At 32.0% G+C, this 72,089-nt stretch overlaps 3 protein-coding genes across 3 annotated transcripts; all 3 read left to right on the top strand.

Annotated features, from left to right (window-relative positions):
- Positions 1 to 13,089: 13,089 nt before the first annotated feature.
- LOC105771036 (cytosolic sulfotransferase 15-like) lies at positions 13,090 to 14,155 on the top strand. The gene has a single exon (XM_052630764.1). It carries the CDS (start codon positions 13,115 to 13,117, stop codon positions 14,048 to 14,050), a length of 936 nt encoding a protein of 311 aa, XP_052486724.1. The 5' UTR covers positions 13,090 to 13,114; the 3' UTR covers positions 14,051 to 14,155.
- Positions 14,156 to 17,601: 3,446 nt separating this feature from the next.
- On the top strand, positions 17,602 to 20,205 carry LOC105766920 (cytosolic sulfotransferase 15-like). The gene is made up of 2 exons (XM_012586463.2): positions 17,602 to 17,942; positions 20,130 to 20,205. Exons 1-2 carry the CDS (start codon positions 17,602 to 17,604, stop codon positions 20,203 to 20,205), a joined length of 417 nt encoding a protein of 138 aa, XP_012441917.2.
- A 26,457-nt stretch (positions 20,206 to 46,662) lies between these two features.
- Positions 46,663 to 47,117, top strand: LOC105766919 (cytosolic sulfotransferase 6-like). The gene is made up of 2 exons (XM_012586462.1): positions 46,663 to 46,726; positions 46,813 to 47,117. Exons 1-2 carry the CDS (start codon positions 46,663 to 46,665, stop codon positions 47,115 to 47,117), a joined length of 369 nt encoding a protein of 122 aa, XP_012441916.1.
- Positions 47,118 to 72,089: the final 24,972 nt, after the last annotated feature.

Genomic DNA, 72,089 nt, shown 5'->3' with positions numbered 1-72,089 from the left:
GAATATATAATTATATTTCTGAGTATATTGTATTTGTAATTATCCAAAATTTAGAAAAATCAACTTCATATTTATGTCACGAGGTTAGATTTTTTATCTCGTAATTCGTGTGGTCTTAAATAATTTCTTCGCTTTAAATGCGCTTAAATCAGCCTAACTCTTGCAAAGTAAGAATTCTCATAGAACTTCTCCAAGGCATCGAATTATAAAATAAAAAAAACTCAAAGACAAAAAAAAAAAGCTCGAAAGAACATAATAGTTACAGAAAAGCAAAGCATGTTGTTTGAATAAATGCTCTCAATATATTTTTAACTCAAAGAATAGGATACAATAGGTTATTACAAATGAGGAGGAGACCCTCTATTTATAGTTGAACTCCCCTAAATCCAACGGTACAACTATCTTTATATCAATGAACAAGATTGAAGCATATCTACAATTAAGGGATTTACATAATTCCCAAGATTACAAAATCAAATCTTATTAGATTACAAATATTTTAAGATGACTTTTCCTATTTACCATCACTACACCAAAACAGGCTTTTAGCGGTATTTTTAGCGGCGTTTTGACAAAAAACGCAGCTAAAAATCGATCATTAGCGGCGCATTATGTAAAACACCGCTAAAGATCGATCATTTGCGGCGCTTTCAGGAAAGCGCCACTAAAAATGAGCATTAGAAAAACGCCGCAAAAAATCCTAAGCCCAATAGCATCGTTTTCTACCTTTCGGGGCTTTAGCGGCGTTCTTTAAAAAAGCGCCGCTAATGCTCAGATCTTTAGCAGCGTTTTTGAAAAAGCGTCGCGAATGCCCAGATCTTTAGCGGCGTTTTTGAAAAAGCGCCGTGAATGCTCATATCTTAGCGGCGTTTTTGAAAAAGCGCCGCGAATGCTCAGATCTTTAGCGGCGTTTTTGAAAAAGCGCCGCTAATGCTCAGATCTTTAGCGGCGTTTTTGGAAAAGTGCCGCTATTGCTCGGGGCTTTAGCGGCGTTTTTTAAAAAGCGCCGCAAAAACATTTTAGCTGTCAATTTACTATTTAATTTGTTTATTTATATTAATTAAAATTCATTTTATTTTTAATTGAATATTTGTTAAAATGGATAAATTTGAAATAATGACACGTAGAAATAATTTGAAATAAAAAATATAGAAAAATATTTGTTAAAATGGAGAAATTAAAATACTATTATTTAAAATAATTTTAAAATTTTTGGGTACATAATTGATTGATTTTTAATTTATATATTAAATAATTTCAAATATAATTGTAAAAGATACGATAGTATTAATTTTAAAATATTTAATTTAATTATCATTATAGTTTAGGGTTTAATATATATGGTTTAGAGTATATATGGTTAATTTAGGATTTAAGGCGGTTTAAGAGTTACAATTTTAAGGTTTATAGATTATGGAATTAGGGATTATAGATTAGGGATTCTTATTTAAGGGTTGTGATTTAAGGTTTATGGGTTAGGGGTTAATGGTTAAGAGTTAGGGATTTAGGGTTTATAGATTCAGTGTTAGGTTAGGATTTAGGGTTTAAATTAATTAGTGTGTTTTAATTTATATATTAAATAAAGTTTAGGGGTTAGGGGTTAGGGAATTGGGGTCGGGTTAGGGTTTAGGATTTAAATTAATTAGTGTTTTTTAATTTATATATTCGATAAGGTTTAGGGGTTAGTGTTTAGGGGTTTGGGGTTTGGGGTTAAGAGTTAGTGATTTAGGGTTTAGAGATTTAGGGTCGGGTTAGGGTTTAAGGTTTAGATTAATTAGTATTTTTTAATTTATATATTAAATAAGTTATTATATAATTGTAAAAGAGATAATAATAAATTGTAAAGATTATTAATCTAAACCATTTGATATATTTAAATATTAGATTTAAAAAATTAGTAAAAAATGTAACAAATTGATACGGATAGGTAACTATCTATTTTGGATATATAAGACCAAATTGTAACAAATAAAATAAAATACAAAAACTAAAATCATTCCACATCGAACATCTAGCAAAATAATTATCTTTTAGTTAAAGAAATATCTCTAATAAAATGGAGATTAGATCGGAAATGAATAATATAAAATCATGATTAACGTCTCAATCTTTAATAGAAATTTGATATGTGAGAGGTTAATTGCTTACATTGGATAATTCTAACTTAATAATTAATTACAGCCATTTAATGATTTTTTCTTATTAAAATATACGATATTTATTTTGAGAGTACTTATTTTTTATAAAATTCAATTTATAAAAATAATAATAAATGTTTTATAAAATCACTTAACTAATAATTTTAACAACAAAATAAAAGATTTTTAGCATAGCAAAACAGTGTCATTTTATTCCAAATGAAATAATTTTTTGCGGCATTTTTATAAAAAACGCCACAAAAAATAATTTTACTTTAAAAAAATAACACCCTTTTAGCATAGCAAAACAGTGTCGTTTTATTCCAAATGAAATAATTTTTTGCGAAGCAATAGCAGCGTTTTTATAAAAAAACGCCACAAAAATAATTTTACTTTAAAAAAATAGCGCCCTTTTAGCATAGCAAAACAGTGTCCTTTTATTCCAAATGAAATAATTTTTGCGGCGTTTTTATAAAAAAACGCCGCAATAGATAAGAAATAGCGGCGTTTTTATAAAAAACGCCACAAAAAATTTACTTTTAAAAAACTAGCGCCATTTTGTAAAATTCCCTCCCCCCGAAATCCCCAACTTTCCCCCCTAAAATCCCTAATTTCCCACATCCAAGAAAGAAACCCAAAAGCTTATTCAACTCTGTGTTTCTTCCCAACTGAAGCCAAGCCAGTTCTTGTTTGTTCTTTGTCTTAAAACTCTCAAATGGATACTAGAATCAATTCTCTCGAATTTCAGATATTTTTTTACTTTGTCGTTTTTGAAGGGCATTTTCTACCCTATTTAGTAGGTTGGGCGGCTAATCGAGGGGCACCACTTGGAGGTAAGGGACCGGCTTTTTGGGATGATGAGCCAGAGCAAGTTGTTCAACCCCGGAGTGAGGGGAGGGAAGGTGTTCGTATTGCCTAACTATAACCAGCCCATGGAGCAGCAAAGAGAGATAATGTTGAAGCGCATCGACTACTTGTTCGACATAGGGGAGTTCAAAGGATGGTTAACGGAGCAAGGTGAAGAGATTGAGTTGAAGAAGTTCGCTAGCTTTGAGGTTTTTGGTACCTTCGATCATTCCATGGGAACTATGCTCGCAGTTCACTTCTTCTTGTGGTATGCTATCCCTTTCCTGTTTATTTCAAAGCTTGTTCTACTTTTTTATTAGCTTTCGAAATGTATAATTTGATGTTTCCAGGGGCGGTGCCGTCCAAGTTTTCGGTACCAAACACCATCATGACAAGTGGCTGAGGGACACGGAAACTCACGTCGTCAAGGGTTGCTTTGCCATGTCTGAGTTGGGGCATGGAAGTAATGTATGTCTGAGTCGAGCTTTAATCTGAATTCTTTATAGAACCTTCTACTCTTTCATTTCCCTAATTTATTCCGGTATATTGCTTTTAGGTTCGCGGAGTTGAAATAGTAACAACATATGATTCAAATACACAGGAGTTTGTGATTAATACTCCATGTGAATCAGCTCAAAAGTTTTGGATTGGTGAGGCAGCCAATGTATGCTTCTCTTAGAACCAAATACCATTTCTTTCTGTTCTGTCCTTTTAGCTTCTGTTGCACATATGAAATTTTTATTCAATTGTTTTTATTGTCATTTCCCTGGTTTTGCCTATATGCTGACATCGTATGCTTCTACCGTTGCTTTGCTCTATAGCATGCAACACATGCAATCGTGTTTTCACCGCTAAATATCAACGGAAGCAATCAAGGAGTCCATGCATTTATAGCCCAAATCAGGGATGCTGATGGTTATCTATGTCAAAACGTTTGGATTGCTGACTGTGGTCGTAAAATTGGTCTAAACGGTGTTGATAATGGTCGAATCTGGTAATTCTAAACCTACACTTCTTTTTCTGTGGTATGAACTCTAATATTTTTGTTTCCTTGGAAAATTCTAATTTAAAGGTTTACATTTGCAATTTCAGGTTTGGAAATGTGTATTCCAGGGGCTTTGGGATGTAGAAAGCAACAATGATGGCCAACAAGAAGGGTGTATTTTGCGGGTTATATTATAGTTTTAGTCATTCTATCTAAAATGTTCTTTGCAGGTAAGTCTTTTTGGTGTTCTTAATAGATTTTTAGTAGTTAACTGTTGAGTAACTTTGGTGCTCTGTTGATGTACCATGATTCAGGATAATCAATTAGTTTCTTTTTGGATTGGGCAGGTTGGTTATGTGACAACCATATGCTTCACATGTTTCCTACTCAGATGCATCATGGTAGACCCCTCATTTCTTTTCTGGCTTTACTAACCCTTTGTATTTATCTTGAGAAAGTTATAAGCTTGTTTTATTTGATCTTTGTGAAACTTTAGATGCATATAATGTTTATAGCCTTTTTGTTAAAAAATGGAAGTACTCAACTTGAACCCTTTAGCTGCTAGTTGGTTTAGATCATTTATCTAATTGATCAATCATTGATCATTTGTCCAAACTTATCTAATTTGAGCTCTATTGTTATTTTTTTGTGTAGATGTGCTTTAATGCATTTGACAAAGGTGCTGACCTTGATGTTTTAAACCATCCAATTCTAAACTTAATATATTACCTGCTAAGTTTGATGAATGGTTGTGTTATGTTGCTTATTTCTATTAAGTTAGATACTCATGTTCAAATACAGTGTGGAAGTTTCTTAACTGATCTTATTGCCATATAAAAATTAAATGATTGTTGCATGCTTCTTTTACTTAACTAGAAACTCATATTTCAAGAAACTGCAAGTTTGACAAGCAATTTATAAGTCTTTGCCATCAGATTTTTACATCAAAGAAGCTTTCATGTGCAGTGATGACTATTTTTGCTGTCAAGTATAAAACGGGGTTGTTTTAACATCATATATTGTTATGACCAGATGCTGTATACTAGGTCAAATAGACCACTATCACCCAACTTTTATCCTCATTGCAACCTAGTCCTTGAACTTAAGGTTTAAATAATAGTTTCACTGATAATTGTTAGTTACATCTGCAGCCATGTGTTAAGTTTTTTAATTTTTACTAATTAAATTAAAGAACATATACTTCTTTGCCTATTATCATAGAAAATAGATTTATCATGGTGGATTCTAAATATAATTCTTGTTTTATTTTTGAATTGTATGCTTTTTTTTCCGAATATAATCTTTAGTTTAATACATATGGCCTTTATCAGCATGTTTCTGTTCTGCTTTTTGCAAATTAATACTATTGTTCCTTGTTAAAAAATTGAATAGTTTAGACAATCATTAGAAAGAATGCCTATTTGGGACAAATGGAAGGGATATGATTGAGATTGTTTGTTAGTATGGTTCAACCTGCTACTAAAGCTGCACATAATTGTTTGTTATATTTATTTTTTGAGCCTTAACGGCTATATATATTTTTTATTTTTAACATCTCTGTTGTTTACCAAGTTTGTTGGTTTATCTGATCATTTGGTTTTGCATCCTTTAGATATTGAAGGTGTAGTGGAGGATTCAATCTCTTCAAGCTGGAAAAGCCAAGGCTAAGCACTTCTTTAAGTGGAGTGTTGTTTAATGTTGCATTCCATGGTCGTTTATCTTAGTCGGAATTTCAATTAGGTATCATAGAAGCAGGGTTTTGTAGCTACCTTGTGTACTAGCTTCTTTAATCATGATTGTTAATTATTACATGTTTTGTAGCTTTTTTTATATTTGGCCGAGTTAATATAGATTAGATGAGTTGTGAGGTAGATTGCTCATTTATTTAAACATAATACTTTAATTCTAAATTTAAATTCATTAAATTTTATATTTACCTTTAAAGTTAAAATTTTAATGGAAAATTTAATTTAATTATTTTTTTATCCTTAAAATTATATAGTTTAAAGTTTAAATTTCAAAAATAAAACATAATATAATATTTATTATAGAAATAAATATTATTTAATTAATTTTTTTTAAAGTTATGTTTTTAGCGGCGTTTGTGGTAAAAGGCGCCGCTAAAGGTCTTGGTCTTTAGTGGCGTTTGTGAGAAAAGCGCCGCTAAAGGTCTTGGTCTTTAGCGGCATTTGTGGGAAAAGCGCCGCTAAAGGTCTTGGTCTTTAGCGGCGTTGTGGAATAAGCGCCGCTAAAGGTCTTGGTCTTTAACGACGTTTGTGGAAAAAGCGCCGCTAAATGTCTTGGTCTTTAGCGGCGTTTTTTTTATAAACGCCGCTAAAGTTAGCGACGCCATCTTTAGCGGCATTTTTTCCGGCACTAAAAGCCTGTTTTGGTGTAGTTCATGGTAGTTCTAATTTTCCATAAGTGCTTGCTGGGCCACTAAGGCTTCAAGTAAATTGACTTCGTCACTTATTTTTCGAATAGGACCAATTCAAGTGGGTCAAAGAAACCCATTTAATATGAAGATCTCCATATGACACTATTTATACAATAGTCAACCGACCCATGACACTTACACATATATATGGCAAACAAGATTTAAGTGATTTTTTTCTCATTCTAGTTTTATTTATATTCATTTAACTTGCTTTGCTCTGAACTGTATTTAATATTTTCGTTCTTGAACCTTAAAATGAATTCCTCCATACCCTCTTATCCCACTTCAAAAATTTAAATAATGTTTCATAGTATATTAATTTTACATATACGCGACACTTGTGAATAATCCAAACCCACTTTCCTAGCTCCCATTTTGTGAGCGTCCCGGTCCCTAAACCCCAAAGCTAGGGATAGAAAGGAGTTAGGAGACCCCAAAGAAAAACTAAAGGAGAAAAGAAAATAAGATAACAAGGGATTTTATGGTTTCCTCAAAACCAAGCTTCATTCGAGAATTAGAATCGGTTAGGAGGAAGACTACCACAAGGAGACGCTATAGTCTAATCCCTCCATGGGTGGTTAAAGGCGGTGAGAACCAATGGCATAGGCAGTGACGATCTTTTGGAGCGAGTTCAAAAGAAATGGTTGCCTTCCCAATTAGCGATAGCATTGATGCTGGTGCTCGAGCATTAAGCAGCAGCAACGCTAAAAAGAGAAGTGTACAGAGTTCTAAGGTTTTTTTTAAAAAAAAAATTAAGGGGTTGAAAATTTATTTGTAAAATGTATAAAAAATTAGATTAATAAAATACAATGTATTTTTTATATATTTTTAAATTTATTATTTTTATAAAAATATTTATGTATTATATATTTTTAGAATTAGAACCGAGATAATATGTAATGGTGAGGGTTAAATTTTTTTAAAAATTATGACTAAATTGACACAATACATAAAAGTTGAGATAAATTTGTTATTATACCATTTTCTGAAGCCACCTCACCTTTTGGTTTAGTATCTAATGACACATGGAACGATATGATTGGAAGGGCACTAAAAGGGCATATATAAGGGGCAAATAATCTTTTTTTTTTGGTGAAAAGTAAAAAAAAAAAAATTACATCATATCAAATACTCAATCACTCCATGGACTTTATCTAGTTGAAGATCCTCTAAAACCTCATTAGGAGGCATATCAAATATTTGTAAACTCGACTTCCATGCAAGACAAACCTTTGCTAAACAGTCTGCAATCATATTTGTTTCTCTAGAGACCACTCTAATCCTCCACAGTCCTTCAGAACACATGATCCTTTGAACCTGTTGAAGAATTGCAATACTTGCATCTTCCATCTCTTTATTTGACAAGGCCATGGTCACATCGGCATTATTTGTTTAAATTGTGGCATGTCTGTATCCTTTATTTAACAAAATGAGGAGTTCGTCAAGAATATCTCACAGTTCTGCTTCAAAAGAAGAACACTGAGGCAAATGATTTTTATTTATAGTAAAAAAAATGGTAGAATAATTAATTTGAACAATTGGAAGTGATTAAAATGAAAAAAATTAAGCGACAAAAATAGGGCAAATCACATTTACTATTCAAGTAACCACCTTAAATTTATGTGACAAAAAAATTAGAATTCTTTGTATTGGAAAGAAATTATAATTAATTATAATTAAAATTTTCATTATTTTAATAATTACATTTTGTTATAATTACTTTGAAGTAGACCTGTTCACGAATCAGGTTACCCGCCCAGGTCAAAGGCCTACCCGAATTTTGGAAGGGTTTAGGCAAAAATATTAGGCTCGAAAAATGGGTTTGGGCAAAAAATTAGACCTGGTTAAAATATGGGTAGGACCTAAAATGAGTTTAGGTTAATCTTTTGCAAATATGAACGAGGTTTGGGCTGGACTACAAACTCCCAACCCAATTCAGGCTGAACCAAAATTGGAGCTTGTGTCAGGACGAATTTGAGCTTCCAACTGCTACTCATCAGACCATACAAGCAGGGTGTTCTTACGTAGTAGCTTCGTCAGAGGTAATGCAATCAGGGAAAATCCCTCGACAAACTTTCAGTAGTAACTCGCCAAACCTAGGAAACTCTGAAGTTCAGTCACATTTTTCAGTTGTTTCCACTCAACTACAACCTCAATTTTCTTGGGATCGACTCAGATCCCCCCAGTAGTCACCACATGCCCTAGAAAGGAGACTTCTTGCAACCAAAATTCACATTTGCTAAACTTAGCATATAGTTGTTTTTCTCGGAGTATCTGAAGACCGTACAAAAGTGTTCATCATGCTCAGATTCAGTCTTGGAATAAATCAATATGTCGTCGATAAGGACTAAAACAAACTGATCCAAATACGGTTGGAACACTCGATTCATTAAATCCATGAATGAAGCCGGAGCACTTGTCAACCCGAAAGGCATAACCAGGAACTCATAATGTCCATAACAGGTCCTGAAAGCAACTTTGTACACATCAGTCTTTTTAACCTTGGGCTAATGATAGCCAGAACGAAGATCAATCTTGGAGAAAATAGACGCCCCGCGGAATTGATCGAATAAACTGTGGCCGTGTGGGCCCAAAAATTTGAAATATTCCCTAGGGCTTTATAAGTCGTTCGGGTCGACTTATAAATAGGAGAACAATACGCTTCAACGCATTCGAACCTATGTTCTTCTACATTAGCAACAATGTTCATACCAATCGAGTTAAGATTTAATCAATAATTATTACTTAATAATTAAAAAATATTTTAATTGAATTTAAATCAAAAGCATAATATATAAAAATAAATTATATTTATATTTATCATTTATGAACAAAATATATAAATTATAGAGATTCAAACTCAAGCAAAGATTGGAAATTCCATCAATGACAGAGTTATGGACAATTCTATATGTATGCGATGAATTTGGCATTACAACTCCAGTTAACAAGAATATTCTTGCTTTGCTTAGATGACGTCTTAAGTTATATCGAAATTAGATTGAGCTTGAAATAAATTATTTTACAATTTAGATCTATTCTATTTGAGTCCGAATGATTAAACAAGTATTTCTTTTTTGAGCCCGCGGATGTTATATTGTGTGAATTAAAGTAATGTTGTATCCATCTACCTTACAGATTACACATATGACAATAATTAAGTAAAAATTGGGAAAATATATTATGGAGGACCTACGTTAAGAGTTGGATTGCATTTTGCTCACTCTATTAAAAAAATAACAAATTAATTTATGTACATTAGATCAAACAATAAACTGATCTTTTCGTTAAAAATTCATTCTACCGTTAACTGATGGCGTGACTAACAAAACAAGTAGATAGTGACACGTAATGTGTTATGTCAACAAACATTTTTAAAACATCTTAAAAGTAAATAGTTTTTTAATTATTATTTGAATAAACACGTCCGGGATGAATCTAGACAAAAATAACTAGTTCATTTAAAAGTGGACAACTCTTTATCTAGATTCATCTCAAACATGTTTTTCCAAATAATTATAAAATTATTTGAAAATTATTAAGAATTATGACATATAACCAAAATTAAAATAGCACTCGTCAAACCACAAATCCGAAATAATAGAATCTATAACTTTTTGTTTTCAATAAGAAATATTTATATTTCACGCCATTTACTTTGATTGTATTCCTTAAATGCTCTTTTTTTTTCTAAATTTGTAACATATTTTCACAGTTTTTCACATTATTTTTGTAGTTTTCTTTTCATTTCAAAAATAATTATTAGATATTTAAATAAATTTTAACATGGTGATGATAATTAATTTGAAATTTGAATATTTATTTTAATTTTAAAATTTTTAATAATTTTTAAAAAATTTCTATAATTTTTAATAATTATTTGAAAAATCCAAGTTGATCATATACATGGTGTTTAAAACGTTTTACTAAAAAAAATTTATTTTTACAATTTCTATCTTTTAAATAATTATTGATGTGATAAAATGTCAAGTCAGCATGAGGTATATATGTCACACCATGTGTCGTTGCTTACTTGCTCTGTCAACTACATTATCGCTTAACGGTAAAAATGGATAGAATTGTAAAAGGAAAGACCAATTTCCTCTTTAATCTAACATATAAGAACATAATTACTCTCTTTATTTTGTTGACACTATTTTTTTTGATAAAACGGGGTCGACTTAGATTTTAAAAATAAAAATAAAAATGGGAGTCGCCACCAATCCTTTTTGATGAGGTGTGATCGGATCACCTTGAAAAGTAGTTGTTTTTAATAAACGATTTGATTTTATCAAAACAACGATTTTGGTCTACGAAATTTAGAAAACGGGTTCGGGAGTCAGTTACACACGAGGAATGGTTAGCACCCTCGATACGCCCAAAATTGGTACCTTAGTTGATTATTTAATGTCTTCATGTCGAAAGCTGAAAGTTTGAAAAGATTTAAAATACGATCCTCTTTTATTAATGTTGATTTTAAAATGCTTTAATTAAATAAAAAATGGAAAATGCCTCCTTATCTCGAAGTAACAAGACATCACACCCAGTAAGTTAGGACCCAACATCTCATATTTTGAGAGTAAATTTGCATTTCACTTTTTATTTAAACCTCATTTATTTTAATTTTAAAAGGATATTCGGTTACTTAGAATCAACGAAAAAATCGAAGCCCAGTAAGTTAGGTTACGATTTCTCGAATTTTCTAAATATAGAATATTACCTTTATTTTTGAAATTTTATGTGTTTGGAAATTTAAAAGGATATTTTGCTAGTTAGTTTTAACGAGAAAATCGAAACCCAGTAAGTTAGGGTACAATTTCTCGAAATTCCAAAATGTAAAATATTGCCTTATTTAGCAAAATTCCATTCCGAATAATAGCGGGTAATCTATTTGAAGATAAGCATTTATTTTGTTTGGAATAAAATAAAGTAACCTAAGTTGGATGACTATGTCGGAGTTTAATCTACAATATGATGACGTGAAATAACAATATAATAATAAACATGGAATAATGATACATGGATAATTACACAAATGTATGACAATAATATGAAAATACGAGTAAACTAATTATGGTACACAGAATGACAATACAGACTCAAACATTATTTGAATACTAGGATTAATAATCAAAGATGAATAAATTAAATAACATATATAACAGTTTCAAAAATGAGTGGTATAGAGCAAATTAAAATAAATAAAATGTAGAGCAAATTTAAAATAATAATAAATGAGTCTTGAATAAATAATATAAAAAGTAAAAAAAACAACTATATGCGAAACAATTTAAAATATTATATATGAGAAATTTTAAAATAAATAATAACATGTATGTACATATGAAAGCATAAAATAAGGAATATATAAAAATCTTGAAATGGATAATAAATAAGTTAAAATAAATAGTAAAGTAAAAAAATACAAAACAGTTTTAAAGTAATTAACATATACAAAACATTTTAACATAAGATAATATATATATATAGCACCTAAGATAAATAGCTAAGAAACCTTTTTACAATATCCTATAAAAGTTTAAAATAAATAAGTAAAGGAATTTGAAAATACTAATAAAACCAGAAATGAGAAGAGATAATATATGTATATATTTTTAAATGTATAAAATAAAACAGTTTCGGAAATAAATAATATAGGGAAGTTCAAAAATAAATAGCCTAGGAACAGTGGGCGTGATTGAAATCAGAATGAAATTAAAGGGGATAATCAAAAATTGAAAGATGGAGCAAGGGACTGATTCGTCACATGCTGAAAGTATCAAGGGGCGAAAGAATAAATGCCCGAAGTCCTTTATGCTGTGCGTTTTGACATGGGTCTGAACGAAATAAGAAACAAATTATGCGGATAAATTAAAAAGGAAAGAAAGTTAAAAATGGACTGGATTAAAAGCACGAAAAATGCAGAGAGACTATCCGCAAAATAACCCCAAAGAACCAAACATGCAGATTCCCCCCCCCCAAAACGACGTTGTTTTCCTTCAACACGTGAAATTGAGACAAAAAGAAAAAGACAAAAACACGTGAAATTAAAGCAGGCTTTTTTTATTCACCATCTTTCGTAACTTTCACAAATCCTTTTTCACGTGAAATTGAAAAGACAAAAAAAAGCTTTCATTATTTGAGACCATCAACATGTGAGATGTTGGGTTTTTTAGATTATTTTTTAAAATTTTGTCGAGAGGTAAAATAAGATTATAGAGTGATATTATTAAGAATTTGAGTACTTAAACAATGAAGCATTTGACTGAGATAATTTTTTTGTTGAGCAAAAATATTTTATTAAAGATAAACTTAAATTAAAAAGAAAACTAAAGCCTCAATCATTTGAGACATAGTCATTAATTGATTATGATAGAATAAAATAGAAGTATTTGTATTGATGCAAAGTCAATGAATTAGTAACTACGATAATTAGATGAGATGATAATAGTCTTTCATACATTAACCATTGATTAAGAGTTCGATTCTTGTCAAACATCTTTAAAACCCGTGACTCCGCAACAACCCAAATACTAATAAACTAATCTTCAGAAATGTTGTTGTTTTCAGTTATTTAACCATTAGAAGACGTAATTAGACTAATAAATAGATATAAAAAAAAAACCATTATTACCGCACCTGTGATTTTTGAGCAAGAATAGTATATATATTATACTGATTGTTCTAAATCATTGCAATTACAATATTATGGAGAGCAAGGAAAGTAGCCTGGGAACACCTTCTGCTGCAGCATCTAATGCAGATGATCTAGGTTTAACCCAATTCCAAGGCTTTTGGATCCCTTCTCGGAGTGTTCCCACTTCATCCATAATCGCATTTCAGAAAAATTTCCAGGCTCTTGATGATGATATCATTGTTGTATCTAAGCCCAAATCTGGCACCACTTGGCTGAAAGCTTTGGTGTTTTCCATCGTCAACCGCCATCATTATACGTTCTCAAACACCCCCTTGAACTCTACAAATCCTCATCTACTGGTTCCTTATTTGGATATCCATCTTTACAAAAAAAATCCTAATCCTGATCTCTCTACAATATCCTCTCCAAGGTTGTTTTCTACTCATCTCCCGTATCCAATGTTAGCCGATTCCATCAAACGTTCAAATTGTCGGATTGTTTACATAATCCGTAATCCATTTGACATCATTGTCTCACTTTGGCACTTTCTTAGATTTATGGATGATCAGTCAGTGGAAGACCATTTTGAGATGTTTTGTAGAGGTGAAGAAGGGTATGGACCCTTTTGGGACCATGCTTTAGGGTACTGGAACATGAGCTTGGAGAAGCCATCGAATGTATTGTTCTTGAGATATGAAGAGCTGAAGGAAGATCCAGTGGCTCAAACAAAGAGATTGGCTGCATTCTTAGGATTTCCTTTCTCTATCGAAGAAGAGAAAACAGGTATGGTTAATCAAATTGTTGATTTTTGCAGTTTCAACAATTTGAAAGATTTGGAAGTCAACAAAACTGGGAAGAACCCAGGATCTATAATACCTAATAATAAGTTATTTTTTAGGAGTGGGAAAGTGGGTGATTATGTTAATCATCTCTCTCCTACTGCTGTAGAACGTTTAAGTAATATTTTGGAAGAGAAATTAAGTGGATCTGGTTTAACTTTCAAGTAAGTTGCTAATAATATTTGTTTATGTTATGTTCAATATTTCCTTTCTCTGTAAACTTGTTATCTCTACCTTTTGTTTGCTGTAATAAAATTATATTTTCACCTTGAATTTTTTTAATAAAGTTGATGAACCGATGGTCTATCTCTCATACATACCTAAATGTGTGTAGGTAAACGAATCGGAAGGTTAGACTATCCGTCTAATCTGGTAGACCCATTTCACTTAAATCATGTTTTAGTTAAACCTTTTAATAAGTTGATTTAATTTAACTAATTATTATTTAACAATTAAAAATAGAATTTTTGTTGAATTTAACTCAAAAGTCTATAATATGTAGCAATATTTTTAATTATATTTATCATCTATGAGTAGAAAATATTCAAATTCAAACCTAAGCAAAGATTTGAAATTTAAGTAAATGGTAGAGTCATGGACAATTCTACATGTTTGTGACGAATTTAGCATATAACTAATTTATACATGGATTCATCACATAACTTATGTCGGAATTGAATTGAGCTTGAAATTCAATAATTTTATAACTAGGATGCATTCCGTGAATTTATATAATTACGAAATAATTGTTGTACCAATTGGATAATTTATAATTATGAATTAAAACATTCATCACCCATTAATCCCAACATTTTACCAAGATTTCAAGCCTCCTTACACGTTGAGATATGAGCTTCAGAGCTGGACGTTTCTTTTGTTTTGGGATTTAGCTCGTGTATTTATGTAATGTTTTTATCAACTTTCTTCGAATGGCTGAGTAAATATACAAATATATATTAAATTTATTTTAAAAATATTTTTATAATTTCATATTTGAGTCGGTGTGGATTAAGGGTCAGATCAATTAAATAATGTTAATGTACATGAGTTTCCTTTTGAGGACGTGAGGCGAGTGAGTATAGAGGAGAGAAAATAGGGAAGAAATGAAGAAGGGTTGGTGATACGGTGCTTAACCCACACATTTTATGGTTTATTCTAATTAATTTTGAATATGGATGGTAGTAATTTTGGTATTTTATTGATTATTTTATATGTAAGTGTAACACATGTCTAAAATGTTAAAATATAAGTTAAAAAGTGAATTTATCATGAAATTAAAAAGTGGCCTATAAGCATTTTAAAATTTAAAATTATTTGCGACTTACATATTTTGAGCGATTAATAATTTAAAGATTCAACTATTGAATTTATTGATATAATTTTACTTTTAATGCATGTAAATTTCAAGCTAATCTAATTCTCTATCATTATATCAATCTAAATTTTTTTGTATATATTATCATTTATTGAGCAGTTGAAAGTTTTTATATAAAATAAATAATTAGAAATTTTTAATTTACATCAAACTTGACATGTATAATCTATACAATGAAATATGAAATATAAAATATGACGGTTAAATCATTAAAATAGTAATTTTATAAAAATATATGAAAGAAGTAAAATTATAGAGTTAAAAGATTAATTAGGATTAAAATTATCTTAGAGAGTTTGTTTTCTACATTTCAGACTTGTTTTTATTTTTAGAATTATTTATTAATATATATATTTTTTTTCGCGATGAAAGGAGCGGCAGAACTATTTCATTAGCTTTTATTAAGTATATTTTGATATATTCATTTATTCATATTATGTTGATTTTGCATATTTGGGTTTATCTCATGTATTTAATTTATTCAATGTTGTACTAATTTTAAGGGATTAATCAATATTATTTTAAAAAGGTTATACCATTGACATATACTCAAGCGCTTTTGATTTTTTTTTTCAGCCAAAATAATTTTTAAAGATGAAATTAAGAGTGTTCACAGTTCGATTAAAATTGAATTAACCGACTGAATCAATCAAAATCGGTTAATTGGTCAGTGGCCGAATTTAGTTTGATTGGAGATTGGTTAATGATTTTTTGGAATTATAATTATCGATTAATTTGGTTCGAAATCAGTAAATTAACCGAATTGACATCACGTTTAGTTGAGGTGAATGAAATAGGGCTGTAATGAAATAGAGTTGTAATCAGTAATTTAATTGTCTGGTTCAATAGAATGAAATAGAGCTCTACTAGTATTCTTGTGTTTGGTTGAATAGAATAAATGTTTTAATAGCATAAGGAAAGAGACTTAAATGACCAGAGTGCCCTTAGCAAAATTTTTTTAAATAAATAATTATTGTTATTAAAGTTTAATAGGATTATTATTAAATATAATTTAATGAAAAATAATAAAAATAATTTAATCATATTTAATATAATTAGTTTAATATCAGTAAAAATTTATTATTAAATATTTATAATAAATATAAATTATTTAATAAAAGATATTAGACGTGAATAATAATTTACTAAAGTAAATTTTCTATATGTTATTTACTTTATATCAAATATAATATAAATCATATTTAATATTATTTAAAATATTTGTAGATAAGTTCGAAAAAATTATTTTTAGATTTTCATTGAAAATAATTTTAAATATAATTTATTGAAAATTTATATTTTTGAAAATATATAAGTAAAAGCCTTTTTTAATCAGTCTCTCTAGATTTTTCCCCTTTCTCAACCGATTCATTTTCCCTCTACTAAACGTAGAAACCCCCCCTCCCCCCCCAAAAAAAAAAATTTTAACTTCTCTCCAGTTTCTGATGAGTCCTCCACCTCCAGCCATCATGACCACCATTGTTGATCGCCATAATCTTACCCCAAAAAGTTGCCAACTTCAATCTCAATAAATCATTTTTTTAATTATTTTTTCTCTAAAAATCACCAAAACAGTATAAATCTACAAAAGAAATTGACAAAAATCCAATTAAATCCATGTTGGCTGCCACTCCAAATGCTCCGGTTTGTTTATATCTTCTACCTCCTTTTCTCCTCTTTCACTTTTGTAATTTTGAGCATCCAAAACTTTTTAAATGCATAACCAAAATCTTGGGAGAGAGAAATTATGGATTATTTTTATTTGTATTTTGATTTATATGAAATTTTGTGGTTTGTCGTATTTTTCAATTATGGATTATTTTCGGTTTGGTATTTTGTTAAAATTTGAGTTTTGTGAACGATGGTATCGTGGGTATTTCGGGAATAAATTTTTTGAGGCTATTCCTTGTGGTATTGAATATGCTATTCTTAAGGGTGAGCTCTGAATAACTATTGCAACCGTAATGAATCAACCCTGAATAGATTAGCTATTCGTCTCAATCAAAGGTATTGTAAACAATTTGATTGAGATCTCAACAAAAATAATTTATTAAAGATGACCTTAAATTAAAAAGAAAATTAATGCCTCAGACGTAGTCATTAATTTATTATGATATTCGAGTGTTATAAAATAATCAATTTTGTAGTGATCCAAAGTCAATGACTTAATTGCGCCTCCACCAAAACTTCCACAAAACCCCAAATGCTAATAAACTAATCTTCAATAGTGTTGTGTTTTCCAGTTATTTAACCATTGGAAGACGTAATTAAACTAATAAATAGATATAAAAAACACCCATTATTACATATATTGATTGTTCTGAATCATTGGAATTGCAATATTATGGAGATCACGGAAAGTAGCCTGGGATCATTCTCCCCAGATATCTCACTTTCTGCTGCGCCATCTTATGCATATGCGCTAGGTTTAACCCAATTCCAAGGCTTTTGGATCCCTTCTCGGCATGTTCCCACTTCATCCATAATCTCATTTCAGAAATATTTCCAAGCTCTTGATGAAGATATCATTGTTGTCTCTAAGCCCAAAGCTGGCACCACTTGGCTCAAAGCTTTGGTGTTTACAATTGTCAACTCTGCAAATTCACATCAACTGATTTCATTTTTTGATGTTGATCTTTACAAGGAAAATTCTAATCCTGATCTCTTTAAAATTCCATCCCCAAGGTTGTTTTCTACTCATCTCCCGTATTCAATGCTAGCCGATTCCATCAAACGTTCAAATTGTCGGATTGTTTATATAACCCGTAATCCGTTTGACATCATTGTCTCACTTAGGCACTTTTTTAGATTCATAGTTTAATGAATCAATATTTATAAAAACATTTTATATCATAACCTAATTTCTAGTAATCTGAAACTTGTTATGTCTTATGTTACTATATTTTTTTATTAAAAATCATCCGTTTAGATACTTCAAAATTTGATCCAAGTATAATGTTACTATTTGTAAAAATAATATTTATCATTGTTATAAAAGAATATTTAACTATAAAAATTAAAATAATTATCATTTTATCTATTAAATAATTTAAATTGATTATATAATTTATTAAAATATTTATAATAAAATATTGGAAGATACATTTTAATATTTTATTAAATTAATTTATCAATTCACATATTTTAATAATTTTATAAAAGTAAAATAATTTAAAAACTTCTATTATATATGTATTCTAATCTGATGTCATTAATAATCATTTTTTATTCTCACATCACCGCTACAGCTGCGTTTGAATCCAAACACACACTCCACCATTGTTTCTAATCTCACTGCTACAATATCCAATCTCACCGCAACAGTAACTAATCTCATCGCCACCGCTGTTTTTAACCTCACCGGAGGTAAACACACCGTCCATCCAAACTAATGCATCAGATGATGAAGATGTGAGAGTTTGGTCACCTTTAGCCCCTTCCTAAAAACCCATTTCTTAATGCATCAGATGATGAACATGTGAGAGTCTGGTCACCTTCCCATCGATCTGTTTTATCTTCCACAGAAACCACCAGTCCCACACACACTGAGTGTTGTCAGAGTCTTTGCTTCCTTCCTTTCTTCCGATCTTAGTTCACAAAATCTTTCTACCCAAGAACCATACCCACCTCATCTGTCAAAATTTAGGAGGTAATCTAAATCAGGGGGATTTCCTCCACCCAGTATCATGGTGAGTCAAAGTGTCGCCCCCAAACTGCTAGTTCGTGCGCCACAGCATTTGCTTCTCGGGAGATATGCCTAAAAGATAAGTGATTAAACCTTGGAGTTTTGCGTTTTATTTCATTTCCGATACTGCCAATAATCAATCTATCATTTTTCCTCTAATTTGATTTTTTAATCACTGTTAAGGCGTCTCCTTCGATACCGACTTCTCTAGATCCCAAGTCTTCCGCAAAGTTTACTGCCCGCAAACAAGCGATGGTTTCAGCAGTGGCCGGGTCGCTCACATTATCCCACGGGTAAATGCATGAGCCCATGGCCACACCTGCTTCATTTCTAATAATAATGCCTGCTACTGCTTTTTTCAATTGATTTAAATAGGAAGCGTCAAAGTTTACTTTAACCTAACCTCCTTCTGAGGGCACCCAGTGCTTCCCTTCTGTAATGGTATTAATTTCTAAAAATGTTTCCAGTTGATTGCTTTCTGTTCTATATGCTATAATGAAACCCATCACATCTTGTATTATTTCCCTGATGCCTTCATGGTAAACTCTATTCTGGTTGTACCATATAGCCCAGAGGGTAATAGCCAACTTCGTGCACTATTCTGAACTATTATTATTGAAAACTTACACTAACCATTCTTTCCAATCTTGTTACATGTCGTTACTAGAGGGTGTTAAACCAATTTCGTCAAGTACCTACCTTGTGAATTTACAGTCCCGGAAAAGATGTGCAACCGTTTCGTCAACCTCATTACAAACTGGACAGAGTGCTTCAACTTTAATCTTCTACGCACTAGATTTACTAATAGTGGTAGATAGTTGTTTGTAATTCTTCATAGGTTAATCTTAATTTTGCTGGGTATTTTGAGTTGCCATATCTTTGTAAAATAATGGCTTCTATCATTTGTTTGAGTTGTATTGTTGTGTCTTTGAGAGCTTTGCCCCTTTGTAACGAGCCATTTGTACCCCCTTTCACTGTGTACACTCTGAAACTGTCTCATCTCCACACTACTTCATCCTTTTGCATAGGATTTACCAATTGATGCCTAGAACACTTTCAACTTGATCTTCTTGGAGTAAATCTCTGATCACATCCTCTTTCTATTAAAAATATTTCATTGTTTATCAAATTTGCTACTATAGTAAATATTATATCAATGTTCTAATTTTCTATTATGTTGTTTCTAGGTTTTGGAATCCATATGTCATTCCAAAGGTTCACCAACTTTCCGTTTCAAATTCTCCATCTCAAGCCTTTTTCTAAAAGGCTTTAGGCACCCCAAATGTTTCCCTAGGTAAAATAAGGGTAAGACCCTAATCTTGCACTCATAAATTCTCCTTACGGATAGTATTTAGCTTTCAAAACTCGAGCAAGCAAACAATCAAGATTGATAATTAGTTTCTGGTGTGTCGTTGAAAGCACCAAAAATAACCTATCCCTATGAAATAACGAAAAGATATAAGGGAAGTATGGTTAAATCCTCAGGGACTAGATTGCTACAACTTCTTATTCTTCGAAAACCTGGGCATAGTCGTGCCCAAGAAAAACAGCGTACTTGGGAAAAAAATAAAATAAAACAAAATTAAAAATGTGGATGAGTCGAAATTAAATAAATTGAAATTGTAATTGTAAAAATAAACAGTGTTGAGAAAAAGAGGTTTTTCGATTGAGGGATTCTAGCCTCCGGTTATCTCGATCCCCCTTGGGTTCAATCCTAGGCTTTTAGGTGATTATTATCATGACAAAATAAGCTAGTTATAGTGGAAGAGGATGCCTACGACCACTAGCTCCACTTAGATTTTAGCCTTATTATTTAAAGGAACTTGACTCTAACCAACCGTCACTTTTGTGGGACCGTCTTACACTAGATCATCATTTCTCAATGGTGAATGCCACGCCATTTTGTCTCTTGGGCTCAACAACCACTGATGCAGTAAGTTAGCGAACCGACTGTGCAACCTTCCCAAAACATACAAAGTAGTCGTCTTTGTACAAGATGAAAAGATCACTTTTGGGATGATATGGACAGAAACATCATTCCCATAATGCGGAGAATGTAACAGCCCGATTTAGACCCTAGTCAGACAGTGGTTTCGGGACCACAAATCTGAGTCAAAAAATATTTTAATATTATTTTTCGTGCTTATAGTATGTGAATTGACATGTATGAAATTTTCGTAATTTAATTTATCCGTTTGTGTGCTTAATTTGTGAAAAGGGCTAAATTGTATAAAAAGTAAAAGTGGCATTCTCATTGTTAATATGCTAATTTGTTATGATTTGATTTACGGGAAGTCCTTAAAAGGTTTACATGTCATTATAAGGTTAGTGGAAATTTATGTCCATGATTTAAGTGATTTTTATTAAGACTTAATTAAGGTTAAAATAGTAAATGGTATATTAATAAGAAATAAATAAAACAAATCAATAAGTTATGGGTGTTCATCTGTTATGGCCTAATGTAAGAAAAAAACGAAGCCATTTACTTTGTTTAAGGGTTTGGCACTTTGAAGTTAAATTTGAGGTATGAATTTTGTTCGATTTTTGATAATTTTTACGTTTTTGAGATCATTGCTTCGTGTTTTAGCTAGCCCATGCTTGAATTTTCTGATTAGATGATGAATTTGAGATTTGCCATTATTGATAGCTTGATGATTTTTGTGTTTGATGATGAAAAATAAATATATGTTGTTAGATTATTATGTTTAATTAAGTAATTTTGATAAAATGTGTATTAAAGATTAAATTGTGAAATTTGTAAACTTAGGGGTCAAAATGTGAAATAAATGAAATAAATGGGCTGTTAGGGACCTAAGGAGAATTCGGCCTAACATGGGTTTAGTGAAATTTTGAATATTTTGTGTTATTTTAAAATATGGACTAAATTGAGAAAATATTAAATGTTAAAGGGCTAAAGTGAAAAATGCTCAAATTATGTATTTTTAAATGAATTTGAGTGAATATGTTATTAAACAAGTCAAATTTGAATTAATTTAGATCAAGAGAGAAAGAAATCAAATTTGGATCGGGGGAAGTTGAAAGTTGTCGAATAGCCATTCCGATCCGTTCGTCTCCGTACAAGGTAAGTTCATAAGTAAATAAATGTTGTAAACTTTGAATGTATATGTTTTAAATATTCCGAATTGGAATGTATATATATTTTACATATTGTCAAATTGTTATAAGCATGGTGTGACTTGTATCGAGCTCGAATCGATCGAATTACGACATCCAAAAGCCCAGTACAAACCATAGGAATAGTTAGGATACATATGTCATGACATAGGATTCCGGTATGAGATTTTGTGTAAGACTACGTCTAGGACGTTAGCATCGATTTGAGACTTTCATGTAAGACCACGTCTGGGACGTTGTCATTGATTTGAGACTTTCGTGTAAGACCCTATCTGAGACAGTTGCATCGATATTTGATTACATGTAAGGCCACATCTAAGACGTTGGCATTGTACAAACTTTATGAACTATCCAAGTATCCTTATTGATTCGGAACGGTTCAATAGGCAATGTCAAGATGAGACCGAATGTGAATTTAAGTTAAATAACTCAGGTACGTATAAGGTTTAAATGTTCATGAAAGTAAAGGTAAGTAAAGTACTTACATGATTATATGAATTTGAAAGCATGATAAATGTATATGTGCTAAAGATTTGCTTGATTGGCCTTGTTAAATTGAATTATGTATGTTATTGAAATAATTTATTTGCTTATAACTTACTAAGCTTTCTAAGCTTACTTTGTGTGTTCTTTCAGTGTTTTATAGATTTTGGAAGAGAGTTACGAGCTCGGAGATCGTCAAGGAAATCCGTCACACTATCGAACGTTATTTCAGTATTTTAAAAGCTTGAAACTTTGAACATATGGCATGTATAGGCTAGCATTTGCCTTGGTTGGTTTTCAAATTTGTATATATTTAGCCTTGCAAAAATGGCTCAATCTTAATGCTAATGTTCTAATGTTTAAGTAATTTTGGTCATGATATATATGTGTAGTAATATTGATATACGGATGTGTTTTGATTGTGGATTGTTAATGATGTTTAGGTTTATGCATTTTCGATCATGGTATATGTTATGTAGAGTTTTTACTATATGATTTCGGTATGAAGCAAAGATAGATATGTAAGTGGCTTATGATTAGCTCACTTAGGTATTTGCTTATTACTTGAGTTTATTATGAAGAAAGGTTCCATTATATATGTGCTTGTAATGTTTTGAAATATAATTAAGTAATGGGTGATGAAAAGCTTGGTCTATAATCAGTTTTGAAAGTAGCTCACGTTAAAAGTGTGTTTTTGGTATAAGAATCATAGGTTAAAAAATGTTATGTCATTATTTTGGATTGATTTTTAGGTGCGAATGGTGATGGTAAATTATGGATATATTTTATGGTAGCTTGGTTTGGTCATATGAGTTTGAATTTGTGGACCGAATATATGAATATTGAAACGGTTGAATATATGTTATTTGGTTGGTCATAGAACATGTGAATTTGGGATACTTATGATATGATCATTTATGATTTGGCTATTTTGATTCGGTTTGCAATGACAAGTATATACATATATTATGTTTGAATGTTTGGTATCGTAAGTTCGGTTGTTAAATGATAAGTAATGAATATGTTTCATGATTGTTTTGGTACGAATCTAAATGGTAAAAGATGATTATGATTTAGGTATGTTTTGGATAGTTTAAATGGTTAGTAAGAGTATCAAGATAATGTTAATATTAAAATTAGTATGCGCATAAATTCAGTTTTGATATGTGGTTTATTTTGGTAAGCTTATGATCTTTATAGTAGTGTGATCGAATTAATGACTAGATAATAGGATGAAATATGAAGTTAGGTGTAATATAAACATATATATATGAGAATTACGTGTGCAAGGGAATGTTAAATGTGTTCACTAGATTAATGTGTCTATTTTGTTTTTAGGGTAAGATCGCATTATACATATTTATATACATCAATAGTATGTTTGGCGAGTTGTAATGTTACTAAAGTCACATATGTGATTGCATAATAATTATTGTAATATGGTTCGTATGGCTTTATTATGTGCTTGTGCAAAATTATGAAATGTTATGTTTGATATTTAACTAATGAAATATCTGAATGCCATTAATATTAAGGTTATGTGGTTAGAACATTAATCAGTATTAAGTACATGAAATTTGGCTTTGTTGCATATTGTTAAATTCGAATATGTGGTTATATAGATTATATTAATATGGTCGAAATTTGAAGCTAATTTGTATGTGTTATAACTAATAAAGCATGACAAATTTTATACGGTTAAGTGTTCTTTATGTGTAAAATTTAATTAACATGATTTTGGTGGATGATTGATATTGGATATAGAAGTTGATATAACCATGTGTATAAAAATGATAAATGACTATGCGAAACTGTAACAGCCCGATTTTGGGCCTAGTCAAAACAGTGGTTTCGGGACCACGAATTTGACTAGGAAAATTTTTATTTTTATATTTTTATGGTCTACAATTTCACAGAATAATTTTGTGAAAATTTCGTTCAAAAATTTCGACGTTTGGGCACTCAATTTAGTCAAAAGGACTAAGTTGTAAAAAGTGCAAAAGTTGAGTTCTATATGTTAGGAGTGTCTAATTGTTATGAAATTTTAAGTTGGAGGTACTTAAATGGTAATTAGACCATTGGTTATGTTATGGACAAAAATGGACATGAAATAGGAGAAATAAGATATTTTTAAGTTAAGGGTATTTTGGTAATTTAGTAATTAAAATATATTAAAAAGACAAAATAAGCCAAATTTCATCATCTTCTCCATGGGGGCTGCCGAATGTGTCATGGAGCCATAGCTAGGGTTTTTTCAAGCTTCCAAGCTTCATGGTAAGTTCGTTCTAGCCCCGTTTTTCTTGTTCTTTATATTTTTAGAATCCCGGTAACTAGCTTAAGCTACTTTTACCATTAATTCGAGCTAGAATTTATGTTTGGAAAATTACCCATAGATGAAAAGTGTAAATTTTGATGTTTTAAGATGGAATATGAAGCTTAGAATTGTGTTATACGATTTTGGCTAAGCGATTTTCGGTGAAACCGAGTAAATTGACATAATCTATAATAATACTAAATGTTCATAAGTGCACTATAGAGCAAGAATTTGATGTAGTCATTGGATGGAAAAATGTTTAGCATGTCATAAAACATAAGAAAAAGGAATAATGTTTAATTTCTGAGCCTAGGGGTAAAATCGTAATTTTGTAAAACTTTAGGGGAAAAATGTAATTTTCCCAAAATGTGATTTTCGGACTGGATTGAATAATGTGAGTGTTAAATAAGTTAAATGTGTTATTATAAGTCAAGAAAGACATGTAATTGACTTTAATTAGTGAAAAAAAATGAGATAAAGTGAGAAATTTTCCGATTGAAAAAAGGGATATGAATGAAGTGACAGAAATGCTTACACATGTGGCACGGACTGTGTGTAGGCCACTATATGAAAGTGAAAGTGATGGTCACGTGTGTAGTACTATGTGTAGGCTACTACGTGTACTGGAACGAAAGGTCACATATGTAGTACTAAGTGAAGGCTACAATGTGTACCGAGAAGCTTTGGTCACGTGTGTAGTACTGTGTGAAGGCTACTACGTGAATCGATAAATAATGGTCACATGTGTAGTACTAAGTGACGTCTACAATATGTACCGAGAAGCTTTGGTCACGTGTGTAGTACTGTGTGAAGGCTACTACGTGAATTGATAAATGATGGTTACATGTGTAGTACTAAGTGAAGGCTACTATGTGTACCGAAAAGCTTTAGTCACGTATGTAGTACTATGTGAAAGCTACAACGTGAACCGTAAAAATTGATCACGTGTGTAGTACTATGTGAAGGCTACTACGTGTATCGAATGATAATAGTAACATGGGTGGTACTATGTGAAAACCCCAAAATATTTGTTGTTATACCGACATGTTGAACGAGATATGAATATGTGATTGAAATGTAATAAGTTGCGAATGAGTGACTGAAGTGATGAAGTCTTGCATTGTGTTGTAAAATAAATGGTTATAGTGCTATGTGAATCAGAGATGTTGGAATAGAATAGATTTGGACAGTGACGGTGATGTTAGTTTGAAAAATCACCAAAAATTTTATAAATTGAGTTAATGGTTGAATGAGATGTGGAATTAAAGCTTATTGAGTCTAATTTCATGTAAAAGAAACAGATCAAGCAAAAGAGTTCTATATTTTGAGATATTTGAATTTTAGTGAGACAGGTTCGGAATGATTTCGGAATCCCCTGTTCTAACTTTGGAAAATCACTAAAATTTTTTAAAAAAATAATTATGAGTTATAATTTATATACTTAGAATCCTTGATTAGTCTATTTTCAAATGAAATAAACGAAATTATCATCAAAATTCTGTAAAGTGAGATAATTCATTTTTAGTGAAGAGAGGTCAGAATTGTCAAGCAGTGAAACTGGGGAACCTTTAGAGAATAAACTCTACTAATTGGTTGAACCAAAAAATTATGAAAATTTTATGGTAAGAAGATATGTGAGTCTAGTTTCGGGTAAAATTAATGGAACTTAATTTGGAGCTCCGTAGTTCCGGATAAAAAGAATTTAGTGACTGTAACTCGACTAGATAGTTTTGAATTTAAATATAAATAAATAGTGAAATTATGTATAATGCCATTTAAGTGTGTTATATGTATCAAGGATGTGGAGCGGAGAGGAGAAAGAAGAAATTAAATTATATGAATGAATTGTGTATAATTGGTTATAAATATGAATGCTTGATGAAATGGAATGGAATGGAATGGAATGGAATGGTATGAAATGGAATAGTATGGAATAGAGTGGAATGGTATGGTATGGAATATATATATATATATATGAATGATTTGTGTGTGAATGAGTCATATGCTCGATCATAATTGATAAACGTTGAGTTAAATGGTAAATGCGTATTAGTACTGAACTAAATGATATTGGATTATATGTGAATTAAACGGAAACTTCCATTTTCCATTGCTAGTGATATGATTTGAATTAAAACAACTATTGTGGTACTGAGAAGTATAATGGATTGAGAAATTGATTTGAATTGTGAACAGAGAAATTGCGAATTGAATGAAATGGAAATGAAGCATTGAATTACATGAGTAAGTATCGAGTCTCGTAGGCTCTATTTATTATGAATATAATATTTCAAGGATATGTTGTAAAGAATTATAAAAGCACGTTAGTAATTTAAAAAGTTTTAATTCGGATAAAATCTTGTAACTCAGTCTAAATACGTATACAAGTGTATGTGTTCTAGTAACGCCTCGTACCCTATTCCGGCATCGAATACGGGTTTGGGGTGTTATAGAAACTATGTTTTGTCTAGTAATGCCTCGTAACCCTAATTCGGCTATGGATATGGGTTAAAGGTGTTACAAAGAAATGATGAATACTCGTTGAGAAGGCTAAGTGCAGGTTCTAAGCCTCATGAACCTTTTTTTGGGAATCTAGATAACCTTTGGCTGGATGAGTTTAGTGGCTCATGCTTTTCGGGAAAAAGAAATAAGTTTAATGGAATGGAATTTTATTGGAACATGAAAGGAACAAAAAGGCTAAAAGCCTTAGGGGGAAGGAGTTTTTTACAGAAATGATGAGTGAATATTCATGTCACTCCATCCCCTATTTATAGTAAATAGGAAACCTAGTTTGTTCCTATTTAAACTCTAAAAGATAAATAAAAATATAATAGGAAATTAAATCTAAATAATATAATAATAATCCTAACAATAATCCTAAAAATAAAATTCGAATTTAAATAGAGTCTTCTGTTCATAAATCTCTTCTTTGAATTTTTGCCCCAAGTCATTCACACTTTGTATTTTTGGCACCACTTCTTTCCTATTTTGCATGCTGACCCATTTTATCTTTAAATTCACGCTTTTTTCCACAAATTTCATTTTACCTGCTATTTAGTCCCTACAAGATAAAAAACCATAAAAAAACCCAAATTAATATGATCATACTCAAAATATATATGCAATTAACACATAAAAGTATTTCATTTTAGATTATTATCAGTTTCATCCTTGTTTCGCTAACAAGGCAATATTAAAGGAAATAAGGCTAGCAACAAGAGAAAAGCTTAGAATCATCGATGTTCATCTAGTGGCAGAGCCACTAAAAGACCCAAGGGGGCCATGACCCCCTCTAAAATGGTACATTTTCAATTTAGGTAATTTATAATTTATAAAATTTTAAATTAGTAATAGTAAAATTATATTTGACCCCCCTAAAAATAGTAAAAATTTGATTTAACCTTTTAAAAATTATAAAGATATAAACTATTAAAATGATAAAATTACATTTTTACTATTATAAAAATATACAATTTAATTTCATACCCCACAAAAGAATTTTCTTGTTACACCACTGCGTTTATCATCATTGGAGAACCCAAGTAATGGAAATCTAATCTCCCAAAAAGCTTCAATCTCAAAAAATTACTGTCCTCTTAAAAAACCCACCTTTTCAACGCAAAAAAATCAGAAATCTTCAAATGATTCAATAATCACCTAACAAACTCCGGCTTTTGACATGAACGATAAGCATAAAGAGAAATCAAAGACGATCTATTTTGTTTTGTATTTAGTTTTTCACGTGTTCATATTATTTTTAATTCGCACATATAATTTATTATTTCATTCAATCTATAAAATGAATCACATTTTATTTCGTGTTTGTATTGTGTATTAATTTGTCACATAATTTATCATACGAATTTAATTTTAAATAATATTTATACATTTGTACCCATATTCGAGATGTGCTTGTGATTTTAATATTAAATGTAACACATTAATAATTCGTATATATAGATTTTTGTAAGTTCATGAATTTATGTCGTGATTTTGTTGTTTTAGTCATGTTATATTTTGGTTTTAACATATTATATTTTTCACTATGTCAATTTATCTCATACTGTGCAGGGTGAAACCACAAAATTTTTTAGGGTTGAAATTAAATTATAATCTTTACGATAATAAAATATATTTCACCATTTTAATAGCCTCTATCTTTTTAATTTTTAAAGGATTAAATTAAATTTTTATCATTTTTAAGGGGGCTAAAGTGTAATTTTACCTTTACTAATTTAAAATTTTAACAAATTTCAAAGGGTGTAAATAAAAAATTTTCCATTTTAGAGGCGCCAGACCTCAACCAGCACTAGAGGTGATCATGGGCCGGGTCGAGCCAGGTTTGGGTCGGGCCCAGGCAAAATTTTAGCCCCGTTTTCTAGGCCTAGGCCCTGCCCAACCCGAAATATGGGCCTAAAAATTTGTCCAAGCCCAGCCCGAAAGAAAATTGCTAAGCCTAGCCCTGCCCGGCCCATATTAAATTTTACAACACCAAAATAGCATAAAAAACTGTAAAATATAATCAACCAACCAGAATATCTACAACTTAACAAGGGACAAAAAATTTTCTACAATTTATTTAAGTGAAACATGAAAGTTAAAAAGTATATTTGATTAAAAATAAAATATATATTTAATATATAATTGGGCGGGTCGGTTAAGCTAGGCCGGACAAAAAGTTTTACCCGAGGCCTGGCTCTGCTTTCTAAACAGCCTCTTTTTTGCCCAAACTCATATTTTGAGCCTATATTTTACCCGAACCTCCCATTTTTCGATCGAGCCGGGTAGCCCAACCCATTATCACCACTAGCCAAGAGACACGATTTCACCACGATGCCTATGAATAATTTCTTACCATTGTCAAAAGTTTATTTTAAATTTAGTTAGTTAAAATATTAAGTTATTAATTATTTAATATAATTAAAAGGAAAATTTTGTGTAATTAATTGTTTTATTTTATGAAAGATTATAATTAATTATTTTAATACTTTGCCTAGTGGGTACAAAATCATGTATCAGAAAATTAGGGATTTTGACTTTTCATTATTTTATATTAATAATAAATTTCAATATTTTGGAATTATTAAATGATATTATTTTTCTAAGCAATCAAAGATATTTTATTAAAAAACAGAACATTAGAACAAGGAAGATAACAAAGTGTATCAAGGCACACATTATCCCAACCCAGATCAACATTAAACAATTTGATTGAGATCAACTTTTTCTGGCTCAGCAAAATATTTTATTAAAGATCAACTTAAATTAAAAAGAAAATTAAAGCACGTAGTCATTAATTTATTATGATGATTCTAGTGTTATAAAATAATCAAATTTGTAGTGATCCAAAGCCAATGACTTAATTGCGCCTACCACGAACGTGGTGTCATCCACCAAATGCTAATAAACTGATCTTCAAAAATGTTGTGTTTTTCAACTATTTAACCATTGGAAGACATAATTAAACTAATAAATAGATATATAAAAAAAAAACCATTATTACAACACCTCTGACTTTTGAGCAAGAATATTATATGTTCTGATTGTTCTGAATCATTGGAATTACAATATCATGGAAAGAAAGAAAAGTAGCCTGGCATCATCCACCCCAAATATCTCACCTTCTGCGCAAGGTTTAACCCAATTCCAAGGCTTTTGGATCCCCTCTCGTATTGCTCCCTTTTCATCCATAATCTCATTTCAGAAATATTTGCAGGCTCTAGATGAAGATATTATTGTTGCCTCTAAGCCCAAAGCTGGCACCACTTGGCTCAAGGCTTTGGTGTTTACAATTGTCAACCTTCATTCTTATACGCTCTCAAATATCCCTTTGAACTCTGCAAATCCTCATCAACTAATTTCACATTTTGAAATTAAATTTTATAAGGAAAACCCTATGTTTGCTGGAAGCGTGTAAAAAGTAAAATTATTGTACTAAAAATCACACTAAGTTCAATTCCGGAAAGAGGTGGATCACAAGGATCGCTAAGTACCGTGTCTTTCCTAGCGAATATCCCTCTATCATAATTTAATAGCACAATAAATCACTACAATCACACTCGTAAAATATGCAGAATAAACAATAAAGAACACTAGAATTTTAACGAGGTTCAGCAAATTTTGCCTACGTCCCTATACAAATATATTTCACTCCAAAAATACAAGTGAAAGTTTACAAATAAGGAGAGAGAACAATGCTTTAAGTAGAGAATGACATATGTGGGATGTAGAAAATGAGAAATAGTTAGGCCTATTTATAGTTGAAGTTCAAGGATTAACTTGCAAAGTCCCTATACAATTAGGGACCAAAATTGCAATTATCCCATGCCAAAATTTCAACCCAATTTCGGTGCCTTAAATGTTCAGATTTTCGGTTCTCAATTTTCTGACACAAATATCTTTGACTTTTCAAAGATAGATGACTGCCAATAATCTCCACCTTGAAGATTTGATTAGGATAATCTTATCTTCACACAATTCTTTCTGCCTTTGACAACAATACTTGATAGTGCCTTCTTCAACTGTTAAACTTGCAGAATATTGATCAAGTTCAAACAATGTTCGAACTTGATTGTTGTTACCACCTTGGTCATCATATCTGCGGGATTATCTGCAGTCTTAATCTTCTGAAGACGTATTTTCCCCTCATCAATAATATCCCGCACAAAATGGAATCGTACATCGATATGCTTTGTACGTGCATGATAGACTTGATTCTTTGCTAGATGAATAGCACTTTGACTATAAAAAAACACATTAATATGCTCCTGAACCAATCCCAAGGTTTTAACCATACCTTGTAACCAAATAGCTTCCTTTACAGCCTCTGTTATAGCCATGTATTCAACACGTGGTTGACAACGAATAGCTGAGACTGCAGTGTAGACTTCCAACTTATTGGTCCTCCAGCAAATGTAAATACATAACCAGTGGTTGATCTTCGTTTGTCCAAATCACCGGCATAGTCAGAATCAACGTACCCGATAACACCTTTATCAAGTGTAGTATCCTGCTTGAACAGTAATCCAACATCCACAGTCTTCAGAATATACCGTAGAATCCATTTCACAGCTTGCCAATGTCCTTTTCTAGGATTATGCATATACCTGCTCACTATACTAACTGCCTGTGAAATGTCGGGTCATGTACACACCATTGCATACATCAAGCTACCCACTGCATTAGAATATGGAACTTGTAACATGTATTCTCGTTCCGTATTCGTCGAAGGAGATAGTTGTGCAGAAAGCTTGAAATGAGAAGCCAACGGGGTACTTACAGGTTTTGTCTGCTCGTTCATGCCAAACTGCTGTAGTACTTTCTTCAAATACTGCTTCTGAGACAAACTAACTCTGCCATGAGCTCTATCTCTACATATTTCCATGCCAAGAATCTTCTTAGCTTCACCTAGATCTTTCATCCCAAATTCAAGATTGAGTTGAGTCTTCAATTTCTCAATCTCAACTTTGCTCTTAGATGCTATCAGCATATCATCAACATATAAGAGCAGGTATATGAAAGTTCTTAATTGTAGCTTCTGAAAATACACGCAATGATCAAATTTACTTATTGTGTACCTTTGCCCTTTCATGAACTGATCAAATCGCTTGTACCACTGCCTCGGAGATTGTTTCAATCCATAAAGTGACTTTGTCAGTTTGCAAACCCAATTTTCTTTATCAGCAACCTTGAATCCATCAGGCTGAGTCATATAGATTTCCTCTTCCAAATCACCGTGTAAAAAAGCCGTCTACACATCAAGCTGAACTAGTTCAAGGTCATATTGCGCAACCAAGGCTAGCAAAATCCGAATAGGTGAATGCTTCACAACTGGAGAAAATACTTCATTGTAGTCTATTCCTTCTTTCTGAGCGTAACCCTTTGCTACCAATCTAGCCTTGTATCGAATTTCATTTTTACCAGGAAATCCTTCCTTCTTTGCATATACCCATTTGCATCCAATTGCCTTCTTTCCCTTGGGTAGTGTTGTAATACCCCCTACCCGTATTCGTCGCCGAAATAGAGTATGAGGCATTACCAGATTTTACCGAATTTTTTTTTCTCAAGATAGATTTATCATATTCATAAGATAATTTCATCACATACCAAAACCAAAATTTGTTAGCCATACCAATGGCTAACCATACATTCATTTCACATTAACATCTAATTTACTAGCTTATACATGCCATTGATTTCCAAAATAACGTTCCTTTATGTATCGAGATCTCGGGATTGATAGTGTGATGTGTCTCCGACCAAATCCGACCTTCGAGCTCTTAACTCTACAAACAGGGGAAAAAGAAACAGGGTAGGCACTTTGTGCTTAGTAAGTTCATGCAACAGGAATTATGCTTACCATACTTATACATCCATCATTTAATAACACAAGCACACATCCAATTCACATAAACATATACCTATCACATACAAACTCAACCTCATACAAATTCATTACAAAGATAAATGATTGATGAGCTCATCAATTCCATGATTTCCATTTCCTTGTTATTTTTCCATATTTATCCCGTTGAACTACTTGGAATTTCGATGGATATTCAGGGGTACACCTAAGTGTACAAATCCGGGTCCGTCAATTCATATTCATGTGAGAACATTTCCATTTCGAGAGCACACTCCATGAACCTCATCCTTACAATGGGATTACCGGTCCGAGCTAAATCCTCATAATATAAACTCATAGAGTATTGTCGGGATTACCGGTCAAAGCTAAATCCCTGCAACGACAATTACTCTAATGAGCTTGGATCCGAATTACCAGTCGAAGCTAAATTGAGACCTAATTCGGATTACCCGTCCGGCTAAATCCATTTTCCACAAATTCTTCGGGAGGGCTATATCAGAATAGGATCACCCGTCCGGGCTAGATCCTTTTTACCGTCAATTCCTTTTCAGAGATCCATCGAATTTTCCTTTCATTCAACCGGGATTTATTTTCTCTTTTCATCAAGAATATCAATAATTCATCAATTATCATACAATAAGCATCTAAATCATATTCACATCAAGAAAAATATATTTCAAGCATTTAAGAATATAATTCGAGTTACACGAACTTACCTCGACAATTGTTCGTAAACAAAAATCTACTAATCCCGAACTTTTTCTTTTCCTCGATCTTGCTTCGTATTTGAATTTTCCGGATCTAAATAAATAAATTTAATCATTAATCTAATACATTTCATGTTCATATGTAACTTTCTCTACAATTCCATTATTATTTATAGTGCATTCAAAGCTGCCTCACTGAGTCACAGTCACTAAATTATTTATATCTTGAGATACGGAATTCCAAATTAAGATCCATTAATTTTCCCTGAAACTAAACTCACATATCTTCTTACCATAAAAATTTCAGAATTTTTGGTTTAGCAAATAAGTACAGTTTATTCTTTAAAGTTTCCCCTGTTTCACTGTATGACAGTTCTGACCCCTCTTCACTAAAAATTAATTATCTCATATTACAAAATTAGGATGATGCTTACCTTTATTTATTTAGAAAATAGACTCATTAAGGATTCTAAGCATATAAATTATAACTCATAATCATTTTTGTACAATTTTTAATGATTTTCCAAAGTCAGAACAGGGGAACCCTAATTCATTCTGACCTTGTCTCACAAAATCTATTATATCTCATGATTTACAATTCCATTGCTTACACCGTTTCTTTTATAAGAAACTAGACTCAATAAAATTTAATTTCATATTTTATTCATCCTCTAATTCGATCACTACAATTTTTGGTGATTTTTCAAAGTTAGACTACTGCTGCTGTCCAAAACTGTTTTTGTGTTTGATGTTAATTACTATTTTTCCCCTAAGCTTTCAACAATGATAATTTCGTCCCTGCTCAATTAACCTCTCAATTGAGCTGATTTTTCTCAATCAACACTTTATTATATCACTTTAAACTACCTTATAACCTTTGGAAATCTGAATTTTAGCACTAAACTTTAATTCCAAACTTTTTCACAATTAGGTCCTACAAATCAATTTCTATTGGAATTACCTAATAAAATCATCTCATAAACAAATTAAAGCTTCAATTTCATCCTATTTCCTCATAAACTTCCAGAACATATTCATATCAACTTTCAAATTCATTCATAAAATCAAAACTAATGAATTTAGTAATAGGACCTAGTTGTAAAAGTCTTAGAAACACAAAATTACAAGAAAAGGCAAGAATTAACTCACTTGGTGCAAAAATTATGAAAACCAGCTTGAAGAAACCCTTAGGACGTTTTTGGCTGATGAGAGTGCAGAAAATAAAGAGAAATCTAGATAATTCCACTTTAGTCCTAACTTTTAAAGCAAATTTTGTAATATTCCAATTTTACCCTTATTTCTTCAATTCTCCTGATTTTTCTCAGCGTATGCCGCCCAAAATATCTCCTTTTGGGGTTATTTGCAATTTATGTCCCTCCTCATTTCACAATTGAGCTATTTAATCCCTCTAGTAACTTTTACACCTTTTCAATTTAGTCCTTTTACTTAATTGACTACCCAAACATTAAAATTTTCTAACGGAATTTTAATACCATATTACTAAAACTTCATAAATATTTATAAAAATATTTTGACTCAGTTTTACGAGATAGAAGTCTCGATATCTTATTTTTACCTAATTTCATCAATAATTTCTTTTTCTAACTAACCGCTTAATCAGTAAAATTTTTCTATCGATATTTTCATACGATTTTTCCTATCATATCAATATTCATGCAAAAATATTAAAATAAATTTCTCTTTAAATTGGATTTGTGGTTACGAAACCACTATTCCGATAATTTTGAATTTGAGCCATTACAACTCTCCCCCCTTTAAGGATTTTTGTCCTCGAAAATCTTACCAGTAAAGAGATTCGGGTATTGTTTCCTTATTGCCTTCTCCGGTTCCCATGTCGTTTCCTCAATCCCGTGCTTTTGCCATAATACTTTCACCAAATTTATCTTTTTATTTCTGAGCTCATTTGTTTCCTGTGCCAATATCTTGACCGGTTCTTCGTTGTAAGTCATATCCGGCTGAATCTCCACTTCTGTCGGAGAAATAACATGTGAAGGATCTGATCGATACCGTCGTAGCATAGACACATGAAAAACATTATGAATTCTATCGAGTTCCGGTGGTAACGCCAATCAATAAGCGACTGGTTCAATTCTTTCTATGATTTCATATGGCCCGATGAATCTTGGATTCAATTTACCCTTTCGACCGAACCTGAGAACTTTCTTCCAAGGAGAAACTTTTAAGAATACCTTATCACCCACCTGAAATTCAATCTCTTTTCGTTTAAGATCAGCATATGATTGCTGACGATCGGAAGCTGCGTTTAGACTATCTCGAATCACCTTGACTTTTTCTTCTGTTTCTCGGATCAAATCCACCCCATGTATCTTCTTTTCACTGAGCTCTGCCCAATATAACGGTGTTCTACATTTTCTACTATACAAAGCTTCATACGGAGCCATTTTAATACTGGACTGATAACTATTATTATAAGCAAATTCAATCAAAGGTATATACTTCTCCCAATTACCTTCAAACTCTAATATACAACATCGGAGCATATCTTTCAGTACCTGAATTACACGCTCAGATTGGCCATCTGTCTGAGGATGAAATGCAGTGCTGAAATACAATTGAGTACCCAAGGCTTCTTGCAATTTGTCCCAGAAACGAGACGTAAATCGGGGATCTCTATCTGATATAATGGAGATTGGCACTCCATGTAGCCTGACAATCTCAGACATATACAGTTCAGCCAATTTATCTAGAGAATAATCCATACGTACCGGGATAAAATGTGCTGATTTTGTTAATCGATCAACGATAATCCAAATGGCATCTTTCTTCTTCGGAGAAAATGGTAATCCGGACACAAAATCCATAGTAATTCTTTCCCATTTCCATTCTGGTATAGTAATTGGCTGTAACAATCCTGAAGGTACCTAATGTTCTGCTTTGACCTGTTGACATATCAGACATCTTGATACAAACTCAGAAATATCACGTTTCATACCTGGCTACCAGTACATTTTCTTCAAATCATTATACATTTTATTACCTCCCGGATGTACGGACATAATACCACTGTGTGCCTCGTGTAAAATCTTCTGTACAAGCTCTGAATTCTTCAAGACACGACTCGCCTCAATAATAAACAACCATCGGTCCCAATCAAATTCGAATCATCACCGACTCACATTGCATCTGCTTAGCTTTGTAGCTTCTCATCATTTTTCGAGCTTCATATATTTGTTGTAGAAATGTCGGTTTAACTCTCAACTCACCACGATGAACCATCATCAACCAAAGATAATCGGGCATTCATAGCTCGTAAAGCAAACAGAGATTTTCGACTCAGAGCATCAGCTACAACATTAGCCTTACCCGGATGGTAATCAATAACCAAATCATAGTCTTTTATCAGTTCAAGCCACCTGCGCTGTCTCAAATTCAAATCTTTCTGTGTCATCAAATATTTCAGACTTTTATGATCAGTATAAATATGACATTTTTCACCATACAAATAATGACGCCATATTTTTAATGCAAATACGATAGCAGCTAATTCAAGATCATGCACCGGGTAATTTCTTTCATGTGGCTTAAGTTGTCTCGAAGCATAGGCTATAACTTTACCTTCTTGCATCAAAACACAACCTAAACCATTTAATGATGCATCACTATAAATAATAAATTCTTTACCCGATTCAGGTTGTACCAACACAGGTGATTTCGTCAACAAATCTTTCAATCGGTCGAAACTCTGCTGGCATTCATCAGTCCACTCGAATTTAACATCTTTCTGTAATAAACGGGTCATCGGAGAAGCTATCATAGAGAACCCCTGTACAAATCTCCGATAATAACCAGCTAAACCAAAGAAACTTCTAACTTCAGATACATTTTTCGGTGGACTCCAATTGACAATAGCTGAAATTTTACTCGGATCTACTCTGATGCCTTCTGCGGATACAATATGTCCAAGAAAACCCACTTCTTGAAGCCAAAATTCACATTTACTGAATTTAGCATATATTTGCTTTTCTCGCAGAGTTTGCAACACAATTCTCAAATGTTCTGCATTCTTATTTTTATCTCGGGAATAGACCAGGATATCATCAATAAAAACTACCACAAACCTATCTAAGTACGGTCTGAATATCCGATTCATCAAGTCCATAAATACTGCAGGTGCATTAGTCAGCCCAAACGGCATAACAAGAAACTCATAATGCCCATACTTGGTTCTAAAAGCTGTCTTCGGTACATTTGACTCCTTTACCCGTAACTGATAGTAGCCCGATCGGAGATCAATCTTTGAAAATACAGTGGCACCCTTCAACTGGTCAAACAGATCATCAATCCGAGGCAATGGGTACTTATTCTTTATAGTGACTTTGTTGAGCTGTCGGTAATCAATACATAATCTTAAGGACCCGTCCTTCTTCTTCACAAATAGAACTGGAGCACCCCAAGGTGAATGACTCGGTCGAACAAAACCCCTATCAACAAGTTCTTGTAACTGTGTCTTTAACTCCTTTAATTCCGTAAGAGCCATACGATACGGAGCTATAGAAATTGCAGTAGTTCCCGGAATCAGATCTATAGAAAATTCCACTTCTCTTTCTGGTGGCAACCATGGTAATTCCTCTGGAAATACATCAGAAAATTCACATACAACTGGCACTGCCTGTATCTTTGACTCGGATACCTTAGTGTCTAACACATATGCCAAATAAGCATCACACCCTTTTCTGATACACCTCTGAGCTGTCATCACTGAAATCACATTAGATAATTCCTCTATCTGTTCAGATTTAACCTGAAGTAATTCTCCATTCGGACACTTCAGAACAATATATTTCTGTTTACAATTTACTACTGCATCATGCTGAGTTAGCCAATCCATACCCAATATCACATCGAACTCATCAAAAGGGAGTAACATCAAGTCAGCCGAGAAACAATAACCTCTTACCATCAGTGGACAATTTTTACAAATTTTATCCACTAATACGATCGCCTGGGGGTTCGAGACTTTAACCACAAATTCAAGAGGTTCAATAGATAAATTTTAACAAGTGCAAGTTTAACACATATATATGAATGCGTAGAACCGGGATCAATCAATGCAGTTATATCAAGATCAAGTAAAGAAAATGTACCAATAATAACATCATGTCTTTGAGGCCTCTTCTCTAGCACGAATGGCATATGTCCTAGCAGTGCTCGTGCCTCAGCCCGCCTGCAGATCTTCGTAGTTCTCGACTACCACCGACATCACCAAATGGTCGAGGTGGTCTACCCTCAAACCGGATTACTCGGCCTCGATGTCATTCAACTTCTTTTCACCTCTTTCGGACAATCTCTGAGGAAATGATCGAAAGAACCACATCGGTAACAAGCCCCGCTCTTTGATCGGCATTCACCAAAATGAAGTTTATTACAGTACTGACATCTCGGCTTAGGGGTGCCAACACTGCCAACACTGGTCACCGATGGAGTGGAAGGTCTTGGATTAGTGCGTTGAAAACCTCTCTCTCTAACCGAATACCCAGTGGATGAGGTAGAATGATCCTGGTATTTCTTCAGTTTCTTTGAAGCAGAAAACTGGGATTTTTCCATTGATCTTTTACTGAAAACCCGAGCTTCTCTTTCAGCTTGTTTCTTTTCTTTGCTCAATTCTTCTGCTTTATAAGCTCGCTCTGCCAATGTAGCAAACTCTCAAATTTCAAGAATTCCAATCAGTAGCTTAATTTCTTCATTCAACCCTTCTTCAAATCGTTTGCACATTTCAGCCTCTGACTCTACCCATTCCCGAGCATATTTACTCAATCGAACAAATTCTCTTTCATACTCAGATACCGATCTGTTGCCCTGTTTCAGCTCAAGAAATTCTTTTCTCTTCTGATCAAGGAACCTCTGACTGACATAGTTCTTTCTGAACTCAATCTGAAAGAATTCCCATGTAATTTCTTCTTTTGGAATAACTGAAACTTTAGTATTCCCCCAGTGATAAGCTGTATCTTTTAGCAATGATACTGCACATTTCAGACACTCTTTTGGTGTGCAAGATAATTCTTCCAAAACCCGAATAGTATTCTCTAACCAAAACTCAGCCTGTTCGGGATCATCATCAACTGCAGCTCTGAATTCTTCTGCCCCATATTTTCTGATTTTATCAACCGGAGCTTTCCCTTTTCTGATAGATTCAGTACCTGTACCCTGTGGAATCTCGGGAACCGGTGGAGGAGGAGGAGGAGCTTGAGCTTGCTGCACTACAGGGTTAGTTCTTATATACTGAGTAAACCATTCATTCATCATTTGATAGGAGGCCATTTTAGCCACTTCACTTTGGTCCCTTGTCTCGGACCTTCTACTACTAGTAGCTTCAACTTCTCTTTGTTACAAGTTCGAGCATGACTCCCGGCTTCCTCGGGTTGAGCTCGGTCGGCAGACATTTACTATAAGAAAATCAAATTTTAAATGGTCAGGAGATATCACACTATCAATAATAATTTAAATGGCATGTATAGCTAATCTCATATTTGCTATGTCGGTCCGAGAATCGGCTAAACCGTAGCTCTGATACCAACAAATGTAATACCCCCTACCCGTATTCGTCGCCGAAATAGAGTATGAGCCATTACCAGATTTTACCGATTTTTTTCTCAATATAGATTTATCATATTCATAAGATAATTTCATCACATACCAAAACCAAAATTTGTTAGCCATACCAATGGCTAACCATACATTCATTTCAAATTAACATCTAATTTACTAGCTTATACATGCCATTGATTTCCAAAATAAAGCTCATTTATGTACCGAGATCCCGAGATTGATAGTGTGATGTGTCTCCGACCAAATCCGACCTCCGAGCTCTTAACTCTACAAACAGGGGAAAAAGAAACAGGGTAAGCACTTTGTGCTTAGTAAGTTCATGCAACAGGAATTATACTTACCATACTTATACATCCATCATTTAATAACACAAGCACACATCCAATTCACATAAACATATACCTATCACATACAAACTCAACCTCATACAAATTCATTACAAAGATAAATGATTGATGAGCTCATCAATTCCATGATTTCCATTTCCTTGTTATTTTTCCATATTTATCCCGTTGAACTACTTGGAATTTCGATGGATATTCAGGGGTATACCTAAGTGTACAAATCCGGATCCGTCAATTCATATTCATGTGAGCACATTTCCATTTCAGAGAGCACACTCCCGCGAACCTCATCCTTACAGCAGGATTACCAGTCCAGACTAAATCCCCTGTAATATAAACTCATAGAGTATTGTCTGGATTACCGGTCAAAGCTAAATCCGCAACGACAATTACTCTAATGAGCTTGATCTCAATTACCATCCGAGCTAAATTCAGACCCTAATTCGGATTACCCGTCGTGCTAAATCCATTTTCCACAAATTCTTCGGGAGGGCTATATCAGAATAGGATCACCCGTCCGGGCTAGATCCTTTTTACCGTCAATTCCTTTCAGAGATCCATCGAATTTTCCTTTCATTCAACCGGGATTTATTTTCTCTTTTCATCAAGAATATCAATAATTCATCAATTATCATACAATAAACATCTAAATCATATTCACATCAAGAAAAATATATTTCAAGCATTTAAGAATATAATTCGAGTTACACGAACTTACCTCGACAATTGTTCGTAAACAAAAATCTACTAATCCCGAACTTTTTCTTTTCCTCGATCTTGCTTCGTATTTGAATTTTTCGGATCTAAATAAATAAATTTAATCATTAATCTAATACATTTCATGTTCATATGTAACTTTCTCTACAATTCCATTATTATTTGTAGTGCATTCAAAGCTGCCTCACTGAGTCACAGTCACTAAATTATTTATATCTTGAGCTACGAAACTCCAAATTAAGATCTATTAATTTTCCCTGAAACTGGACTCACATATCTTCTTACCATAAAAATTTCAGAATTTTTGGTTTAGCAAATAAGTACAGTTTATTCTTTAAAATTTCCCCTGTTTCACTGTATGACAGTTCTGACCCCTCTTCACTAAAAATTAATTATCTCATAGTACATAATTAGGATGATGCTTACCTTTATTTCTTCAGAAAATAGACTCATTAAGGATTCTAAGCATATAAATTATAACTCATATCATTTTTTTACAATATTTAATGATTTTCCAAAGTCAGAACAGGGGAACCCCAATTCATTCTGACCTTGTCTCACAAAATCTATTATATCTAATGATTTACAATTCCATTGCTTACACCGTTTCTTTTATAAGAAACTAGACTCAATAAGATTTAATTTCATATTTTATTCATCCTCTAATTCGATCACTACAATTTTTGGTGATTTTTCAAAGTTAGACTACTGCTGCTGTCCAAAACTATTTTTGTGTTTGATGTTAATTGCTATTTTCCCCTAAGCTTTCAACAATGATAATTTCGTCCCTGCTCAATTAACCTCTCAATTGAGCTGATTTTTCTCAATCAACACTTTATTATATCACTTTAAACTACCTTATAACCTTTAGAAATCAGAATTTTAGCACTAAACTTTAATTCCAAACTTTTTCACAATTAGATCCTACAAATCAATTTCTATTGGAATTACCTAATAAAATCATCTCATAAACAAATTAAAGCTTCAATTTCATCCTATTTCCTCATAAAATTCCAGCACATATTCATATCAACTTTCAAATTCATTCATAAAATCAAAAACTAATGAATTTAGTAATAGGACCTAGTTGTAAAAGTCTTAGAAACACAAAAATTACAAGAAAAAGGCAAGAATTAACTCACTTGGTGCAAAAATTATGAAAAACCAGCTTGAAGAAACCCTTAGGACGTTTTTTGGCTGATGAGAGTGCAGAAAAATAAAGAGAAATCTAGATAATTCCACTTTAGTCCTAACTTTTAAAGCAAATTTTGTAATATTCCAATTTTACCTTTATTTCTTCAATTCTCTTGATTTTTCTCAGCGTATGCCGCCCAAAATATCTCCTTTTGGGGTTATTTGCAATTTATGTCCCTCCTCATTTCACAATTGAGCTATTTAATCCCTCTAGTAACTTTTACACCTTTTTCAATTTAGTCCTTTTTACTTAATTGACTACCCAAACATTAAAATTTTCTAACGAAATTTTAATACCATATTACTAACACTTCATAAATATTTATAAAAATATTTTTGACTCGGTTTACTGAGATCAAGTCTCGATATCTTATTTTACCTAATTTCTTCAATAATTTCTTTTCTAACTAACCGCTTAATCAAGAAAATTTTTCTATCGATATTTTCATACGAGTTTTTCTATCATATCAATATTCATGCAAAATATTAAAATAAATTTCTCTTTAATTGAATTTGTGGTTACGAAACCACTATTCCGATAATTTCGAATTTGGGCCATTACAAGTGTCACCAACTCCCAAGTCCTATTTTTATGAAGAAATTGCATTTCTTCATTCATAGCTTGCTTCCACTTTACACCATCAGGGTTACTTATTGCTTCTATGTAAGTAGAAGGAACATCATCATCTGCAATTGGAAGTGCATATGCCATTATATCATCAAAGCGAGCAGGCTTACGAATCTCTCTTCTTGGCCTCCTATATGCAATTGAATCTTGTTGCTGTAGAAGTTCTTGGGTCGAAACTTCTTCATCATTTGTTCCTTCAATATTAGCTGGATCATCATTAACCTTTTTAAGCTCCACCTGCTGCAAAGTGCCACTGGTTTTGTCATCCTTTTGTGAATCCTTGTTCTTCATTATGGTTGATTCATCAAAAGTCACATCTCTACTGAAAATAATCTTCCTTGTATTAGGACACCAGAGACGGTATCCTTTTACTCCACCAGTTATACCCATGAATAATGCTTTCTTTGCTCTTGGGTCTAACTTAGATTCTTTTACATGATAATATGCAGTGGAACCAAAAACATGTAAAGAATCATAATCAGTAGCAGGTGTACCAGTCTACATCTCCATAGGAGTTTTTCCATTTATTGCAGCTGATGGCAACCGGTTAATTAGATGGCACGCATATGTAACTGCCTCAGCCCAAAATTCTTTGCCCAATCCAGCATTAGACAACATACATCGAACTTTCTCCAGTATAGTCTGATTCATACGTTCTGCCACCCCATTCTGTTGTGGTGTATCCCAAACAGTGAAGTGTCGCACAATGCCCTTATCTGACGAACTTGTATAAATGGATCATTTTTGTACTCAGTACCATTATCTAATCGAAGTCGTTTGACCTTTCGACCAGTCTGAGCCTCTACCATCTTCTTCTATTTCAAAAATGCATCCAAAACTTCATTTTTTTCTTTTCATTAGATACACCAATATTTTTCTTGAATAATCATCAACAAAAGTAACAAAATAGTGCATACCTCCCAAAGAAGCCACTTTGGTAGGTCCCCACACGTCACTATGAACATAATCCAGAATTCCTTCCGTATTGTGAATTGCTGAACCAAATTATACCCTCGTCTGCTTGCCCAGAACACAATGTTCACAAAATTCCAATTTGCAAAAATTTACACCTTTCAACAAGCCTTGCTTCGCCAAAGTCTGCAAAGCTTTTTCATCGGCATGTCCTAATCGCATATGCCATAACCTGGTAGCCTCTGAATCTGCATCTTTCACAGAAGCTGTTGATGTTGATCTCATAACTGTACTTCTATTTAAATAGTACAAGTTATTTCTTCTAGTGCCTTTTATCACCGTCAATACCCCAGCTACTACCTTTAGTAATCCATCTCTCAAAGTGATTGTGAGCCCTTTAGATTCTAGGGCCCCTAATGAGATGAGATTTTTCTTCAAGCTAGGTACATAGCGAACATCCGTCAAGACTTGGATTGAGCCGTCGTGATTCTTCAATTGGATTGTACCTACCCCCATTGTCTTACAAGCACTGTCATTGCCCATAAAAACAACTCCACCTTCTAGTTCTTTGAGACTAGAAAACCAGTCCTTATTAGGACACATATGATAAGTACATCCCGAATCCAAGATCCACTCATCCGTATGACATGTCATTGCCATGCCAACCAAGCTAAAGTCTGACTCCTCATCATGCTCCGCTACACATGCATCAGAAATAGCCTTGCCCTTTTGTAACTTAGGACAATTCTTTTTCCAATGCCCTTTCTTACGACAAAAAGCACATTCACCTTTGGCGAGTCTCCCTTTGGACTTGCCCCTTTTACCAGGTTTGTTGCTGTGTGAATGACCTCTTACTGTTAAGACTTCTGCAGTTGTATCTCTGTGATCTCTTTTATATTTTTTTCGAGTCTCAGATCTATACAACGCACTACAGACTGCATCAAATGTGATCATATCCTTCCCATGAAGCAATGTGGTGGTAAGATTATCATATTCATCGGGAAGAGAATTAAACAACAATAATGCCTTATCTTCATCTTCAAACTTCTCATCCAAATTTAGCAAGTCTGCTAAATTTTATTGAATGAGTTCACATGGTCATTCATTGACATACCGGGTGCATACGTGGATCGAAAAAGTTTGTTTTTCATATAAAGCCTATTTTCAAGACTTTTCGTTAGAAACTTTTCTTCCAGTGTATCCCACAACTTCTTCGCTGATGTCTCCCTCATGAAAGAGTACTTCTGCTCTTTGGCTAAACATAGGCGGATTGTACCACACACCTGTCTATTGATCTTGGCCCACTCCTTGTCATCCATCTTGTCAGGTTTTTCTTCAAGGGCTATATCCAACTCTTGCTGACATAAGACATCCAGGATCTCACATTGCCACATACCAAAATTATTGGTACCATCAAATTTCTCTACTTCAAATTTTGCATTGGTCACGGTAGCCTTTGTTGATGACGATGCCTCTGCCATTTTTCTCCTCAATCCCAACTACTGTATATGTGAATAGTACCATCTATGTAAATGGTACCGTGGATGAACAATACCGTATAAATAAATAGTATCGTAAACAGTCCTATTCCCCAAGTACGAATTTAGCTCTGATGCCAATTGTTGAGCAGAAGCGTGTAAAAGAGTAAAATTATTGTACTAAAAAATCACACTAAGTTCAATTCCCAGGAAAGAGAGGTGGATCACGAGGATCGCTTAAGTACCAGGTCTTTCCTAGCCAGAATATCCCTCTATCATAATCTAATAGCACAATAAATCACTACAATCACACTCGTAAAATATGCAGAATAAACAATAAAGAACACTAGAATTTTAACGAGGTTCAGCAAATTTTTCCTACGTCCTCGGGCACTATCAAATATATTTCACTCCAAAAATACAAGTGAAAGTTTACAAATAAGGAGAGAGAATAATGCCTTAAGTAGAGAATGGCATATGTGGGATGTAGAAAATGAGAAATAGTTAGGCCTATTTATAGTTGAAGTTCAAGGATTAACATGCCAATTCCCTATACAATTGGGGACCAAAATTGAAATTATCCCATGCCAAAATTTCAACCCAATTTCGGTGCCTTAAATTTTCAGATTTTCGGTGCCCAATTTTCTGACACAAATATCTTTGACTTTTCAAAGATAGATGACTGCCAATACCCTAATCTCGATCTCTCTAAAACCCCATCCCCAAGGGTGTTTTCTACTCATCTCCCGTATTCAATGCTAGCCGATTCCATCAAATGTTCAAATTGCCGGATTGTTTATATAACCCCGTAATCCATTTGACATCGTTGTCTCACTTTGGCACTTTGTAAGAGGCATGCATAATTTGCCTGATTGGCCATTGGGGACTGTTTTGAGATGTTTTGTAGAGGTGAAGAAGGGTATGGACCCTTTTGGGACCATGTTTTAGGGTACTGGAACATGAGCTTGTAGAAGCCATCGAATGTATTGTTCTTGAGATATGAAGAGCTGAAGGAAGATCCAGTGGCTCAAACAAAGAGATTGGCTGAATTCTTAGGATTTCCTTTCTCCATGGAAGAAGAGAAAACAGGTGTGGTTAACCAAATTGTTGATTTTTGCAGTTTCAACAATTTGAAAGATTTGGAGGTCAACAAAACTGGAAAAATGGCAGAAACAATATTACCTAATAATTTGTTTTTCAGGAGTGGAAAAGTGGGTGATTATGTTAATTATCTCACTCCTGCTGCTGTGGAACGTTTCAATAACATTTTAGAAGAAAAATTAAGTGGATCTGGTTTAACATTCAAGTAATTTTCTTAGTAATATTTGCTCTCAGAATGAAGCTGCGGATTGCATGGCTAAAATAGCTACTCAGCTTGTTAGTTTACAACAATTTGTTGCTCCTCCAGATATAGTAAAAAATATTTTGTTAGAGTATCATAATAAAACATTGTATTATAATGAAACTAGTGGTTGTAATCGCATAGTTGATGTTTCTTTTCTACCAAAAAAAAAATGTCATGTACAAAGTTTTTCCTTTATTGTAAAATGTTGTATTTTTTTCCTTTTGTTTTATGTCTACCTTTTGTGTGTTGATGTGTTCGCATCAAGTTACCTTTTTCTAATAAATTTACGTTTTCAAGCATGACTCTTCTAATATTATTAGTTTCTGAAATTTGAGCATTTGATAGTAATGAAATTTAATGAAATAACTTTGAATCATTCGATTATATGTAGTTGCATCCAAATAATATTTTTATCAATATAATATGTATATCTAATCCATTTGAAAGTTTACTTATATAACTAGAAATATATTGTAAAGTTTAACCATTAAAATTTTAAAATATTAATTATATACAAAAGCATAAAAGTATATAAAACAAAATTTAATTTTCCACTACATACACCTAATTTTATCCAAAAAGAAAAAAATTGTTGATAATTTTATTCAAAATTTAAGGTAATTAATTTTTCAATTCTAAATGAATTTTATTTTTGGTAAGTGAGTAAAATTTTAGTAAATAAAATTAAAAGTTTTGAGAGTCAAACTCTCAAATAGAAACACCCACAAATTATAGAAAGAGAAAACCACACATCTCCAATGAAACTCACTAAACAAACAAAGACCATCTAAAACACACCTTCAATATCACTAATAAAAGCTTCAACCATACTTCACTACTAGTAATCACACTTCACAAATTCTGTAACCACAATAAAACTCCACAAATACCACTGAACGCAAAGCCAACAAGAAGTTCCAATAGGATCCATTATGTTACTTGCCTTCTTGAATACCTTTTGCTCAGGCCCAAATTTGCTCGGCCCACTAGATAACCAAAACAGAAAATAAACCAAAAAGTCCAAATCTTAAATGTCCAGTTACAAATTACAAGCCCAAAAATAATTAAAATTACAACCCAAAAAATGAAGGCCCAGTGGCCCAAAATGTTTAAAACTTTTCAGAAAAAAATTGAAACCCTAGCCTACTGCCTAACCCTAGCCGCAAGCCTCTGCCACCTCTGACACTACCGCTACAGGCCAACCACCGCCACCTCCACGGGCGTTGCACGCCTCTGACACCTGTAGAGAGAAATCAATACAAGACCACGGAAGAAACAACTAGAAAAAACAAAAAAAAAATAGAAACGAAAAGGTTGTAACTTGGCTATAAAAGCCAAAACGTCCTCTTTCTATTTTTTCTATTCTTTTATGAATTAAATAAAGAAAAAACAAAAACAGAAAACATATTTCAGAGGTGAAATTTTCATTGTCTTGTTTGATTCTTTTTTTATTTTATTTTCATTTTTTTACATACTAAATAATAAAAATAAAAAAAAGAAAGAAAAAGGAAGGGCTCACCTGAGACGTCCTGCGGCCACGTCGTTGGAGGTCCTCCCTCCATCGCCGAAATCGGCCATAAATAGTGAGCCAAAGTTTCATTTTTTTCCTCATTTCATTTTCGTTCTTGTTTTTTTAAAAAAGGGGAAAAGAAATAAATTGAGCTTGTGTTTTAAAAAAGGGCATTTAAAACTTTTTTCTTACTTTCCGACACGGCAGAGCTACGGCGGAGCCACTGTGTGAACTCGCCGGCGTCTTGGTCAGATGTGGGGGGTTTTGAGAGAATGAAAGGCTTAGAAGTTTTTAGATTTTTTTTTTGGTGAAAGGGCTGGGTTGTATATGAAAGTTAAAAAAAAAATTAGGTTTAAATAGTAAAGATGAAACGGCATCGTTTTGGGGGGTCGACCCGACCCGATAAACAGAGGATCCACGTGTTTTTAAGGCCAAATAGGCTATTTGCGCTTCGGGTCCTTCCTCTTTGTTACGTGTTTTCAATTCGACCCTTGTTCTTTCTTTTGCATTTTTAATTTGACCCCATGTTTTTTGCGCTTGTTTCAGTTTGGTCCTGCGCGAAACATCGCGCTTAAGGGATAGGAGTATTGCCTAGTCAGTCCCTCATTCCTTAAGTGCGTTCCATTTCAATCCCGAGCCACCCTCTTTTTATTTATTTGCGATTTAAGCCCCAGATTTTGGGTATGTTTTCAATTCAGTCCTTAGCCTATTTAATTTTAAATTTTTTATTTAAAAAAATAGTTTTGTCTAATATTTCACTTAATATTTATTTATTTACTTATTTTCAATTTTTAATCAAACTTACATTAGTTTTTATCTTATTTTTTTATTTATTATTCCTTTTATTAAAATTGGTTTGTTTATTTTATTTTGGCCTTTAGCATTACTGTTTTATTCTATTATTTATTCTTTTGCTATTCCTTTTTAAAAAATATGCTCTCAAAATTTAGATTTATCATTATTTATATTATTGTCGTTGCTAATTATTGTTGTTGTTATATCGTCATTTGCATCATATTTCTTATTCATGCACGTTAATATTAAGATTCGTTAGTATCAAAGCTATATGTGTATTTTATTATGCGTACTGTTGACACCATTTTTTGATGAAAACGGGGTCGACTTGGGTTTTGAAAATGAAAACGAAAATGGGAGTCGCCACCGATCTTTTTTGATAAGGTGTGATCGGATCACCTTGAAGAGTGGTTGTTTTTAATAAACGATTTAATTTTATTAAAACAACGATTTTGGTCCACGAAATTCAGAAAAACAGGTTCGGGAGTCAGTTACGTACGAGGAAGGATTAGCACCCTCGTAACGCCCAAAATTGGTACCTAGTCGATTATTTAATGTCTTAATGTCGAAAATTGAAAACTTTGAAGAATTTTAAAAATACGGTCCTAAAAAATTCTCGAACAATATGGGTTGGAATTTAGGATTTTCTTGTTCCGAAAGAATATCACATCCAGCACATTAGGATACGATACTTTAAACTTTCGAAACCAAGATCACCTTATGGTTTCCAAAACCCATATTTTGAAATTTTAAGAGGGTATTTGGCTATTTGGCTAAACGAGAAATCGAAACCCAGCACATTAGGGCACGCTTTCTCGAATTTCCAAGCGCAAAATATTACCTTTATTATTTTTTAAAGGAATCCTCATATCGAGAAAACATGTCATATCCAATGCGTTAGGACACAATGTATCGAATTCCCTATACGAGAATACATGCCAAAAAATTTACTTACTTAAGAAAATATTTGGCTATCCCGGATTTTAGAAAAAAGGGATCATGCCCAGTAAGTTAGGACGCGATCTTTTCTTAATTTCCGAGATTGTTTAGAACTTAAGTTTGAAATGATTCGTGTATTTAGATTTATTGCGACAATCGAAACCTAGTAAGTTAGGGATCGACCTTCTCGAATCTAAACATGAGATTTTGCTTATTTTAAAATCATGATTCATGCATCAAATTAATCTAACTCGAAATGGTAGAAATGAAACTCGATGTTGATATGCGTACAAAATAATATTGGATACGATGGTGTGAAAGTAATACGAGCAAAAACAACAAAAATAAAATAAATAAAAGGACAAAACAATAACATACAAGAATACAAGCATATAAATAAAATTAAAACATTCTTTCAAAATAATAATAAAATGTAAGTCAATAGATAAATAAATAAAATGAATAAAATTATAAAAAGGTCAAAAGGATATGTGTATGTACATATATATATTAAAAGAAATATATAAATATGTATTTATATTCATGAAAATTAAAAATGTATATAGATATATATAGATGTGTATATAGATTATAAAATATAAAAATATATTAAATATATACGTATTATAAGATATGGTAAAGAATGTATAAACATGTGTATATATATATAATGTATAAACATGTTAAATATATACGTATTATAAGATATGGTAAAGAATGTATAAACATGTGTATATATATATAATTATGAAAATTATATATATATATATATATATATAGATATGTACATAAATTATAGAATATATAAATACGTATATAGAAAAATAATATATATATTATAAAATATGTGCCTATATATATATGAGTAACAAAATTTGAAGTTTTAAAAATATAAATAAGTAAATAATAATAATAATAATAATAATAATAATAATAATAATAATAATAATGATAATAATAAGCTAAAAAATGAAATAAAGTAAAATAAAGCAATGATACATTGAAATACGAAAAGAAAACAAAATTTAAATAATAATAATAATAATAATAATAATAACAATAATAATAATAAATGATGAAGAATAGAAAATAAAAGTAAAAGAGAAAAAAAAAAGTAAATAAATAAAGTAAGCAGAACACCATAAATAAATAAAAAGGATTAGATTAAAGTCAAAACAAAATTTAAACGAAAGAAATCGAAAATAAATAAATAAATAAAAGTCCTAGGAGCAAATCGCAACGCGCGTTTGACATGGAGGACTAAAAGGGAAAATTTCCCCACCCTCAGAACGCAGCGCTTTAATGCGGACTTAATCGAAACAGAAATAAAATTAAAAAGCTAAATTGAAAATAGAAGAAAAGGAAGAAAAAGGGTCAAATTGCAACGCATTGCAAAAGTGGAGGGACTGCGCGCACAAATATCCCTTTTTAAGGAAACACGCGGATCCTCCCCGTGGTCGGGTCACGTCATGGTCGGGGCAAAAGCAACGGCGTGCTTTTGGCTTTGAACCCTAGTAGCAAAACGGCGCTGCTTTATGGGGCTATTTAAGCCCAAATTTTATTTTTTTGTTTCATTTTCTTTCCCCCTCACTAAAAAAACCGCAGCAGTTCTCTCAAAGCCCTTCCCCTATCTAGCCTAGGGTCCGGCCAGCGACCACCGTGACGGTCGTCGGTCGTCGGCGTCGGCACCGCCATGCACGGTGGCCGGTGAAGATAAAAATATCTATTTTCTAGATTTCGACCCCCTAAGCCCAAATTCGGGCTCAAAACACCGAAAAAAACAAGGGAAAAGAGACTATCAGCCTTCTAAATGACGGATTTTGTCACCAGAGAAGAAGCCCCCCCCCCCGATGTTAAAGACACGGACCGATTCCGGTGAATCCTTTCCCTTTTCCTTTTTTTTTTGCTTTATTTTTGTATGTAAAGATATGAAAAATAAAATAGAAAAACAGAATAATAATGAAACAAAAATAAAAAAATGGGGATAGAAGTAAACCTTCTGATTTTTTTGACTGATATTTTTTTATTCGACTATCCCCCATTTTACATTGTTTTTTTCAGGCTTCTAAAGCCGAAAATCAATCCCCTTTTTTGTTTCTGCCCTCTCTTTTTTTTATGCTGCTTCTATTTCCTTTTTTATGTTGCTTGCAGGTACTTGGCGAAGGCAGAGGCGTGGCTTGCCGTTTTTGTGTAAGGCCGACTGGCGGTGGCAGGCCTTAGGCGTGGTGCGCGCTGAAGGCGCACATGGAGGCAGCGGCGCCTTAGGGTTTCAATTCGGGCCGTTTGGGCCATTATTTTTTGTTTGGGCTTGTGGATTCATTGGGCTAAAAATTGGGCTATACATGTACTATCTCATGGTTATTTAGATGCATGTTGTATTATCACTATTAGCTATATACAACTTCTTTTTACTTGTTAAATGATTTCTCTAAGAACATAATAAATTAAATGTATATCTTTTAAGCATTTCATTTCCCTTTTACCCAAATAAAAAAAACCTCGAAATAACACAATATTTTGCGTTTTGGAAATTCGAGAAATCGTACCCTAACTTACGAGGTTTCGATTTTCTCATTAAACCTAAATAAGCAAAATATCCTTTTAAAATTTCAAAATGAAAGAAATCTCGATAGAAGGCAATATTTCATGTTTTTGGGAATTCAAGAAACTGTACCCTAACTTACGGGGTTTCGATTTTCTCGTTAAATCTAAATAGCAAAATATCCTTTTAAAATTTTAAAATTTTAAAATACAAAATTTTAATAAAAATTAAAGGCGAGCTTATTCTCAAAGGTCCTAAATATCGTGTCTTAACTTACGGGATGTGGTATTCCGTTACCTTGGGACGAGTGGGTCTTTAACTCTCTTTTCGATTTATTCAAGTTTTAATAACATTAATATAAAAGGGATCGTATTTTAAACTTCCTTTCAAATTTTTACCTTTTGACATTAAGACATTAAGTAATCAACTAGGTACCAATTTTGGGCATATCGGGGGTGCTAATCCTTCCTCGTGCGTAACCGACTCCCGAACTCGTTTTCTGGATTTTGTAGACCAATAATTATCGTTTTAATGAATTTAAAACTTTTAAAATTATAAGGTGATCCGATCACACCTAAATAAAAAGAATTGGTGGCGACTCTCGTGTTCGTTTTCGTTTTCAAAATTAAAGTCGACCCCCTTTTCAAAAAATGGTTGCGACACCTTTAACGACCAACACCTACTCCACTCATATCAAACACTGCTAAAATCTTCATATAAGAATTTGTCAAGTCACAATCTCGACCAAAACATCCACAACATTATCCTTCATCACCCTCCAAATTTTTTTGCATCTCGAAACATACCTATTTCCTATTTCTAAATTCAAATTCTGTTAGAGACTCCTTACTAATCCTACCATCAAACTCTATCGACTTTGTCACTTTTATCTACACTTTCAACTTCCTCAACTTTGCGGCTCCTCTCTTAGCCATAGTATTAGACTTGCTCATGGGTAGGGCTACACGTCCAAGCCTGAAAGTCTATCCGAAAAATGGGAGGGTTTGGACAAAATACAAGGCCCGAAAAATGAGCTTAGTAAAATTTAACGCTCGTTTTCTATATGGGACAGGCATTCGGCAAGATTTTTTTGTCCAAACCTAACCCTGCCAACCAATTTTTAAAAATATATAATAAAAATAATTTAAATTATTATTGGGAACAATATCAAATCATTCAAGTTTATTTTAAATATTAATATTTCTTTTAAGGTAATGGGTGAGGACCGAGCTCAATTATTATTGCATTACTTTTTTTCTATCGAGACCACATTGTTATTGTTGTTGTTATTATTATTTTTCTTTTGAAAGACATTATTGAAGCATCTTTATATAGTGGGTTTTGAGGAAGGACTTTAGATGATACCATGCTCGAGTTAATTAATTTAAAGCATATTAAATATAGGTTAATGGTAAATTCAATTATATTTTTCTCTGCAATATGGTGGACTGACTTCCAAGAAGTTTAAATTAACAATCAAATTGTTTTAAAATATTTTTTGCCTAGCCGCAGTATTAGCTTCCGGGCTAGCTAAGGCCCACCTTTTTCTCCATCCTATCAATCCTCTTTTTCTTTCTTCTTTTCATTCACTCTATGCGTCTTCTCTATTTTTTGTTTACAGATCTATTTTGCGGGAATATTTGTTGTCTTCACAAATTGTAATAATAGACAAATGATGGTGTCTATCATTGTTGAAACACCACCGACCATCGACAGTTTCTTTTAGAAAGTGGGTAGCTTTTGATTGACTTCTGAATATGTTTCTATTTTGAGAGTATTTTAGAATAATAATTAATTTCATGAGTTAGTTTAGGCTGGTGTTATCTTAAGTTTTATATTTTTTTTCCATTGTTTAATAAGTCTTCACTTTTAGAAGTTTTTTGTCTACTCTTGTAGTAAGTTTTTTTAGCCTTTCTTTTGCATGTAGTCTTGCTTTTGTGAGTGATTTTAAGGTTGATTTTGTCGTCATCCTCTCTAATTTGATGGATGCTTAGTTTTTTTACCGATTTATGCCCACCGCTTTAGACTATTCAGGACTTATTTCCTTATTATATCAATATTGTCAGTACACAATGGTAGGACTAGTACCGATCGAGATCTGCAATTATTTCAATTTACTATCAATAGGAAATATTTCGATCAATAGGAATGATACCAAAACAGAATTAGCGACCTTGATAAAAGACAATATAGTTGGAATCCCCCCTCATCTCCAATGATAGAAATTGAAAGAGAGAAAACCCCAAAACCACTTGAAATAAAATAAGATCCGAACCATTGCCTTCACAATTACAAATCAGATTCTAAAAGAAACTAAAATACCTTGATAAAAGTACCGAGAGTTTTATTGCAACTCAAATTTTAAGGAAATTATTCTACATATATCCAACTCATCATATTTTACAAATGCAATCTAATTTGGCAAAATCTAAACTCCATCAAAATCTAAATATAGAATTAACTTGGAGAATCTAATATGATAATGGATTAGTTGGCTAAACTACATCATAGTTTATATAATTATGGTTTTTTAATCACCCAATTATCATTATTTTTAGTCACCCAATTAATTAAAATTATTTTCTTTTTGCTCATTTCGTTAAATCTCTAATGGTAGGTAACGTGACAGTTAAAAAAATTAGTATAATAACAAATTTAGCCCTCAACTTTTACATATTATATTAATTTAATTATAATTTTAAAAAAAAATTTAATCTTCAAAATTTACAAATAATCTTAATTCCATCCTTAAAATTTACCTTCTTCTCCCACTTCCTCTACCTCCACTACTATCATTGCCTCACCACAACCTCTTACTCCACTTTCCTCAAAAAAAAAAAACAACTTTCTTTTTTCTTTCTATTTGAACCTAATTTATCATTAAATAATCATCCATCATTGCATCCTTACCAAAATCATCAACCGCAAGTTTCAACATTGATTCCAATCCCTTTACAGTCTCTTGGGTATGTTCTCTGAGTTTATCAAGAGCCTCAATGAAATGGGATAACTTTAAAAACTTTTGCTTTCCCTTTTTCTTTAAAACAAAGAAGGTAGATGAAGGATTGCTAGGCACTCATTGACGACCTGTTTTAACCAAGAAATAATCTTCTCCTTTCCTAGATTGAGCAGCATGCTCGTATCTCACGCTTGGCTTATTCATCTCTCTGCTTATAAATGCTACCAGAGGCATCAACTCATGACCATGACTCCTGCCTCTTCCAGATGCCATATTCTGCCACCCCCAAGGTTAATTAATGGCCCCAAACTCAACAACCCATTGTTGCCTTCTCAATCACAATCTCAAAACTACAAGTTCTTCCAATTCAGTTAATTATTAAATATGAAATTCATTCCCTTTAATATTCACCTGCAGTGAAAACTCAAATTGTCAATGTTAGAAACAAAGATACTTAATTTTCCAAATACAAAATTAAGTCTAGAAAGATGACAACAAACAAGGAAGTGAAGGAAGGTAAAGTTACCAGCAAACAATGTTTGGTTTAACATTTTGTGCAAGTTGAGTTTTTTTTTTTTTTTAAAGATGGAGGAGGTGAAGTTAGAGGTGGTTGTAGTGACAAAGGTAATGATGGTAGTCGCAGTGGGGAAGAAGAAGAGGAGGTAAATTTTGAGGATTAATTTTTTTAAAATTATGATTATATCGATATAATATGTAAAAGTTAATGACTAAATTTATTATTATATCATTTTTTTAACTACCACGTCATTCTCTGTTAGAGATTTAACAATACTTAATAGAAATGGACAAAAAAAATCTTGATTAGTTGAGTGAACAAATTAAAAATTTAATAATTGAGTGAAAAAAAGACAATAATTATGTAATTAAAATAAAAATATATAATTGAGTGAAAAAAAATTGAGTGGTTTGCATTGTAGTTTACTTTATATATAACATTGTTATTGTTAGAACATAATAATTTTTATTTCTATGAAAATGATAAAGCAACAGTAGGAGAAGTCAAATCATATGATTGTGCGTGTTGTTTTAAAAGCTACTTTCTAGTAGAATAAAAATAATAAAAAATAGTACAAAATTAGATTTATTTATGGGTTGGATCATCGAGCTTGAAGTGTTACTTGATAAGTAAAAGAGCTTTGGTAAAAATATAGCAATATCATATCATATCATATAATAAATTATTTAATCATATCATATTATATAACAATATGATAATTGCAGTTTAGGATTCTAAAACCTAGTTTTTATAATTTTGATTAAAAACTTAAGATAATGTTTGGTATGTCAAGTTTTATTTATTTTTCTTGTAAATTAATTTTCTTTGGGGAGTTACTTTCCTTGACAGTTGATTTCCATGAACATATGAAAAAAAACAAAATAAAAATTATTGCCTTTTTTCTCCAACTTAATTTTTTCTATTACTTCAATGATTTTTCGCAAGTTTTTTCTTCCTAATTTTATTTTTCATATGCATATTAATGATCTATCTAGTACACTATTTACATATTATCCTTTATTTTTATTGTTTTTCACTCTTTTTTAAAGTATATTAATTGAAATTTTAATTTTATTTTAGTCTTTATGAATTTTTACAAGCAAAATGGAAAAAAATTAAAGTTTTGGTTAAACTCACTTATTTAATCATAACTTTTTTTGCATGGTTTACCTTTAAATTATTTATAGTTTTGTTCAAAGGATTCCCGGAATCAACTTTTTTATATTCTTATGAGTCAACCTTTAGCTAAAATAAAATGTGATTTCAAGTATTTTTAAATTTATTCCAAAACAAGTTTATATATACTTAATTTTTATATGCATTATTATATTTAGAAATATATACATATGCAAGACAAATTTGAAATAATTTTGCTTTCAATTAAAATTATAAATTAAAAATAATTTTAAAATTAACATATTAATATTTATTATTAAATATTTAATCCAAATATTTGTTAATAATAAAGTTTATTATGAAAATTAAATACATGAATATTATTTTTATTTAATAAGGTTAAACTCATAAATTATCGTTACATTTCTAAGAAAGTGCTTAATGAACCAAACGTAATGATGTAACTTTCATGATATTTTAATTAATACCTTCCGGTGTATATCAAATGTTAAAAAGTCACATTCCTAGTAATTGCATTCCCAGCTATTACATTTCAAAAAATGACGTTCCATTAGAATCATAACATGGGAAAACACCGAACAATACCTAAAATGAACCATCCAATATGAAATTAACATTCTTATTAAATATGTATATTTTTAAAAAAATCAAGTTAGGGTTGTCGAAACTATTTTTTTGTAAAATGGTCGACTTTTATTTTTGAAATAAAAAAAATGAAAATGAGAGTCGCCACCAATCCTTTTTATTGAGGTGTGATCAGATCACCTCGTAATTGATCGTTTTAATAAAATGTTTTAATTTACTTTAGTTTGATTTAGAAAAGAAAGCAATAACTCAATTGTAATTAGGAAAAAGGACTATATACCTAGTGCCGAAAATAAAAAGGAGAAAAGAGTATTTAGGGGGAGTTGGACATGTCTAACCATTGGGCTACTTCATTTTAACTTCAAATAATATTTATTTTAAGAGTGTGCATTAGTAACTTAACCATTTAATCTAGGTCATTTCTCAATTAATTTTGAAATTGCAACATTATTAATCAATTAATTCAACATGACTACAATAACTGAGGGTACTAATTAATTACTTAACTCTTTTCGTCTTTTAATCATGAAAGTCTCCTTATCCATTTTCTGCATAAATTCTTTAACTATTAATAGTGCCACAATAATTAAAATATATTATAATATTTAAACCGATTTCAATAATTAAAATGTCAAATAATTTTTCTGCATTCCTTGGGGCAATTTACCAATAAAAGTCCTTTTTTTTAAAAAAATTTACCGAAATGGGCCCATTATTTAATTATTTACCGGAATGGTCAATTTTCCGCGAAATCGCGTCCACGTCGTACGATGTCGAGAAGTGCACGCGCCAGAATCGCGTCCACGTCGTCATGAAGTTGTCGACGTGGAAGCAAATCGCTCCCTCTAGGATGCGATTTGCTGACGTGGGAGCAGTTTATGTTTTTTAGCTTGGAAAACTTTGAAATGCCATAACTTTTCGCTCGGTTGTCCGATTGAGACGATTTTTTTTATTTCGAATAAATTTTCGAGATCTACTTGCTGACAAACTACCGAAGGCGGTTTGGCACAGTTTTTTGTCAAAAAAGATCCTTTTTTACCTCTAAATTTTAATTTTTTCGGTTTAAAATTGAATTTTGAAACATTCAAATCATTATTTTCCTTATTTATTTGAAGTAAACACCGGATTTTTTTTATAGAATTGTTGTATTATTTTTTCTGCTTTGACATGTGTATGGAATAGGTCCGATAAATCATTAGAACGTAAGTAATATAATTAAGATAATAACAGTATTTTTATAATATGTCAATTAATTAGTTTAGCTTAGTTGGTTAAGATGCTTGCTCTTTTTCCTTGGTACATTGGTTCAAATTTTGTTGGTAATAATTTTGAATCTTTTTTGTACTTGTTGCATTTATTTTTTTAATCAATTAACTGGGCCCATTTCGGTAAATTTTAAAAAAATAGGGTTTTTTTTGGTATTTTACCCAGTTAATTGATTAAAAAATAAATGCAACAATTCTGTAAAAAAAATCCGGTGTTTACTTCAAATAAATAAGGAAAATAATGATTTGAATGTTTCAAAAATCAATTTTAAACCGAAAAAAATCAAAATTTAGAGGTAAAAAAGGATCTTTTTCGACGAAAACTGCGGCAAACCGAGCGAAAAGTTATGGCCTTTCAAAGTTTTCCAAGCTAAAAAACATAAACTGTTCATCCACGTCAGCAAATCGCGTCCTAGAGGGAGCGATTTGCTTTCACGCCAAGAACTTCTCATACCGACGCGGACGCGATTTCGGTGCGTGACTCGACATCGCTACCGACGTGGACGCGATTTGGCGAAAAATGAACCATTCCGGTAAATAATTAAATAATGGGTCCATTTCGATAATTTTTGAAAAAAAGGGGCTTTTATTGGTAAATTGCCCCATTCCTTGTTTGTGTCTAATAGTTATGATATATTATAATTATTTACAAAAAAATAGTACAAAATTTATGCTATATTAATTAAAATATTTTAAAATTTTAAATGTTTCACAAATAATATGATTAGATTTGTATATATTTAATCATTATAGGGTTTAGATAAAATAAATAAATAAAAGGAAGAGAATTCTATTCCTATAATAACTGTGATTAATTAATATATCATAATTTTTAAAAGTTACTAAAGAAATTGATTTCAATAAATTAAATTGTGGAACTATTAATATTTAAAGAATTTATGAATTTGAATATTTAAATATTAATTCAGAAATTATTAATATACAATCAGCTCAATGCAAATATTTAAATATTATTTGCATCATAAATTCTTTAAATATTAACAGTTCCACAATTTAATTCTCTTTTAAATTTATTGAAATCAATTTATTTAATAACTTTTAATTGTTACATTTAGTTCCAAAACAACCTCTTATGAGTAATTATGGATTTTAAAATATTTATTAAATTCAATATGGCACAAATATTTATTTTTAATCATTTAATTTGACAAACATTACAAATTTTAAAATTAATAAAATTTAATAGATATATATATAATAATAATAAATACGTACATCTCACAGGATAAGAAACTAGTTATCAGCTATTTTAATTCATTTCCAACTTGTTCTGAAAAATAAAGCTTTTCCTCTATTTTTATTTTTGATCCCTCTACTTTCTTTGTTGCTTTAACAGCTTACTCACCGGCGCCGGAAAACTCAAAGTTTTCAATTTCCGGCACCGAAAACTTCATATGTTGCCAAAATCTATATATATTTTTAAAGATGATACATTTCTTTTTTATTTCTTTAAAAAAGGGTTTCATGAAATGGAAGACATGCAAGCAAAAGAAAAGAATAAATTTTTTTTCGCAGAAGTTCTGCAATCCTCTGCTCCTTTTTTTTTTTTTTTTGTTTCCTTCTTGTTTCTGAGTATTTTTCTTTTATGTCTTTTTTCTGTTGTTGTTGTGCTAGTTTCCTTCCTTTTTCCCACGAATCACAGATTTTTGGGGAATGATTTTTGGAGGTAAAAAGAAATGTGTATGTATCAAGGAATAATGAAAGATTTTTCTAAAATCACTCCAAAATTTTCTCTTAAACGTCTGATGTTATTTTTTTTACAGATTTTCGAAAGGAAAGTTTTTTATTGATTTTTTTGAAAAAAGTTTTTTTTCTTTTCTTTGATTCTTGAACAGTTTCAGATTTTTTAAAATTTTTATCTGAAATTCGAAAATGAAACACACACACACACACACATATATATATATATATATATATATTATATACTGCAAGGCGTATCTTAAAAAAATTCATTTACATCCTTTAAAATTTTCAAAATTTTAAATTAGTAAAAATAAATTTACACTTTGCCCCCTAAAATAATAAAATTTTGATTTAATCCTTTCAAAATTATAAAATAAAAACTATTCAAATGTTGAAATTGTATTTTATTATCATAAAAATCACAATTTAATTTCGGTCTCCTCTAAACAAGTTTTCGACTTCGTCCCGATATACTAAATACATGAAATATATAATGTATTTAAAATACAAAATATAGTACATATAATATAAAATTTAGTACAAATATTTGATATGTAATATATTAATAGGTAATAGAAAGGGTTTTTTACTAATATAATATAAAAATTAAAAAATATATCAAAATGGCATGTTTCAAAAATTATGTACTAAAATGGTACATTTAACGGCACCACCCTAATTTCCAACACATCTGACACAAAAAAAAATTGATAAAAAAACTGATGAAAACAAAAATTGATGGGACAGCACACCGGTCACGCCTAAGGAAGAGGCGGCACCGGCCTGCAGCAATGGGACGGGTCATGCAATCCGTTGTAACAACACAAAATAATGATTTGGGCTATAAAAATTTAACGAGTATTATAACTAAGCCACAATTTTAAATTTTTCTCATATTGTTTCATATTTAGGTGTCGACAATTTATTGAGCCTTATATTTGGGCTATGTTGATTAAATGGTGAAAATCTAGCCTGTTATAGAATATCATCCTATTTGGGGATAAAAATATTGATAATTGATATGGATCGAAATTTTCCAAAAGTAATCCCTTGGATTATGGACTTTTGGATTGGATCGTGATTCTACTGATAAGCTGATATAAAATCCATATTTACTTCATATTTTATTATTATATTGTATTATTGTTATGGTATTACAGTTTTATTGGATTGTTTTAGATCTTCTATTGTAAGCAAGTCTCCAAATCAATGTCTACATATTTGAGAAACTTGCCTAGAAAAATGTACTAAGTGTTGGGCACTTAATTTGTTCATGAAAGAACACTTCTATAATAGTGTTATTTTTATAGTGAAACCTATTGTTGTGGTTTTACTTACTATGACCACAAGGAGTGATCATAATGGCGAGAATGTTGCATGTTTGAAGTGTAAGAGTGAGGGAAACGATTACGATGTGTGTGATTGAGTAGGTCCACTTTGTAATTGTTGAAAAGAGTGCATATTTCTCACCGAGCTAGGCTCCGCAGGTGAAGGGAAACTGAATTGCGTAATCATCTTGTAACACCCTTAACCTGTCTCTGTCACCGAATTAGAGTTACGGAGCATTACCAAACAATTGGAACAACATTTAACATTATAACATTTAATAATTTAATCTCATTCAACATATGCATTTGGTCCCTAATTTGAGCCTCCGAGGCCTTAAATATAGCTTAGAAGCAATTCTGAACTAATTTGAAACAATACAAAAGATTTAAGAAAAAGTTCCAAAAATTTAAAAACAAGGGTCACACAGCCGTGTGGCCAAGCCATGTGACAATCGAACAAAGGGACACACGGCTGTGTCCTAGCCCGTGTCTCAACCCTTGTAATTCACTAAGTTGGGTCACACGGCCGTGTCGCAGGCCTTGTGCCAGACCGTGTAACTCTCTAACTTGTGACACACGGCCATGTCGTAAGCTGCGTGCTAGGTCGTGTAACACACTAACTTGATACACTAAAAACTAACAAGTGACACACGGTCGTGTAGCAAGGCCGTGTGACGTGTGATAGCCCATGTCCTAAGCCGTGTGCTCTACAAATTGACCCTAAAATCAAGCCATTTCAAGGCCAAAACATACCTATTCAATCACTCCATTCATGCTCACATTCAATAAAATTAAGCATCATTCAAGTACATCTAAACATACCATTTCAAACATCACAATTCATTTAACCAATATGTCATTCAAAGGCACCACATTTATACCAAAACACCATTGATCAAAACAAAGCAACATAGTCACATTTCAAGCACAAAACCTAGTTTCTTTAACTACCAAATAACATCACATATAACCATTTATATAACCTCATGAGCATATTAACAAGGATCATATATACAAGTACCTAAAAGTGGCCAAAATGACCAAACTTGTCAAAGCTCCAAAGTTCATCAACCAAACATAAACTTCAAAGCATACATACCAAATCACCATTAACACATTCATAATCTACCATTATACGGAGTCCTATACATGCCATTTATAACCTTGGCCAAAATACTCAAAAACTACCAAAATGGTTGTTGGATAATGTGATAGATCTTCAACAAGCTTCCAACTGATTGAGCTTCTGACAATATACAAAACAAAGGAAAGTAACTACGTAAGCAACTAGTGCTTAGTAAGCTCGTATAAACTCAAACATAACTTACCATTTCTTTTTGCACAATTTATAGAATAAGCATAATATCATTAACAATACCATAAGCTTAGTAAAATCCTATACAAGCACCATCAAACTCACAAGTTAGTAAGTTCATCCATGATACATATGAGTTCAATTATATCATAAGTAGATTTCATAAAATACATCATTTAACTCATCAACATTTTCATAAGATCATGAACCATTTCATTTGTATACATACCATGCCATTTCCTTTACTTACCCGTTGAAACATCTAAAATTACATCGGATACTTGGGAATGCTCACACATAGTGTGTCTTTCCATATAACTGTAACATTTCCTTTACTATAGTGCTCACATGTGCTGTAAAATGGGCTTGCTCACAAGAGTTGTAGGTTCGAATGTTAGCTACACGATGCTGCTCACACGAGATGTAGGGAATCCGCAACAAATGTAGGACCTCAGCCATCGGTAGGACATTCAAAACCAGCACTCAAAACATGAAATCCCTAATCCCTAATTCTCTCTCCTCACCACAATCCTTTGCTTTTTCCATTGTCCTTTTTCCTTAGCTTAATGGTTGTTTCTTTTTTCTCCATGATGTGATGATTAATTATTAAAGCATTAACTTTTACTATTTAATTCTTTAATTAATTTAACTTTTTAACTATAAATTTAGAAATTAATTTTTTAAGAAAAGTCAACCTATTTCATAATAAAATTATTTATTAAAACATTAATTTTTAATAATTTTGACATAATAAATTGTTGATAATCTGTGACATTATGTATCTTATATACTATGCAAAAAAGTATTTAAAAAAATCAAAAAATTATAAAAACTTAATTAGAATTCTTTTTGCAATATTTAAAATTTTAACATTTTAGGTAGTTATAATCCTTGTTAAATTTTTATAGCCCATTGGAATAGAACTGAGAGCATTCGGCCAAGCTACTATCTATCATGTACGTGAATTCTAGCCATGTTTTTAATGATTTTTATGTTTTTAAGTTTGTTTTAGCTTAGTCTAGCTAGCCCGAGGGTTAATTTGCAAAACTGTTAAAGTTTGAGAGACTTGTCATGGTTTTTTTAATATGTTTTGAAGTTATTTGATATATTATTAATCTTGTTTGTTAAACAAACTTTTTTTGTTAAGTGATTTTTGATGAATTTTGAATTAGGGATTAAATTGTTGAAAGTGTAAATTCATGAGTTTTATTATGTGAAATGTTGGTAATTATGGGTTGTACCAAGGTCTCTTGTAGTATTGGTTAATATGGATTTAGGTTAAAATGATTAATATTCAAGTTATAAGCTTAATGACTAAATTGTGAAAAGTTAAAATATTAAGGGTAATTTTGTAATTTTATATAAATATGAATTATGGATCTAATTGAATACTTGAAGTACTTTATTGAATTAAAGTATCTATTTAGATCAAGATAAACAACAACCAGACTTAAATCGATGAAAGGCGAAAGCTTCAGATCAGTTTCAAAGTCTACATCTACGATCATAGTTATCGAGGTAAGTTCGTATGAATTATAATCATATTAATGATAGCTAAACTGATTATTTATTACATTGTGTTAATATAAACGGGCTTGAAAATACTTATGAATTGACGTTTTGAGTAATTAACGGATAATGAATCCTGTTTGAACCTTAAGAATTCTTAAGATATAAATGACATGTCATTACGGATTTCATGTTTTGAGTACTGGTTTTGAATGTCCTATCGATGGCTGAGGTCCTACATTTGTTGCGGATTCCCTACAGCTCGTGTGAGTAGCATCGTGTAGCTAACATTCTAACCTACAACTCTTGTGAGCAAGCCCATTTTACAGCACATGTGAGCACTATAGTAAAGGAAATGTTACGGTTATATGGAAAGACACACTATGTGTGAGCATTCCCAAGTACCCGATGTAATTTTAGATGTTTCAACGGGTAAGTAAAGGAAATGGCATGGTATGTATACAAATGAAATGGTTCATGATCTTATGAAAATGTTGATGAGTTAAATGATGAATCTTATGAAATCTACTTATGATATAATTGAACTCATATGTATCATGGATGAACTTACTAACTTGTGAGTTTGATGGTGCTTGTATTGGATTTTACTAAGCTTATGGTATTGTTAATGATATTATGTTTATTCTATAAATTGTGCAAAAAGAAATGGTAAGTTATGTTTGAGTTTATACGAGCTTACTAAGCACTAGTTGCTTACGTAGTTACTTTCCTTTGTTTTGTAGATTGTCAGAAGCTCAATCAGTTGGAGGCTTGTTAAAGATCTATCACATTATCCAACAACCATTTTGGTAGTTTTTGAGTATTTTGGCCAAGGTTATAAATGGCATGTATAGGACTCTGTGTAATGGTAGATTATGAATGTGTTAATGGTGATTTGGTATGTATGCTTTGAAGTTTATGTTTGGTTGATGAACTTTGGAGCGTTGACAAGTTTGGTCATTTTGGCCACTTTTAGGTACTTGTATATATGATCCTTGTTGATATGCTCATGAGGTTATATAAATGGTTATATGTGATGTTATTTGGTAGTTAAAGAAACTAGGTTTTGTGCTTGAAATGTGACTGTGTTGCTTTGTTTTGATCAATGGTGTTTTGCTATAAATGTGGTGCCTTTGAATGACATATTGATTAAATGAATTGTGATATTTGAAATGGTATGTTTAGATGTACTTGAATGATGCTTAATTTTATTGAATGTGAGCATGAATAGAGTGATTGAATAGGTATGTTTTGGCCTTGAAATGGCTTGATTTTAGGGTCAATTTGTAGAGCACACGGCTTAGGACATGGGCTATCACACGTCACACGGCCGGTCGTGTCACTTGTTAGTTTTTAGTGTATCAAGTTAGTGTGTTAAACGACCTAGCACACGACTTACGACATGACCGTGTGTCGCAAGTTAGAGAGTTACACGGTCTGGCACAAGGCCTGCGACACGACCATGTGACCCAACTTAGTGAATTACAAGGGTTGAGACATGGGCTAGGTCACAACCGTGTGTCCGTTTGTTCGATTGTCACATGGCTTGGCCACACGGCTGTGTGACCCTTGTTTTTAAATTTTTGGAACTTTTTCTTAAATCTTTTGTATTGTTTCAAATTAGTTCAGAATTGCTTCTAAGCTATATTTAAGGCCTCGGAGGCTCAAATTAGGGACCAAATGCATATGTTTAATAGGTTTTTGAATGAGATTAAATTATTAAATGTTATAATGTTAAATGTTGTTCCAATTGTTTGGTAATGCTCCGTAACTCTAATTCGTGTGAGAGGCAAAGTTAAGGGTGTTACAAGATGATTACGCAATTCAGTTTCCCTTCACCTGCGGAGCCTAGCTCGGTGAGAAATATGCACTCTTTTCAACAATTACAAAGTGGACCTACTCAATCACACACATCGTAATTGTTTCCCTTACTCTTACACTTCAAACATGCAACATTCTCACCATTATGATCACTCCTTGTGGTCATAGTAAGTAAAACCACAACAATAGGTTTCACTATAAAAATAGCACTATTATAGAAGTGTTCTTTCATGAATAGATTAAGTGCCCAACACTTAGTACATTTTTCTAGGCAAGTTTCTCAAATATATAGACATTGATTTGGAGACTTGCTTACAATAGAAGATCTAAAACAACCCAATTAAACTGTAATACCATAAGAATAATACAATATAATAATAAAATATGAAGTAAATATGGATTTTATATCAGCTTATCAGTAGAATCACGATCCAATCCAAAAGTCCATAATCCAAGGGATTACTTTTGGAAAATTTCGATCCATAACAATTACGAATATTTTTATCCCCAAACAGGATGATATTCTATAACAGTCTAGATTTTCAACATCTAATCAACATAGCCCAAATATAAGGCTCAATAAATTGTTGACACCTAAATATGGAAGCTGTCTCCACACAGATTTTGTGGATAGGGAAGTGGGCACTCTTTCTAGTACCAAATTGCCAGTTTCATATTTTTCAACATGTTCTTTAGTAAAAATAAGATGATAACTACGAATTGCATTATTTTTACCAACCTTGTATTATTCTAAGCATTGACCAAATAGTCCTTATTGAAACAATCCCAATAACGATACTATAAGATAATCTTATCTATCTCGAAATCGGAGAAAAACGATTATCAAAGTGAAAAAAGAATAAAGTATTATTTCAGATCTCACAATTCATTACTGAACTTTTGTTGAATTTTGGCTAAATCAAAATTTAGTTACTTATAACCAAACAACAATGGAAGAAATTATTGGAAGGAAATTCTATTGAAAATAAAAGAAATAAACATGTTAAATGTAACACCCCTTGCCTAACCCGATTGCCGAGTCAAAGTTACAAAATTTTGCATTTATTGTTGGAGCAACCACAGTCATTTATACACCATGAAACCATTTGCACATGCAAATAAGCATATTATGCAATCATTCTATGCTAGATAATCATTTTTGAGTCCCATACGAGATTACGAAAGCTTTATTTCGAACCCGAGGTTGAAATAGAACCAAATTATAAAGTTTTAAAAATTTCAAGCTAACGTTGCAACATCATGGTTTCCATATTACGACATCATCAATCAGTGAGTTGCGTCACGACTTCAGACACATCGACATCACAACATCACTCATGTCGACCTATGTAGTGAGGTCGAGGACTCAAGGTCGTGACGTTGCCCTTTTTTTTTGCGAAGAGCACATTTGGTACAAGTTTCATACTTCTAACCATTAACCTACATTTCACTTATGCATTTGTCGAGCTTTCCAATTGCAGATCATGCTATTTCATGTCAATTCAAGTAAAAAAAAAAAACCTTTGCAAACAATCATTCCAATGGCATAAAGAAACATGATCAAAACATAACCATTTTCAACCATTCATTAACTTATCTTTACCTATCTACTTCACTTTGCAACATTCATCATACCAAGCTCATGTAACTTAAAGTCATCACACTTAATAGTATCAAACATGACACAAAATCATGCAACAAATAGTTCATATGTTAAGCTTAACACAAAAGTCCAACCAAAGCCACAATATTACCACATAAATATCTATTCATAATTTCTACTATCTTGTTAGTAGTGTGTGCTTCGTGTTGATCTGGCTCAGCAAGTTCCACAAGGTAATGATCTATAAGGGAAATAACAAAAAATTTTAACTTTTGATTTTTTTCTTTTCCCTCTATTTTTTTGTGTAATTGTGTTCTCAATCCCTAACTCTTCAAAATTTTAAATTTAGTCCCCAAACTTTTAATCCCAATAATTTAGTCCATCTACTCTTTTGATTTAATAATTAAAATTTAATTGATAATGTAACACCCTATACTCGGCCTAGTCGCCAAGCCCGAATATCAGGATGCCACATCACTGTCTCGTTTCATACAAAACATTTTAAAGTCTTAAAAATACATCAATTAGCCTTAAAAATAGTAATTAAGCATGCATATGGTCCGTTTTAGCAAAATCTCAAAACATCAACATAAGTATCGATACTAAAGACATGGTATCGATATTTTGTTGAAGAGGTATCGATACCTCATGGAAAATTGGTACCAAACTAGCTTACTGTTTCTCAATAAAAAACCCAACTATCAAAAAATATCGGTACCACTGAAGAAGTATCAATAATTTTTCCCTCGAGTATCCATACTCGGGCCAAGGTATCGATACCAACTAGCAAGACTGACTTCTTGCACTTTGAAATTTTTAGAGGTATCGTCTTTAACATACGAATATCGATACCTCATTCCACACCCAAAAAGTATAACATTTTTAAGCATATAAGTCAATACAACTCGTACCAGTTCAACATGCTATCATATCGTCATCAAATAAACATCGAAACAATCATAATGATAGTTTCAAACATCAAAAGTAATTCCGAGCAATAGCTAACATATTACGAAACAAATCTTAAAATCCTAAGAGCAATTAAATCGTGGAGACAACTCAAAATATCATGTCCAATATTAGCACAAAGACTACCACATTGCCTTCTTCCCAAAACATAACCAAATAATAAACACCTACGAATAATGAAAATGGACTTGCTTGGATCACCCTTCAGAAAGCCACACTGCTCACCCCGACACACAACTAATCTGTAAAGTTTAAGAAGGGAGTGGATGAGCTTAACAAGCTCAATGAATGCCTAGAACAACTACCATGCAAACAGTTCATCAAGCATTAACGAAACAATCATATAGCATAACCTTGACAATTCCAACTTTAGTGTTATAACATACTTATTCGTGCATTATTTTTTAGTTCTTTTACATGGTAAACATACTCATTTTTAAGCATAAATCCTATTATACATATAATCACCTAACATTCAAGCATATATCACCATACTCAAAAAAAATGTTTATAGATAAATTGGATAGCAACCACATACTAATTTAGGCATACATCACATTACACATATACCATAATACATGTAATCATATTTATAGATAATTTGGCACTTGAGCTATGAAACATAAAAGTGCGTTCTATCATCACTCATCGGATACATAGATCTCCAACACACCAAACATAGACTCATAGAGCCAAACATGTCCCAAAAGTGAAGCATAACGCTATCACTCTCATTATTTCCCTTTTCAAGTCCCATTGAATGGAGCTTAACTCACATTCCCTTATCCCTCCAATATGTCCCAGGGCTTCAATGCCCAAAATCACTATACATATAAATGAGTACTCACAATCTTATGGCATGCCAACTATATCCAACGGTTTCAAGATCACAAGGCCAAGATATCTGAAATCAAACACATATCACTTACCAATTATCCGTGCACTATCACTGCATATTTGCATCTTTAGCAAAACGCTGTCACTAACATTTAACATATACATAACATGTACACATTTTCACTTTTACAGCGGTTATCATAACCACATGTCACATGTTATACCATCTAATCTCAATTCACATATTTACAAACTCATAAGCACATAGTTCACAAGATAACATACGTATGAGAAAGCTTACACTCGAAATTTAGAGCAGGGGTTTAGGCTTCTACTAAATTCCCAAGTAACACATTGAGTCATGTCCACAAGCAATTATTCCGAACACTCACCAATCATGCTTTCACCGAAAAGCCGAAAGCCAAAAGCCAAAAGCTCAAACTAGCTTTTGCTTGCCTTTATCTCTACTTGTAGTAGGTTCTATTGAATCCGGAACTTAAACATGATAAATTCACACAACAATACATCTAAAAATCAGCCAAGGACTCGTTAGAAGCATACAAAACATAAGCCTAAACTTATAACATAGCAAACTTTAAATTCAAATATCTCGATCTATACTTAATATTTTTCCCTAAATCAATTTCATTCAACTTATAATTCACCTTTGACTAATTCTCAACCTTTAAACTACACAAAATTACTCAATTCAAGATATCGAACTTTTCGACATGTTTTATGGCTATTTTTTAAAAATTCATTAAAACTCAAGAAATCTTTAACGAAAATTTAAAGTAAGATTAGAAACCTTCTAACCATGTTAGAACAAGTTGAAAAACACTTTGAAACCATGATTTATCCACAAACCCAAAATTCACCATTAAAGAACCGATTTTTGGCTTTTATTTAAAACATGCGTTTCAATGGCTAAGAATTCAGTTTAAGGTACTAGATATCATTTAAAACTCATATAAAATCGAATGGTTACCTTTGATGGAAGAAAAATGAGCTTTGACGCTAATTCAGGAAAGCCTACGTTTGGAGAAGATGATGTAGATGATGAAGTTTTTGGGTGATTTTCTTAAATTTTTATAGAGGTTTAAGGTTCAAGATTGATAGAAATCAAAGAGGATTAGGAATTGGAAGTAAAAATTGATTGGGAGAGTAAAGGGAAAACAAAGGGATGTCACCAATATGGAGAAGAAGAAGTTGACTTGAAAACTATTTGGAAAAGGGGGGGTTTAAGGTTGATTTTGGACATTTGGTCGAATTGCTTCATAAAAACTCTTAATTTTGACTCTTTTGCAAAGAAGTCCTATTTTTAAATTAAAGGTATTTAAAACTCATTTTCAGAAATTGATTTAATTTTCTAAAAACCATAATTGAAAATATTACTGGTATGCCATATCACAAAATTTTGAATACTCTAAGGCTAAAATTCGTAAAATACCCCTAAAACTCCTAGGCCTTATTTTGGGGTGTGACAGATAACACTTCCAAAAGACATTTAATAAATTGGATTATATACTATTTTTAAAATAAAAGATTTACACACGTGGCCAATATCACATACATTGAAAGTCAAATAGCAAATAAAAATGT

The sequence above is a fragment of the Gossypium raimondii genome, chromosome 5 (genome assembly GCF_025698545.1).
Source record: "Gossypium raimondii isolate GPD5lz chromosome 5, ASM2569854v1, whole genome shotgun sequence".
In the NCBI taxonomy this organism is placed as follows: Eukaryota; Viridiplantae; Streptophyta; class Magnoliopsida; order Malvales; family Malvaceae; genus Gossypium; species Gossypium raimondii.
The sequence above is the reverse complement of the archived record's forward strand: the minus strand, read 5'-3'. Positions and strand labels throughout refer to the sequence as shown.

What these genes read in the sequence shown, in the direction of transcription:
- LOC105771036 (XM_052630764.1), top strand. Translation starts at nt 13,115, where the DNA reads ATGGAGAGCAAGGAAAGTAGCCTGGGAACACCTTCTGCTGCAGCATCT.
- LOC105766920 (XM_012586463.2), top strand. Translation starts at nt 17,602, where the DNA reads ATGGAGATCACGGAAAGTAGCCTGGGATCATTCTCCCCAGATATCTCA. An exon ending in TTTAAAATTCCATCCCCAAG is followed by an intron (nt 17,943 to 20,129) that starts GTTGTTTTCTAC and finishes TGTTGTTTCTAG; the next exon opens with GTTTTGGAATCCATATGTCA.
- LOC105766919 (XM_012586462.1), top strand. Translation starts at nt 46,663, where the DNA reads ATGCATAATTTGCCTGATTGGCCATTGGGGACTGTTTTGAGATGTTTT. An exon ending in TTTTGTAGAGGTGAAGAAGG is followed by an intron (nt 46,727 to 46,812) that starts GTATGGACCCTT and finishes TGAGATATGAAG; the next exon opens with AGCTGAAGGAAGATCCAGTG.